We start from the raw sequence: 70,606 nt of genomic DNA, 5'->3' as shown, positions 1-70,606 counted from the left end.
GAAGCTACAGCCTCTCCACCCCGCTGTCTCAACCGAATCTGGAGGCTTGGCTGGAGGACGCATGGCCAGGGAGTCTGATCTACAAGGATCGCCGGAAATGAAGCGTGAACCACCACCTCTGCGGTCTGGCGATTCAGTCTCCAGTCGATTGGAAACCATCGACGAGCATGAAACCGAGGTCTGTTTGGAGACCCCCGTCCAACCAAGGAACGTTTTCGGTGGTCGATTGGCGGTTACCAGCGTGCGAAGACATGAATCCGGCGGTTTCCGCGGCGGCCGTCTCTCCCAATCGAACCCTAAATCACTGATTTGGGGCAAAATGATTGGTTGCACCTTCTTCCTCCCATGAACGTTGCAAATCTGCAATTTCTCCATTGAAGAACCTTCCTGTAACCGCTTGATTTTGATTTCCCCTTCGGCGTCGATCTTCTCCCCTTTCGCCGTCAACAAGCAACCACTGAAACCGACCACGACGTCGGATTTACACCGTGACGCCACCACTGTTCGCTCCGCCGCCGCTGCAAAATCCGAGTCTTCCTGCGACGCTTCCATTTCAGAATTCTCCTGCGAATGTGGCATGATCTCTGATTTCGCCAACCCTGAATTGGCCTCAGGTTTAGCTTCCACCGAATCAGTTGTTTCTTCCTCCTCTGAATCTTGGACTGGTTCTGGCATGTACGGTTCCAATTCTGGTTCGAATTTCCTCAACAGAGCCTCCACAAATTCCCACCATGTTGCCTTCTGATTGCGTCTTCTCCAGCAAAACCACCACATGAAAGCTTCACCTGTCAAAGCCTTCTCTGCCTCTGAGAATTTCTCCTCTTCGGATACTCCCTTGTCTTCACAGTGTTGCTCCACCATGATGAGCCATCCATAAGCCTCTCTTCCATCAAACTCTGGAATCTTCTTCTCCATTCTGCTCTTTTCTGGCTACCACAGCTCCAAGATCGGAGCTCTGATACCAATTGATGAAACCCTGATATTATTCAACAGAAAAATGTACAAGAAACAGATGAGTATTCGAGAGACTCATCACTCTCCTAATTCCCAATTCCCAAATGATCCCCAAAGATACTAAACCCTCTTCACACTCCCTTATTTATAGACTAAGCCTTAACTAACTAACTAACTCTATGGGCTAACCCTTAACTAACTAACTGACTCCAAGTACTCATCATTTTCCTGCATATTCTCATCCTTATTCTGCAGAATTTTCATTACCTTAGATTTGATTCATTCTCTAAAACAGCCACATGTATGGTAGAGACTTATTATCTACAGCACTAACACTTGATAACATGCACTTGATAGCACCTAGAGCACTAACACTTGATTAAATCTTATAATTTTTAATTCTTAGATGGCTTCCTTTTTTATTTTTGTAAAGTCTCATTAGAAAGATTGTAATGAATATAGGAATTACATGAACTTATGAAGTTTGTTTTAAATTGACAGATAATAGAACTAACTGATACTCTTTTATACTTTATTAAAAGTAGATAATTGGATTGTTCATTGTTGAATATCCTGTTGACCCCATTTAAAGGAAAATGGAATATCATGACAGAAATATTTCATACAAAAGTAAATGATGACTGATATTTTAATTCTTTTGTGACATGTATATTGGTTGAGTTTTATGTTTATATTGTTTTTTTAATATAAATATCATTTTCCAAAATTGATAGAGGGTGTTGACAGCACCCATTTGCAGACGTTGCTCTTACCTTGGATCTTCAAGATTATTTTTATGGCATCGATCTCTTATATATTTGCTCATTGTCTCTTTGTGGGAATCTTCTTTCCAGATATATAATGGGACTGAGAGTGACATGTACTTATTTCTATTCTTCGTTACTTTCACATCTTTAAGCTAATTATGATTGGGGAATTATTAATGTATTGGTAAAAAGTGTACTTTTACATTTGAGCTATTTAGCCAACACATTTTAGAAGTACAGCCAATTTAAGCAAAGGTTAATGTTATCCAGAATTTTTGTGAAAACAAAAGTTAACATAATTAGTTGCTTTTCCAAACTACAGTCAAAGACATGCTTCAAAATTCAAATAATCCTTTTTCATGCTACATTTGCTACTTAAGATTTGTGCGACATGCTCATATGCTTGCAACCGTTTGTGTCATTAGTTTTCCTAGATTTTTTAATCTCTTTTAAACTTTCTGTTCTTGGCTATTATCATGAATCTGATTTTTTTTAATGGTTGTATTTGCTTCCTTTTATAAGCTGATCTTGGTGGATGGACATGTGTTATTGTGGAGAAATCTTTTGGTAAGGATCTACAATCTGCAGAACTCAGTACTGAGAGTGTAGAGTTGTTTGAGGAGCCACAAATTTAGCGCATTGATCATTAGTTGGGAAAGGAACATGTGCAAAACTCGGTAGTTAATGCATATATACTGATTTTCTTCTGGCTTGATGTATGCATTATGCTTAATCCCTCTTCATTTGACTTATATTGGCAGTTAGTGCTTCGATTTGCAAATGGACTTTTCTTGCTTCTTAGGAACCACAACATGACAATGTACATTTTTTAGACTTTTTTCTTTTTAGTTGCAGTTCCGGGTTTTTTTATCTATGATTCTCATTTTCACGCTTTGGTTTTTGGGTTTTGGTTTTGAAATGGTCATGGCTTTCTTCTTCAATGAGGATGGCAGGAGTACTGCATGGTGAGGAAGGTTAGACTCTTGAGGGAAATTAAGGCCTCACAGCATGGATTATTGGGCAAAGAAAAGATTAGTAACCTTGTACCAGGTATGAAGTACCTGGTGTTCAGGTTGATCCGGTTTTTAAAGGAGTCGATGGTGGAATTAGCAGCTAGGTGAAATTGAATCCTGTTGCAAATTCCAAAGGCTATTTATAAATGGAATTTCCATAGGACCATGAATGTGCCTTTGAGTTCATTGCATTCAAAAGGATACATTTTCAATTTCCATTGATGCACATGCACCAGGCCTATTTTACCTGGGCAATATGAAAGGGAGGTTTTTGGTGGTGGCTGGAGGATGGCAAAGCTAAGGAGCATGGTCTCCACAAAGGAAATATAAACCAGGATGTTGGGGCTCAGCTTAACCGCAATGGTGCTGCCCATGCAAATGACACTGCCACTGTCATTCACATCTTCAATACTTATTTAATAATCATAAATAGTATTATTTATATTTTTGTGCATTAAAATAAATATTAACGTAGTTTTTTTTTATCATTGGTATAGTTTGTGTCTTGCAGCATATTAATAACGTTATTGTAAAATATTTATAATTTATAATTATAATAATATTGTAAAAATTCTATATATGTGTAATGTATTATCTGCACTTATATAGTGGTAAAGAAAACAATTAAAACGAGTTGAGTTTGGAACTCCTGAATTGACTATTGGTATGTAAATTGCTTATTTCATGGCAATTGATCTCATTCTGCTATTTCATTGTGATTGCAGAGTATGGAGTTGATAACTATGACCTTGGAGGATCTAAGCTCTTTGAAAGATAATAAAGTTGTTAACATGGGAAATGATTGTGTTTTCTGCTATATTTTCCCTGGTCAATAAACATATTTGAAGGTATGCTTTTTACCTTTTTATTTCATCGTGCATATGATTTTTGTGGTTAAACATATCTTATTGTTCTCAGCTAATTTTGAAATTAGTGTGCACAAATATAATTACTATATTTTGAGACTAAACCATAGTAGTCAATCCCGGATCGCGGCGCATAGCGGCCGACCCCAAAAGTGGGATAGCGGGATAGCGGATAGCGGGATGACCGCTATTTTGATTTTTCACATATAATATTATATAACTAATATATACATATAATTACTAAAAGAAAGGGAAAAAAAATAGAGGAAAAGAAGAAAAAAACAGAGCAACTCAGAACAGAATAAAGGCCCAAGGGTAAACAGGGGTGGTGGTCGCCGGAGCCTGGACGGTGCTTGTCAGATTGCGCCGTGGCCATGGGTTCTGGACTTCTGGTCGAAGGTGGCTGAGGGGAAGCAAGTCGCACCGGAGAAACGCGTTGAAGAAGGTTGCAGGTTGCAGAGGAAACGCGTAAAGAAAGAAGAAACGCGTGAAGAAGACGAGTGAAACGCACCGTTTCACTTATTAAGAGCGAAATTCCAAAAGTACCCTCAAATTTTAACCTAATTTTACAATTTTGAGGGCAATTTGGGGATTTTCCTTGAACCCGACCCATCTTCAACCTGGAGCACCGCGATTGAACGCGATTTGGACGCGATTTGGCCGCGATTCGCGGCGCGACAGCCGCGACGGCGTTCCGCGACGCGATCGATTCAGAATCGCGGGGAAGGGCCGCGACGCGACGCGACGGCGCGATAGCGCCGCTATTTGAGACTAAACCCCTTTTGCTGCAGCAAAGTTTTTTCAAATTTACAAAATTGGAATGATACCATTTTTCCTATATGCATGAACTAACATGAGTGAATCTGATTTTTTTTGTCCTTGCAAATGTTCTGTCTCATAAGCTTAATCTCATTGATTTTGACTATTTAAACACTCAACTACTATAGTTAATACCCTTTTGTGCTCTAATTACTAATTAGTGAATAATTTGTAGCATGTCTTAGATGCCATTGAGGATGTTTTATACCCCTTTGAAACATATGATGTGAAAACAATTAGAGCAAGCATACCCATATTTCTAATGTTTATGAAGATTAAATCACTTTATGCCAAGTGGGTAATCTCTGGAGAAGGATCTGATGAGATGTTTGGTCGGTATCCGTACTTCCACAAGTCACCTAACAAGGAAGAGTTTCACACAGAAGTATGTCACAAGGTCATGGACTTAACATGTTCTTTACTGAAATTTCGTGCAACACATTTAGGCAGAAAGAAAAATTCAATGATTTTATACTTTTGAAGGTTACTTTGGTAGCGAATGTATACTTTGGTCATGACACATGTTTTTTCAATAAAAGGAATTGTATAAAATTTTTGGGTGGAACTTAGAAGTATGTAGAGAACTGCAATGATATCTATTTCTTATTTTTAATGCAAAATTGGTTTATTCAAAAGGAACACATTCACAGCAATAGTGAAACCAAATTTCCTCTTTGGTTGTTACAGCTTTTATGTTGTTTCTTTACCACCAAATTGTTGTGTCCCACCGTTTTAATAAAATAATAAAAGATGTTTCACACATTCCGTATGTTCGTATGGTTCTATACTTAGCATTCTACTCAAAAAAGTTTTTTCACACACCCATATGTTCGTATGTTAGTAAGAACTTTATCTTTAAGGAAGTTTTCTAAAATATTTACATCATCAATTAGTTTGTATGATTTCCTAACTTTTTTTCGATAAGGTGGGTACTAATTCAATTAACCAGCATTTGAGCAACATATTATATACTTTATTCATACCTTTTTGTACGAATTATTTATTTATCTTTTATATGTAAAATTGCGTTGGAAATCACAGCCAAAAGCTCCATACTAACCGTAAAAGGCGAACCAAACCTAATATTGCACAATTATCCAATTAATATTTATAAGTAAGATGAAAGGGAAGATAATAATAACACTGAAAATTGTATGTTTTAGTAAATATATCATTCTATTGCTCCATATATATCAAATACTCAATGATTATAAATAACAATTGATTCTTAAACACATAGAGGTTAAACATAGCGGCGGTTGCAATCAATGCTAAACCAACAAATTGACAGACGCTAAACGAGCGAATTTTTGTAGTGGCGCTTATGATGTGTTTCACAATGTAGTAGCTCCATATATATCCAAAAACCATCTCCTACCGGTCATCCCTAATTGGCCCAATAACTTTTATTTCATGTTATAGTTTTTTGTGACTTTACTTGACATGTACATCCAATATTGTGCATAACAACAATCATATAGAGGGTGTAGCTATTACAAACTTGAAAACTATATATCCAAGTAATCTCCACTCAGTTCAAAAAAAAAAAGTAATCTCCACACCGAAAGTGAGATGTATAAACATCTATAGAAAATAATTACAATCAATAACTACGTCATTGCAGTATTCCATATATATCAATACTCATCTAAACTCAATCATAATAATTAGTAGTTAATTCAAACGAAAATTCCCCGTGCATCGCACGGGTAAACGGGCTAAAAACTAGTTGGTTAGAAGGGAAGGAATCAGAAGCTGCTGCGTGAAGGGAGAAGAAATTCTCATGGAAGAGAAAAGACAGAGCACGGTTTTTTTTCTGAAACAATTGGGAATGGGTATTGTGCAACGTGGGTTTGAGAGTGAGTAGGTTTAGTAAATCTGAATCTGTTTTTATTTTTATTTTTGTTATATATATATATATATATATATATTTTTTAAAACTTCAGAGGTGGGTAACGTGGTTACTGTTTCTCTCCATTTTACTTTTCTTTCCTTGCCTTATCATTTATATATAATAATGATGATAATAATCATAGTAACTATAATAATTAATACCATAACTCAATTAAACGAGTCGTTTCACCAGCATGGACTTCAAGTTCTCTTCTCTTCTGGACAAATTGGAACTCCTTTTAGTTCAGGAAAAACCAACCCCGCGTAATCCCCCACCAGGCTATGTTGGCAGCCCCCTCCTAGTTTTTACCCATATTCCTTTTCTCCATTATCCAAAACCCTAAAACTTCAACTCAACTCCTTTGATGGTTCTAGTTCTCTTGATTGAGTATTTCCAGCAGGGCGGTTTCAAGGCCCGGCAAGCCTGGGCACTTGCCCGGGCTGCCTTTCAAAAAGAACAAAAACTAATTTGGGCCGCAGGCCCTTTTTGAACTGATTTGGGTAAAAAAAGAGATTGTCTCCGACGAAGGCCACCGAATTCGAGTCACTTCCTCACTCACTCTTGATTCCATTCCATTCTCTCACCTTTGCATTTCGAGGATCTTCTGCTTGTGGTTGTCGTTGCCGGATCATTCGATTCGGTAATTTTTTTTCTTTCGTGTTCAAATGCGTCCAAACCTGAATTCACTTCATTCGTATTTTGAGACCAATTTCTAGGGTTTAACTCATTTATCTTGTGATTGTGCTTTGAATGCTCTAATTCCAGATCAGCCCGAAAAACCATGTTGTTCTTGAGCCTTTATATATCAATTGCATCATGTATTGGTTTTTTTTTTTATAGGAAAATGTTCGTTGTTAGAAATGTTAGTAAATTAGTCGTCCTCAGGGTTCGAACCCTGACCCATCACTCTTCATCCCACCAACCCTTATGTCCCGAGCTCTTACCACTTGAGTTATCATTCGGGGACAACATCATTTATTGGTTAACTATAAGAATTTTCATTCCAGTAAGTTAGAAAGAGGGTAGATTTGGCGTTTGGTACTTGTTTTTGGGGAAGAAAACGACCATGTCAGTGCCTGGTGTTTTCAATTGTGATCTTTTCATAAATTTGGAAGGCAGTAGCAATTCAATGGTAAAAAAATCCTCTGCTGCACTGCATATGTTAATAAATTATCTGTCAGATTTGTAGTGATTAATCTTCCTCCTTGTCATAAATAATTTGATATTACCTCTATCATTTGTCACTTTTCTCATTTTCTTGTTGAAGTTGTGCACCTTGAATGGTTTTCATTCAGTCAGATGACCAAAATGAAAGGTTTTGTTTGGGTACTTTGGGTTTATCATGTGGAAATTCTTGTTGGTTGCTTATAGTTGTAGCAATTGGGTAGTGAGAAATAGTTATATAGCAACTCGACCCTTTTCTTGTATGAGGTCAAAGCTGAGGATCAATCCCCACCTTTACTCCAGCAAGGGACTAAAGCCATATTTATGGCAAAGATTTGGGACTAAAAACTGGATTAAGCCAATACTCAATTAGCTGGCTAAAGGTCCAACCTAACTTATCAGATATTTTCCGTGAACAGACATGAAACCGAACTGAATAGAGCCAGACATTATCCTTCATGTGTCCGGTGAATGCAAACCTAGTAATTAAATGCTGATGGCAACTGGGACCAACTTCATTTTCGAGATTGGAGGTCTGATCAGATGGTCCAACACTAGAAATTGAAATCACTAATTTTTTAAAATCATATATGACCAGGTACAGAGTTGGTTCTGCTTGTGACTGAATGACTTCTTTGTAATCAATCTTACTGTTAATGCTAATGATTCACATGTAAGTTAAGTGCGGTAATAGATTTTAAAATTTAAGATAACCTTGACATATAAAAAAATGCATCCATCTCTTTTATGTGAGAGTGAGATAAGAAGCAAATTAATCATGATCACACGTGTATATATGAATGATAACAATACAAGAAAAATGTCCAATAGTTTCCGCTAGCCAATTTAGCGGCGGTTTAGCGTTGATGTTGGAACTGCTGTTAAACAACTCAAAACTAACATGTAACGTTGGCCATGTGTTGAAGCTAGGAATGATTTGGGATTTGTTAAAGTTGTCGTGTTATGAAGAAGTGGTCACGACTTGGTGGATTTAGAGGGCAAGGAATAATTGTTGTATGGAGAATTTAGCTACGCGGGAGAAAGAGACAATGGTGTGCGTCATGTCTTTGAAACATGGATTAGAAGATGTAGGCTAATCGAGTAGTTAGTGCAAATGGAGTAGATTGGTAAAATGGCTAGGGCTTGACCAGAGACGGATTCAACTACAACACTGAGGGCATTTGCCCTCACTTAGTTTTGAAAAGAATCATTAGAAAAAAAAAATTGAGTAGTAAAAGTATGTGATTTTTTATGGTTTTTTTTGTAAAAAAATGCTCTTACTTGTATTCCACATTGATAAATGTCCTCATTTATATTCCATATTGCAAAATGCTCTCACTTGAGTAGTAAAGTATGTGGTTTATTATGATTTCTTTAGTAAAAAATGTCTCACTTGTGTACCTTTTTTTGGTAAAAGATGCACTTACTTCTAATAGTATCTATTAAAAAAAATTATACAAATTTATAGGTATATATTGCCCTCACGACATCAAATTTCTGGATTCGTCACTGCGCTTGACACTAGGTATATTGCTCCTAATGTTGATGGTATTGTGACTATTGATCCAGTGACTCAATGAGGTTTGAGTTTGGAGGGTGCTTCCTAAATAGAGAGGGGGAGTGGCTTGGGAGTTGGGACCTTCCATGATTTTTTGGTGCCTCAGACATCTTGCATATGGAGCTATTTTCCATGTGCTTGTTCTTGTCTAGAATAAGGGGTACTAACAGTACCTATGTGGTTTCTATGATTCGTTACATGCCGCCTCTCTTGTGAAAAATGTTTCTAATAGTTGCCATAAATATGACTCAGTTATTTGGAATATTAAGGACCTGATAGCAAGACAATGAAATGTCACTGTTTCTCCTATCCTTCGGGAAGGAAATAGTTGTGCTGATTTCTTAGCCAAGCTTGAAGTGCAAAAGGGTGAGGGGTTTGTCTTTCTTCACGATCCTCCTAGTGAGCTAGATGGAAGTCTTGAGACAGGGATTTTGCTCAGAGTTAGTGTTTCTACGTAGTTTTTGTTTTTATTTTGTTTCGGGGCTTGGGCGTAGCCCTGCTCTTGAAAAAGAAAAAAACCAGTCGTTACTTTTCCCCCTTTGAAGGTGTAAAATAATTTATTTGAACACGAGCTCATTTCTACCAGCCCAAATTAGTTGATCAAGTGAACATTCATCAACAAACAACTTATTATCAACTTCTTCTACTTTTGCATCTGATAACTTGTTGAGAAAATCAAGTGTGAGTTTGAAATCTCAAATGGATCAAAGTGAGAGGGTTAAAGGGTATATAAGTGATAAGATCCCAATTCCTTAAGATTTTGGATAAAGATGTGATGTCAGTTTCTTAATGGTCTTCTTTATTAGCCCAGTGTGGTGTGTAGAGAGATCTCTCATGCAGCCATACCCCTTCGTGACGCAACAAGCCCAACTAAGTAGGTACGGGCATAAATTAAGTTACTACTCTTGCAGTTGTGGGTCATTGAGGGTTAGCTCAAGTGGTAAGAGTCACGAAACATAAGGGTTGGGTGGGCTGAAGGATGAAGGGTCCAGGGTTCGAACCCTGAGGAGAGACTAATTTACTAACATTACTAACAACAAACATTTGCCTATAAAAAAAAATACTCTTGTGTGGGGGGTCGTCTTTCTTTTATGCTGGTTAGACATATTGCATGAGATGACGACTTCTTAATTCTTATGGTCATAGATAGAGAAATAAATAGTGACTGTTAAATTTAAGTATTCAAGATTAAAATACATGGTCAATACTTTATATACCCTGTTCATGCCAACTTGAAGCCAACACGTACTCAACCTTTATAATACTCCCTCCGTTCCTGATCTTTTGTTGTTTAAGGTTATGCACATTGTTTAAGAGTGCAATTATTGATATATTTGCTGACATAAACACCCCTATTTAATGTTGAGTTAGAGTGAAGAGAGAGAATGATAGTTATTGGTTAAAAAATTTGTTATTGTTTTGATTGGTGAAAATAAGTGGTGGTAGGTGAGAAATATAATATTAAATGAGGGTAAACATGGAATAAATTGAGAAAAAATGCATTGGATTTGTAAAACAACAAAAGTTTTGGAATTTAGGCCAAAAGTTAAAACAACAAAAGATTAGAAACGGAGGGGGTATGCAACAACCGAAATAACTCATGCACATGCTCCTCTGTCATAAAGATTGCTATATATGCCACCTTCTCCACATAATCTCAACTACTTAGCTCCACTACACTAAATGAATATAGACCAAAGTCACACAATACAGTTGATACGAGAGTGATTGATTGGTTAAGTAAACAGAAAAATCGGATACCAAACTTAAACAGATCAATGGTTTTAAGCATTTTGTTAACAAGAAGAGAGACAAGTGCCAAAAGTATCAGTGGAGGGAGGGTAAGCATGTGTAAGTTGTAACCACTCTACGCGTTCACATTTAATAGCCATGCCTAACTTCCACCCTCCCTCTTCAATAGGGGGGTCTTTGAGACTTTGTCGGTTGCCATATAAGTTCTCACACACTGAAGAAAGCTTCCAAAAGTAGTACAATGATGAACAAGAACATGAATAGCAGAGATGCACTTGTTCTTCTACTCTCTGCATTTGTCTTTCTCACTTGTGGTGGGAATGCACAGGATACACTTGTACCAGCAATCATGACATTTGGTGACTCTGCTGTTGATGTTGGAAACAATGACTATCTTCCCACAATTTACAAGGCTAATTACCCTCCTTATGGGAGGGACTTTGTTACACACCAACCTACTGGGAGGTTTTGCAATGGGAAGTTAGCTACTGATATAACTGGTAAGGGATAGAGATTAAATAGTTAGGGTAGATGTTCCATATATAGTTATATACTCATGCATTTAGTAGTATCTTTGGATGAACTTTTCTTTCATCATAATCAATTTTGAAACCCATAAATTACTCATAGAAACATTTTTCCATATCTGATTCTCACTTTAAAATAATTTGTAGAAGGATTTCCAAGCATGCTAGTTTCATTGTTGTTTAATGTTTTCTTTTGCAGCTGAAACACTGGGTTTTAAGAGCTTTGCACCTGCATATCTTAGTCCACAGGCATCAGGGAAGAACCTCCTTATTGGAGCAAACTTTGCTTCAGCTGCTTCTGGTTATGATGAAAAGGCTGCTATGTTGAATGTAAGTTTGAAATAAACAAATTTACATGTAAGACAATAAAAAATCTATTTTTATAACACACTCTTTTTCCCCTTTTTGGCAGCATGCAATTCCATTGTCTCAACAGTTAGATTATTTCAAGGAATATCAAAGCAAGCTAGCCAAGGTAGCTGGCAGTAAAAAGGCAGCCTCAATTGTTAAGGATGCATTGTACTTATTGAGTGCTGGCAGCAGTGACTTTGTACAAAACTATTACATCAATCCTTGGATCAACAAAGTCATCACTATTGATCAGTATTCATCTTACCTGGTGGATTCATTCACAACCTTTATTAAGGTATTCTGTTATTGCTATTTTGTAAAGGACAAAACTTAGGCACAATTTTGTAATGGACAAAACTATCCAATTACAATATGACACGAGTTAGAAAATGAGAAGGGAAGTTATAAAATATTAAGAAAGTGAGTGACAGGCTGAGTTTTTCATTGGAAAACAACACCTCTGGTATGTGTAGAATTGTATGCAAGTTGTCCTTTTGTAAGTCTTTTGTAGTTATTTGGCCACTAATAGAGTATGGCCCCGTTTGGAAAAACAGCTTAATTAAGCACTTATAGTCATAAGCGCTTATGACATAAGCGCTTATGACATAAGCGCTTATTCATAAGTTATTTTTGAAAATTTATTGAAATAAATTAAAAATAAGTTGTATATAAGCATAAGTTGTTTTTCATAAGCTATCTTGAGTAGCTTATGAAAATAGCTTATGGCAGGTCATAAGCTGTTTGCATAAGCCCTCCCATACACTGGCATAAGAGCTTATGCTGTCAGATAAGCTCAAATAAGCTCTTCCAAACTGGGCCTATGTTGTTTACTAATTTATGGTTCTTTGTTTGGACACAGGGCTTGTATGGATTAGGAGCAAGGAAAATTGGAGTGACTTCACTCCCACCATTGGGTTGTCTACCTGCTGCAAGGACCTTATTTGGTTTCCATGAGAATGGTTGTGTCTCAAGATTCAACACTGATGCCCAAGCATTTAACAAAAAGATCAACTCAGCTGCAGCAAAACTCCAAAAACAACATCCTGGTCTTAAGATTGTGATTTTTGATATTTACAAGCCTCTCTATGACCTTGTTCAGACCCCTTCAAATTTTGGTATAAAAATACTTTGACTAAAACAAGATCAACATTATGACATTCATCTCTTGCAATAAAATGAGGTTGTTTGATCTTCTAACCTTTCTTATGATGTTATTCAATAGGCTTTGCAGAGGCAAGGAGAGGTTGCTGTGGTACAGGGACTGTAGAGACGACATCCTTGTTGTGCAATCCAAAATCAATAGGAACTTGTTCTAATGCAACACAATATGTGTTTTGGGACAGTGTCCATCCTTCAGAAGCTGCCAACCAAGTTCTAGCTGATGCACTGATTTTACAAGGAATAGCTCTTATAGGATAAGGACTCATTGTTATTTATCTCTGTTATAACCACAGATCGTGGAAGTGATGCCAAAGTTTCCTGTTTTTCTGGACTCTGGAAAGATCTGTATTCTATCTATTTTTAAGCCTTGTGAAGTTTCAGATGAACTTGATTGTAAAACATTTTATTATATAAAAGAAAGAGTACTGCTTATTATTTACAAGTGCATCGTTCTATTTTAGGTAGGTAGTTTGGACAGCCATTTATGAAATATAGTGATAAGAGCATCACCATATAAGGAAAGTAAGAGGAATCACTAGAAGTTAATAGTACATTTGGTTTCATGTTTGAAAGTATTAATTGATTCTCCACAGGCAAAATCAATTTTTGGTTATTTATAGCATCTTTTGATTTGCTCCTCTTTCCTCATAATTAATTATGAAGCTATTCACATAAGCTTCTCCCTGAATTGACTTTGGCTTTAACAGTGGAATTTTGGCTTTCACAATTGATTCTATATCCAAAATCAAACTAAAATTTCTTGTTTCTGTGAAGAACATAATCAATTATGATATTTCAAAATTGGATTTCATAACATTATCCAACAAAAATTACTTTTCTCATAAATGTATCCAAATGAATATTGTTTTACTTTCAACCCATTTTCACTGTAATCAATTTTATCCACAATCAACTCAGACGATGTCCAAACACGCACTAAAATGTTGCAATAACTCTGAACTGAATTATTACTGAGAAATCCTTACCAGGGATTTGAAGTGCATCCTTATTTAATACACTGTAGTTAATACCAGTGTCTGATATCTGAACAGCTCCTAACAACTAATATGGTATATCAGGACTGACTACTGGATAACCTGCTAAACTGTAATATTCCCAGTTCAAAATGGTAAAATCTCAGTGTAGCTAACAAGTTAAAATGAACTAAATGATGCTGTTCTTCGATGTATCTTATGTTTTGGAGTCCCACTAGAGTCCTTTAAAGCTTCAGCATATTTCACCAAATTAGAATTGTCTGAGCGAGAGGAATCTGAGAAAGAATTTACTGAGCTTTTTAAATCTCCTGAACCCCTTTTGCTTGGAGTGAAATTCCTTGAGCTTCCTGAGGCAAGGACATCTGGATTTCTCCTAATTTCATCTTTCAAACTCATCGTACGGCTCAAATCTAAGGAAGTTCTAGATATGCCAGAGGGAGTTGCAAACTCGCTAATACTCCGACGACGACCCTCAGCTCTACTAGTATCATTCCCAGTTGATATACTAAATCTGAAATTTGGAGTGTTGCTATCTTCTTGAGATACATATTTTTCTTGAGATGTAACTCGACTACGGTTATGATGGTTATCTTTGCCTTGTATCAGCCTCATAAGCTTGCTGAAAATCTTGGATTTACTTGTGGTGTTGTTAACTCTGGCATCAGATGAATTCTCAAGAGGAGAATAATCATCACATTCACCAGAGTCTTCTAGAAAAGAAGCCTGGGAGGAGGACCATTGGTCAGAATCAAAATCAGAAAGGCTCCTTCTCCCTTCAGTGTTATTTGCATATTCAACTATGAGCTGCTTGGCTTTCTTCTCAGATGTAGGGCTTAAACTCTTACTCAAGTCCCTCGCGACGGTTTTACCAGGAGGCGGTTGATAGTTTCGCATCTCATGCCTTAAGCAAGCATTTATCCACCTCAAGTAGACTAACTCTTCAACATCTGAGCATCGATCGGCTTGTAGTTGCTCAACTTCCTTCGTCAAGCCCTCATTCTCTAGTCTAAGACGCTCGCCTTCTTCCCTCAAAGCATCTGCCTGCATCCAAAAACATGAGGTGAAATTGATTTTGACAAATAGTTATGCTGTATGTTTGGAAATTCTTCTATAATTAATTCTAAAGTCACACAAAATCAATTCTGGGGAGAAGCTTCTGACTTCTGCTGAGTAGCTTCTGGGTGCCAGAATATTGATTCTGAAGAAAGAGAAGATGATCCAAACATGTATTTTTTTTTTTTGAAACTAATGATCCAAACATGTATTTAATAAAAGGAAAAGAGTCATTGGTTATAATCTTATTACCTCTGGATCTTCCAGAACAGCATTGGCAAGGATCTGAGTAGAGTCCAACCTTCTAGCTAAGTCAGAATTGTCCATCTGCAGTCTCAAATTAGTTTTCCGCAACTGTTCTGCCTCGGCCTCAAGATCCTTTAGCCTTCTCAGCTTGGTTTCAATTTCTTGATCACTAGCAGTAGCTTGGCTTTCCAGGTCTTGCAACTTGGAAACTCTTTGTTTAAGATTTATGATTTGCTCCTTGTTCTGTTCAGCTTCATGCCTGATTTTCCTCTTCAAAAACTTGACTTTGGTTTTAGCAGCATCAAGCTCAGCCAGTACTTTTGCATGATCAGCCACCTGTTCTGCTAACCTCCAATTCTCGGACTGCAAGGTCTCAACCTTGAGATTGAACATCTTTGCCTCCATGTTACTTATCTTCAATCTGTTTTGGAGCTCCATGACAACTGTTTCTTGCTCTTTGAGACCGCAGTATTCAAGAAGTTGAACCTCGAGGCTTCGTTCCCTCTCCTGAAGCATTCTGATCATGTTCCTGAGCTGCCAGATCTCTTGCTCATAGTCATCCTTCTCAAGACTTGCATATGCTACAGGAGGTCCAACTTTCTTAAAAGAATTTCCTGCAACTCCGAACTCTGCATCCTTCATAACATCATTGAATTCAGGTAGAAGGAACTCATCTTCCTCTCCACTTTGCTTAGTTCTTGGAGAGAGACAACGTTGAGAATTTTTACCAACCCCCTTCTTGATGCATGCTTCCTCCTGGTACAAAATAAATGTAATAACCTCGTTTAAGTTGAATGAAAGAAATCTAAACAATTTTTACCAATTATCAATGTCTATTTGATTTTTCCAATTACTGATTACAAACACAAGACTATCTAGATTTCTAAATGTAAAAATGAATGCAAAATTACACTCAACCTAGCAACTACAAAAAACACACACAATTATAAGCTCTTCTCATGTAATTAACTTACAGTGTCCAAAAAATTTCCCTCTGAAAGATTGCTGCAAGATGCTACTCTTCTACCTCCTCCTTCGTTCCCATGTCCTGAGAAAGACATCATACATGCAAAAAATATCACCTTAGATAGTTAGATTCATTGTTCAAAAGAAGAGAATAACAAAAGCTAAGCCTTGTTTGGAAGAGCTTATTTGAGTTATTCTCATAGTATAAGCAACTTATGCAAGTGTTGGTGAGAGTTTCCCTAAATTTCTTATGGTCTACCCATATGCTGTTTTGAGTTTATTTTCATAAGATGTTCAAATTAGCTTATGAATAAGAACTTATGCTTAACTATAACATAAGTTAAGCTTTATTCATTAAGTTTCTCAAACTCGCACATGAATAAACGTTTAATGAAGCTGTTTACCCGCACACCCTGAAGCTAGAGAAAATTTTGATACGGTGAGAAAACAAACCTTGAGGGTGTCCCCTAGGGGATGAAGCAGAAGCCTTGATTCTTTTTGTTCTGAGGTGAGAGTAGAGAAATCCAGCAAAGGTAAGAGCCAAAGCCAAACCACATTTCAGCAGAATAGGCTTCATGCGCTTCTCTTCTCTGCCAAATAATTTTAAAAACCTTCTAATAATTCTTTTCTCCATGATGATATATACAGGTAGAGATCAATTATGTCCTCTTCATGCCCCCAAAGAAAACTCAAGACCCATTTCGACTTCATGCCTATCAACATTCAACACAAAACCATGATCAAACGAAAAACATGAACATTTAAAAAAATAATGAGCTAGCAAAATACCTAAACAACCAACGTGCAATAACATTAAAAAAATGCAAAAAAACTGAAGAAACCAAGCCTCTCTGTTTCATGTTATTGAAGGGGTGGAATAATAATCGAAACATTGCATTTATAAGAGCATGATGAAACGTCTCGTACCATTGCGTTTCCATGTTGTTGTCTTTTGGGAAAGTTTTCAACATGCGTATGTGATTGTCTCTTTCAGGAATAAAAGAACAAAGGGGTATAAACGCAACCTCCAAAGAAAAAGAATACCAACATGTCGTTATCAACAAACACAGCCCCGTTGGTTTTTGTCTTACGTTAATGGTGCAGAATCTAAGCATGAAATTATGAACAATGGGAAAATTATGGTTAAGGATGAAGATTCTGGTTGCACTACTGAGTTAGCGACCAATGAAAAAAGGGAAATCTAGAACAACATGCGAATTGTTGGGAAAATTAGATAACTAATCTTATTTATTTATCCATCTTATCTTTTTTTTTGGGTGAAATTTATCCATCTTTATCTTAGTTGTTTACTTGTTTTTTTTTGTTACAGTTGTTTACTTGTTTAATTATGGAGCTAAGTTGAGGTGTATGTGATAAATAAATAAAATAGTAAACCCCTTCAAAAAAAATAGTAAACGGAGGGGCCTGATTAAGTGCCTTTTCAATTCTTTTGCATCTTCCTTCCCATTCTGGTTTTTTTGTTGTATTAAATAAATTGTTATGCAATTTCGATCACGTGCGGTGAATATTAAAAATCTCTCAATGATGTAGTTCTTATAAATCAAATTGTCGATATAAGGGTTCAAATAACCACCTTTTTCAATCGGACGGCCGACATGTTAGGTCTTTCCATTCTAATTTGCTTTCATTACACATATTTCTTTTTTTTTTACATCGGAAAGATAAATTACACCATCTAAGGATTGATCTTGGACCTTCCCCACACATATGTTTCACTCAACCCTTATCACTTGAGTTATCATTTGGGGATTTAGTGTTTTATTTTTTTATTACAGCTTTTTTGAAAATTGTTTTTTTTTAAGCTGAAATTTTTTAAAAACATGTTTGTCACAATTTCTTTCCTAAAAATGTTCTTCAAAACATATCTTATTTTTCAGTTTTAAAAATTAAAATATCAGGCTCAAATATTTTTTTCATGTTTTTAACTTTCAAATTACAATTTTTTTTATTTTGAAAAACATCTCATTCTAACAATTTTTTTCTTCTTTTTTCAGAAATGGTTTTCAAAAACAATTCCTAAAAATTGCTTTCAAGTATACAGAAAACCAAAGTAAAAACTCAAAATTATATCCACTAGTTTTAAATGTAACATATATTATATATATTAATATTAATTTGAAGACATGTATTAAACTAACTTTTGGAGTGAACCAAAACTAGTAAACAATTATATTACTATATTGATTTTTAAACCAATATTTAAATTTACCAATATAAAGACACAAGTACATTATTAACTTTTAACCATTAATTTTTTGCTAATAATTTTTTTAAATAATTTTATTTTGGAGAACTCAAACCTCGTACTTGTATCCCCACCATATAATTCACAGAAAAATCTACAAAACTCTTGTTGTATGTCCTTCCCTCATTCAAATATTAACACATGTTAGAGTATTCAATATTAGCTAGATGCATTTAAAATTGCTTTTTTTTTTAAGACAGGTATCCTCCTTCTTCGGAGGCAATCATGTTCGAGTCGGAAACATTCACATCATGGTGAAACTAACTCTACCAACTATGATTTTTTCCAGATTCACATGTTTGGTGGTAAATAAAATGAAAATATTGTGAATTTGTTTTTCTCTCAAGTCTCAACTTACAGTGAATACTCATTCTCTGAATATTGAGAGATATTGTTATATTTATACGAAATAATAAATTTAGTGATTTTTGTGGATAAGCAAAATTCTATTGAATGAAAGTATAATGGGTACTTCAATCCAATATTTTAATATTTTTTCACTAAGTCTCAACCTAGTGATGATTTTATGTGTTGAGAGACTTCAGTAAATAATTTTCTCTCAAATACTTTTTCCTTTAAAAAATAATATGGTGGCGTGTAAGTTTTGAAAAACTAATATGATGACACAGGTTGGCCAACGTGAATTGAATTAGATGTATGCATTGAATGTAATTTTGCAAGATGATGCTTTCATTTTTTATTGTGATGATGACGAAACTTCCCTTGCTCCCACTTGTTTCCGTTTCATTCTGAATTTCTGATAATGTGTCGGTAAATATGATCTATGAAGTTGTACTAAGTTCCTAAATCAATTTTTTGTTGCATCAATTTTGGTGCATCTAGGCCTTTCACTTCGGGTTGGGGTCATTTCATTATTAATGTGGAAGCTTTAGATATTATTTGAAATAATTGTATTCTGCCCACAATTCGGTTTGGATCAATTCATTTTTTAGTTTAATTTTGATGTACCGACGGTGTAAAGTTTTTTTACACCGTCAATCAATCAGATTTCAAGGATGTGACATGTCAATTAAAGAAATTAAATGAAAAGAGAGATTTTCTCACATCCTTGAAATCTGATTGGTTGACGGTGTAAAAAAACTTTACACCGTCGGTGCATCAAACTTTTTCTCTTCATTTTTTAATTAATGTGCAACTCAGTGTCACTAAGCTAAAGACATTTATAATTAGCTTATAACCAAGGTTAAAAGTAAGAAGAAGCTAACGGACCAATTATGTCCACAGATGGAAATGCACACATAGTAGAATGTCAAAAGAAAACATTACACAACTAAGAGCATGTCAATTTCAACCCAAGTTGTTTTAAACACTTTGTTTGGTACAAATCAGAGATACAGAAGAGAGAAGTTGAGTAAAGAAAAATATGTAAAAAATAAAGTATGAAGGTGCGAAAAACACTAGAAAGGGGGGGTTTGAATAGAGTTTTTGAATAAAAGATATACTTTTGAACTTTTTCAAAACTTAAAGATAAGAACTAGGTGCTGAAGGATAAGAAGTGAAGCACGCAAGTATTTTATCCTGATTCACTTGAGATAAAAGCTCAAGCTAATCCAGTCCACCCGTGAAGGTGATTTCTTCCTTCTTCTGGTGAAGGCAATTCACTAAAATCAATGAGTGTTACAACTGCACTTTGCTACCTGCTAAGTGACTAACAATACACTGATTTTCTCACTAGTATCCTCTTAAGAAGCTGATCTACCGATCCTCTTAAGACTAGCTAAACACTGAATCAACCTCTCAAGATCCGACCAACCTTGGTCTCTTAAGGAACTTTACAATGTAATGTAAAAGGTTTCGTGTTTACAATAAGTGCTTCTAAAAAGCTGATAGTAAACTCAGATGTTTAAGAACAGTGAAGAAATAATGCTAAGAGATTGGTTTGTAAATGTTGAATGATTTCAGCAAAGTTTCTTAGCCTCTTTCTTCTTTCATCAGCCTTTATATACTCCAAGACTTGTGATGTAGCCGTTGCTAGGGTTTTGTCCGTTGGAGTGGCAATCTTGTAATATCAGACTGCTAGGCTGAACAAGGTAGGTGGCGGACAGACTGAGACTTGTACGATGTTGTACTATGATAGCGACCTGTCCTTTCACCAGTTGACTTGTGATCTGAAGAGCTTCAGATGAGCGTTGGTGAAGCTTCTGATCATCGTCAGATTAAAGCTTGGATTCTTCTGACCTTGCAACTTCTGCTTCTGAACAAGTTCCTCAGAACTTCTGAACGTCAGAGCTAGAATAGCTTGGGTCTTCAGAACCAACTTCTTGCAGGTCTTCAGAACTTGAGTCTTCTACTTCTGGACCGTTCCACTGGAACATCTGGTCTTCAGAACTTCTGACTCTGGTTCTTCAGAACCTCTTGAGAGCTTGTATCTTCAGAACTTCTGAAGGATTTGCCACTGTTCTGAACGAACATGGTACGCTTTAGAGCTCTCTTTTTAGTATCCCTTGGTTCTTCTTCTTCTGAATAAATAGGCTTGGGTCAGATTCAGAACCTGTTTGTCACAACTAAAAAAGACAAACGTTAGGGTACCACAATTGTTCATCATCACAAACCTTAATTGTAATCATCAAAATATAGAGATGCAACCACTGATCAAACCTTGATCTTACAAAGTAAATTTACACTATGTTTGGTAAAGAAAGGTTTGGGTAGAGAAAGATGAGAAAGAGAGGGGGAAGGAATGAGGTGCTATGTGTGTTTAGTTGTTGGAGAGATGAGGGAAGAGAGAGTTTTAGGGCTCGTTTGGCACACCGTATTAGGCATGATAGTATAAGCTTATACAATACATTATGAGTTTATCCATTGTTTGGTGATTACATTGTATTGTATAAGCTTATCCATCAAAGTCCCCTTATACGTTAAAATGACGTATTATTTAATCCATCGTGTGAGTGATGGATAAGGCATGATAAGGTTGTGACGTATAAGTCACCATCACCACCACCCTCCATTGCTGCCAACTTACACCACCATTAGGACCACCACCGCCACCACCCGATCACTGCCGCCACCACCGCCCTACCGTCACCACTGGTGTTTCCGCCACCACCGCCGCCGCCGCCGCCGCCCTACCGCCACCACCACCATAATCGTCGTCACCACAACCCTATCGCCACCACCACCATATATAATCGCCGCCATCGACGCCACAACCACCACCCTACCGCCACCACCACCACCATTGCCTCCATCCTCCACCGTCGCCGCCACCCTACTAAGCCGCCTTACCACCACCCGCCTTACCACCACCACTACCACCACCACCCTATCGTCGCCAACACCACAACCACCATCGCTGCCACCACCGCCACCATCCGATCGCCACCGCCGCCACCGCCGCCGCCACCACCGACGTTACCGCACCCACCACCACCGCCCTACTGCCACCACCGACACCACAATCATCACCCTATCGCCAACACCACCACCATTGCCTCCACCCTCCACTGTAGCCACCACCGCCTTACCACCACCACCACCACCCTATCATCGCCACCACCACAACCACCATCGCTGCCACCACCACCACCAACCTATCTCCACTGTCACCACCACCGCCACCAACACCAACCTACCACCATTGCCACCACCACCACCGCTTCCATCACCACCGCCACCATCGTTATAATCACCTCAATATTTGATTTTTATTATATATCATTATTCAATACTTCATTAAACATAAAATTGCATTAATTTAAACGATATGGTAAATTATACAGAGTATAGCCAAACGCTGGATAGTATAAGAAAGTTATCAGGGCTTATACTATCAGGCCTAATACTATCAGGTCTTATACTATCAAACCTTATACTATACGTCGCACCAAACATGCCCTTAATGGTGACCGGTGAGTATCACGCCTTTTTTGGGTCTCTCCAATTTGGAGAGAAAATGAACAGTGATAGGAGGAGGCAACATGTATCAGTTCTTTTTTTTTGTTATTTCATTTTGGTTTAAGTATGCTGGAGGTCCCTGAAATTGTATAGTGTATCAAAATAAGTTTCTAAATTTTTTTTTCTGATATGGGATCCCTGGAATTTTTTTTAATTTAACTGGGTCCCTACCTGTTCCTGAATATTACCCTAGCTAGAGCTAAAGGAGCTACAGTCAGCTGAGTGAAGAAATCTTAGAGTATTATTTCAGTAGAAGAGTGAACATGAATGGTACATCATAGGTTCCTCATTATATAGTTGACTAGCCCAAAACCCTAGTCAAACATACATTAATAAGTTGACTAGGCTACATGAATGGGGTGAGGGTGGGGGTTGCGATGGGGATTGGGGTTTCAATACATGTAGAAGGGCTACTTTGAAGCATATGGAACATTTGAGATAGAGTGGGATTGCATCTCAAATATTGAACGTTTCACATCCAAATCAAAGGTGCGAAGATTGAAAATCTCTGGGTTGCGAGGTGGGAGGTGCGAAGGTCTGATGTTGCGAGCTCCCTCTTGAATCTTTGTCGCATCATCTCGTCACACTCTTTCTGTGGCCACAACCTTCTTCTCCATTGCTTCCATGAGAATTGAGGTTGAAGATGATGATGAATAAGATGTTGAAGATGAGTTTGTTTCTGGGTTTTATTGTAGAATTTGGGTTTTTCGTAGAATCTGATGATGAAGATGGTGCCTCCTTGTTGTTGAGGATGAAGATAGTGGATGAGATGTTAAAGATGATGATAAAAGGGTTTAATTAACAAATAATTTTTAAATTAACTGGTTTATTTAATAATTAACACACTTATAATAAAATAAAAAAGAAGAAATCCACGTGGAAATTGTGATTGTGTAAAAATTGAGTCCCATAAGCATGAAACACGGGTAGGGACCCAATTAGATTAAAAAATTTCTAGAGATCCCATATCAGAAAAAAAAAGATCCAGGGACTTATTTTTATACATCATACAATTTCATGGACATCAAGTATATTTAAACCTTTCTTCTTTTCTAGAGGTTAACACCACCAGGAACTTCTTTTTTTGTGACAACATTTTGATATAATTTTTTCACTTCTGTCATACTTAGTGGCGGTTCTAAACCGCCAGTCTGCCACTTTGATTTTTTAAATTTCATTTTCTTGGCATTTAGTGGCGCCAATATCTGTTTTCTAACTTTTTTTTTGTTTTTTAAAAAATATTTTTTAATCAAAAGTTAATTTGTTCTTTTTCTTTCACCTCATTATTTTTCATTTATCTCTATCATATCAAACAACTTATAAACCTACTATATTTCTCACTTATTTCTCTCCACTCAACTTCTCTCTTCTCTTCTTTATCTCTCTACTCTACCAAACAGAGTGACTTTGTTTGGCAGAGAGAAGTTTAGGTAGGGAGAGATGAGGAAAAGAGAGTTAGGGTGAGAAATGAGGAAGTATGTCTTTGGTGAGTCCTACCACTTTTTTAGTCTCTCCAAATTGGAGAGAGATGGGTGGGTGTTTGATTTTTTTTTCTTCTTCAGAGTTTCATACTGTACTAGCGGTCTGGGACCCCAGTTTTTTTTAATGGCAAATGTTAGTTGTTAGTTGTTAGTAAATTAGTTCTTTCGCTAGGTTTTGAACTCTAACCCTTCACTATACAAATTATTTCATTTCTCTTAGCTCACCATGTGAGCTATCATTACCGGTAAAGAAGATGGAATTGAATCTTTTTCATAACTAGAAAGCAGATCGAAAGAAGCATAGGTACACTATACACTAACCTAATCCAGATGAAACTACTATTATCGGAACCCAGCTTCTCTTTTTCAGCGAATAAAGATTGAAGTCGCTCTTACACTTACTATGTTAAAAATCTTTCTAATTTCTCATATGAGCCCAAAAGGAAGAAGTCGTAGCTGCTACCGCTACGTGGGCTTCTTCTTCTTAGTCTACTCGAAGGGAAGGTCAGTAAGAGTAGATAGAATAGAGTATGACATAACCAGAAAGTCTGTGGTATCATTAGCCAATGTATGTGATTCTATAACAAAAGAATTGAACTAAAGTAGAGCATCGCTGGAAGATGGGAAATCATTTTGATTAATTCGAGGCTACTGACAGTTTAAGACCCCCAATAGTGAACTGCTAACCGTAAGAAATTGTTTTACATTAGAAATAATTATTTTTAAACACAAAAAGTAACATTCTCCCCCCCCCCCCCCCATCTCTCTTCTTTCATACCAAACAACCTCTAGACTTACTTTATTTCTCACATATTTCTCTCTACTCAGCTTCTCTTTTCTCTATCTCGTTTTACTCTACCAAACATAGTGTTTAAAGATTGTTTGATGTGATAGAGATAAAAGTGAGAGAAGATAATAAATAATGTGGAAGAAAGAGGAAAAGTAATTTTTGATTAAAAAACATTTTTTAAATGAAAAATGTAATTTAGTGGGTCAGAACTTAGATGCAAGTAGTGGAGGTTTTAAACTGCCACTAACTAACCGCAAAGAATAGGGAAAAAAACAAAAACAAGCATACACTATCTCTTCGCAAAATGCGAAAACCAGAAAAGGGGGAAAAATACACCCTCTCTCTCTCTCTCTCTTGTTTGCAATATTCTTGTACGAAACAAAGGTGGTTGGTCTACCTCTTCCCTATCTCCCTCTTTTCTATCTCTCTTCAATCTCACCTCAAACAAACACATTGTTAGAGTCCTTTAGAGAACTCTTATTTTTACTATATTTTTTTTATACATGTACTCGGGAGGACTTTATGCAAAAATAATTGGTGAACCACTCAACAGCGGCAAACACCTATATTTGGGGCGGTTTAAAACTGCCAAAAAATGCATACATACGAACTATAGAATGATGTACTCTTTTTCCTTCACTAGGTTTTTATCCCACACTGGGTTTTTCATAGTAAGGTTTCAATGAGGCACATTCTTAAGAGATGGTCATCCAAGGGGGAGTGTTATGAATATTTGGATACCCATCAGAGTTAGGAGTCCATGGGTCAGGCCCATATGTATACTTGTTCAATACTCCAAACCTAATAATCTATATATATTATAAAGCAAAATCACTCCAAGAAAAAACCTTCCACGTAGCATCACTACAAGAATTCTGCTACGAGAGTGATTTTAGGAGCTTTTATGCCACGTGTCCTTCTATTAAGCAGCGGTTAACTTTTTGGACCATAATGCTACTAGAAAAATAACTTATAACCCACTTTGTAAATAACTTCTCACCCAATTAGAAAATCAACTACCTAATTTCTACCTCCATTATTCACGTGAAATTCATTTTTGATTTCCAAAATCAATATATATATTAAAGCAGTAACATTCTAAGCATGCCATTATCAAAAACCTCAGCTCCAGAATATTTTACAATATTTTATTCCCTCCCCTTCGCACCACAACTCGACACGTGTCCCTTGAGGATTATTATATTCATTTTTATTCTTCCATCCTTCATTCTCCATCATATCCCACCATCTGCATTAATTTGATCCTAACTCATTACCCCGACCAAAGCACAACATTATTATAAGTGTTTAATGATGGACAAATTTCAATATACAATTATCACTAATTTCCATTCATTTTATCTCTCTTTTTACTCCCTTTTCTCATGTTGTTGAAAAACATATTATGTATCTAGACCATTTTTCATTAATATTCGAAATTTTTTAAATTACTTAGCCTCCTTTGAATGGATTTCTCCATTTTATCTCTCTTCCCTCACTATCTCCATCCTTTTTTCTCTCCCTCATTTACTCGGTCTTCTCAACTATTTATTCTGAGTGTTTAATACTATATGTTTTCTATGTGCAATTAACTCTCCTTCCATTTCTTTTCTCTTTCCAATATATATCTATATACGTGCAATTAACTCTCATTCCTCTTTTTTCTCTCTCTCCGTCCTCTGATTTCTTTCCCCTTCTTCTTTCTCCCACCAACTCTCTCTCCTTCTATATCCCCTCATTAAATTCCTACTCATCTCCATTCAGATAGGAACGGTACATGAGGCATATTCCACAATTTTTAAATTATTTTTATCAATCAATTCTTATGGATACCAACCGATTGCAATTCCTTTTTTTGAAAATTTCCCTCAATTATGAATACCAATTGATTGCATACACTTATAAATTTTTACAATATTTATACATTTTTACAATATCTCATATTTTATTATAACTTTTTTCAAATAAAAACATAATAGATATTAACTAAATATAAATTATTATTTAAAATCTTTATTTATTTATTTATTTGAAATCATTAATACGGTATCTGTTTTTAAATACCAACCACATGCAACATTATTTGAAATCAATAATTACTCTATTTTTAGTTTCAAAAAATAATTACTCTGTTTTTATTTTCAAAACAAAATAACTTTTCTTTTCTGTTTTAAAAAATAACAACTCCTTTTATTTTCTCTCTCACTATCTCCCCTCATTGAATCCAATCCATACTCCTCTCCCTTCAGATTGCATAGGAAGTAGGAACGATAAACACCATGTGAAATAAATGATGCTTATATTCCATGATTTTTAACCTTAATCGAAGCCCATTCAAACTGAAGCCAATTTGATTTATGAATCTCTCTATCTCCAATGCTTCTCTCTTCAGTTCCCATACAACCGTCCACCACTGCCACCGGTATTGTCCAATTAGTTGTGTTCATTCCCACTCACCTCCTATACTGACCAATAGTGGCAAAGAAGAGAATGTAAATTTTCTTGGGCTAAGGAAGAAAACACCAAAAATGTTAGTCTCCCATTTAAAAAGCAACAATGCTATATGTTACGAGTTACGACTTACGAATTAGAGACCGCCCCAAATAAACAGAGTTAACACATCACAGCAGGCAAGCGCCGCCGCCGCCACCCTCCACTCTCTCACGCCTAAACCCTTGATTCCTCCGTCCTCCTCATCCGCTCCCAGCTCTAACCAAAGCTTTCTTCTTCCTCAATTTCAACCTTGACGCCGCTGTTTCAACCTCCTTATTCTAATGGTTGGTTTCATGCATTTCAGACAGATTTCTTCAAGAACCTAATACAGGGAAAGTCAGTTTGATAACTCTACGAGTGTTGATTCTGCATCTGATTTCTTATTACAAAGGTATGTCCAGATTTCATATAACCCTCTCTATTCTTATTATGATTTTGTTGCGATTGGGCCGCTATGTAAGGCATTTACTTATGTGTTTCTATATGGCAGAGTTTCTAAACACACTTTCAAGTTATATCTATTTCAACATGTTAGAATCTTCCATGCTTACCATTATTGGTTCTGTTGTATCCAGGTTGTGAATGTGATACTTGGCTGGGCTATGAGGTTCCTTCACACAGCATGCTCTCAAAGATTTCTAAAATTGTTGGAACAATACAAGAAATCTTCATTGTACCATGTCCCCATCTATTTGGGAAAAAATGTATACATGTATACACTCCTGATCAGGCAGTCAATGACCATTTGAGCTAAGTCTTCTATACATAATTTCTTGACTGCAAAATCTCTATTTGTTTGAAAATGATTATGATGGTTAAACTTCCTCTTTATACTCAAATGCATTTTTGTCCTCGCTGTTGTCATGAGATCTTTTGTGTTTGGACTTTTGATTAGAATTGTACCTATTACAATAAAATGTTTTTCTAACTAAACTTAATAGTCTTACTCTTCACCAATCTTTATAAGCATATATCCGTTTTATGCAGGTCCAAAATGGTAGTTTTTAAATTTTCACTGAATGATAGTATAAGTTGCACTCATTTTGCCTCTTTTATCTTTATCTTTTGTTCAGCATCAAAGAAATTTGGCTGTTGGAGAAGACTTCCATTGTCAATCTACATTGTGAAGACTCAATATCTAAATAATATACCGAAAAATCTACTTCAAGCAATGTCTATGAGGATGTCCATGTCTACTTTTACCTTCATGTTCTTATTATTATTTTGGTGGTAATCTTACTCCCAATGTATATTTATGCAGTTCTTTTTGAATGATCTACTTACCCTGGCCAGCTTACCGATCATCAAGGTCAAGTACAAAAGATTGGGATAAGCTGGAAGCAATGGTGAAAAAAGAGGTTTTGCAGCTGAAGTGTGAAATTGTTTTATTATGCCTTTGTAATTTGACTTGGTAAGAAGCATAATGATTACTTAAGTCTGAATGCTTAAGTCACACTAGGCGGAGAGAATTTGCCGGAGTTTTCATCATGAGGTTTGTGAGTATAATGAATTCAATTGCTGGTTCTTCTGTTTTTCGTTACTGAAATGATTGTTTATGTTACATGTTGCTACTTGCTACTCTTATTGTACTGTTCAGCTTTTGCGCTGGGTTCTGCAATTTTTTTTTACAAGTCAAGTAGCTTGACTGGGCTCCCTATGATTTTGAAATTTGATCATGGCTATCCTAGGACATTTTAGTTCCATATTTCTTGAAGGCATTTTTAATTATCATTAATTTTTATTACATGAGGTTGGAAGTGTAACTAACCTATGATGTACTCATTCTCATAGTCTTCAGACGAAGAAAAAAGTGTGTTGGAATTTTTCTTTGACTATCTATTTTCAATTATTGATGCCACACACTTAAAATTATGTTTCAGGTGTTGTTTTAGGTTTAGGGATTTCATGAGGCTCACAGATTGGAGATCTTGCTTCTGAAATCTTCCAATGGGGTTTTGAGCCTTTTTTTGTGGCATCAGTACTCAAAATCTTCTTCTCCTACAATTTTCGCTCATGTATAACTTGATGGTAGTTGAAATTGGCTACATTTTCATTTTGTTTTGTAATTTTTGGAAAGCAAAATAATTTTTTGAAGTTGAAGTATTTTCCTTAGGATCCAAGTTCTAACAGAATTTATTGTCTCTAAAATGAGTATACATGTTTTCAGTGTTTTCGTTTATTGTCTCCCCAAACTCATATTGTCCCTTCATACAGGTATATAGTTGTCTATGCCACCAAGAACCCCACTTCCTAATCATCTTCACTATTATGCTTTTTGTGGAAGACTTCAAGAGGTAGTTTTCTATTCTGCCACTCATTTCTCCTTTTTTTTTTCCCACATACTCTCATTTAGTAAATGCTTTCTATTTGTCAATCTTTTAGTAAATGCTTCCTGTCCCCCCCCTTCACATGGCCCTTTGTTTATAACTATTTTTTCCCTGTTATGGCAGTTACGCCTCTCTGATTTCCGTGATGATTGGGAGTACTCGATGTTTCTTTGTTCAGAGTCTAGAAAAGTTCAAAGAATAAAGGTAGAATGGTGTTTTTACTATATGCTATTTCTGCATTTTTGTAATATTAACCTGTACACTCTCCTGGCTGCAATTATATGTGAATCCATACTATATAGATCCTTGAATGGTGTCCCTTTTTGTTTACCCTCTTTCTGTTGTGGTTTGGTTTTTGATTTTCTAACTGAATTTGTTTGTCTGTGAATCTTAACATGTATACCATCTTGGCTGCCATCGATTACACAGTCTCCAATTCCATTTATTTGTAGTTTTTTAATAGTCTATTATGGTTTTGGTTTTTAAATATGTAAAGTCTTTAGGGTTCTCTGTATATACAATACAACCAGTAACTGTTTGTTGATATTGGTTATATCTTGCTCAAATTCTTAAATCAGCTAGGTTCATGTTTTGATCTTATTGAACGTGCTAGATTCGCAGGAGCAAGTGATTCTTTCATGATATTAATTTGTAATAGTACATTTCACATACTTTATGTCACTTTCAAAAATGGGTTTTGACACAATATACATTTTTCTGAGTTCACTATGGAATGCTTAACTGACTTGAGAACATTTGGTTTTCTGGGGTGTTTAATGTGGGCTTTAAGTAACGTATTTACTTAAGGGGCAGCCAAATTAGTTTCAAATAAGTTTTAAGTTCATATTGTTTCTTTTAAGCATTATTTCTTATGGTAACTCATTTACTTCATGAATTGTTATACGGTGGTAGGATGGCTTATATGTTGGCTACCACTTTCATTGACTGGTTTGATTACATTTGGCACTTGAAAATGACAATGGATTTGATGTATAATTTCAGGGAACTATTTATGTTGTGCACATGGTTTAACATTGCAGTAAAGGAGTCTTTGTTGGATGGCAGAAGCTGAAGTTGGAGCTGGATTTCAATTGTATTTGTACTGATTCCAAGAATAAATTAGATCATTTAGTCAGATTTTTGTAAAATAATTGTGTAGTGAATTGTGTTTTGATTGATGTTTCTATTTAGAAAATTCATTTTCCCAAATTGTTAATGTTTTTTCTTATTTGCTTTTTTCCACAAAAATTCATAACAGACAACTGATGAAACTTAAATTCCTTTTCTTTAGCGAAAATAGCTTCTCAATTGAAGGTCCAGAATATTATATGATAGATTTTTTTGGAGTCCATAAATGAACAAAACTTTGTATTTGTCTACATGCTTAGTGTACTCCATAAGTTACTTACAATCAACCTGATCACTAAGAGAGGAGCAAGTTGTATACCAATCCATTTCATTATTGATTACACGAGTATGGGAAAATAAAGCACTTCTATGATTTAAGTATTTTTTATTATTTTTAAAATATTACATATAGGGTTTATATGTGAGCATATATTATATTTACTTAGGTTTAAATTAGGAAATAAACCACTTCTACGTGAAGGAACATATTAAATAAAATATATAAAATTATTATAAATTAATTTTTATATAACGTTAGCACTTTTTTTTCATAATTAGAAAAACTATTTAAAATGTAAAAATATATTAAATTATACAATTAGATGGTGAAAATATGTCGTGCTGAGATTAAAACATTAGAATTTTAAAATATTTGCTCTAATCATTTAAGTAATTTAATTTTGAAAAACATTAATATATATATATATATATATATCTGATTTGAGGGATAGAAAATATTAATACATATATAGTATATATTTTTTTACATTTAAAGTTATTATGATTGGTGTCTGAATTTATGTTTTTTTGAATATCTATATCTTTATTATGATTGTTCTTTTATTTTTAGTATCTTAAATTGTTAATAATCAAAGTATTTATTGATGTATCAAATACAGTAGTAAACTTCGTCGTGCAGCGCACAGGGAAAAAACCAATCAAATTCTTCTACTAGGAGGAACATTTTAACAAGAAAAATACTATCATGTTAAACCTAATAGAAAAGTAATTTTATGAGTAAATATATGTAAAAGTTGTGTGAAATTTTGCGGGTTGTGTGTTATTCATTGTGGTTTTGTTTTGTTAAATGCTCATTTTTTTATTCTCTTAATTCTAACAACTAAAAAATTGGCAAATAATGATTTTAGTATATCAATTTTGTTTTGAATATTTGTATTTGCACATAGAAAAATAGAAAAATCCACCACGTACAGGTCAGAACATTCTACATGAAAACACTTTCATGTTAAAACCAATAAAAAAATTTATCTTGAAATAATTTAAGTGCTCTGTCCATAGTTTTAAAATAAATTTAGAATTATATATATATATATATATATATATAGAATTAGTTATATATATCTATGTATTTTGGTTTCACTGTGTAACTTCCCAACCTAATAGTTTTATTTTAAGTAGTAGTTTTAAGCTATTTTAATGTTAATATTTGATGGTCATGTTTGCCATATGCTCCGCTATGAATATATTAGATCAAAACTTAATAGTGATTTGGAATATTTAATGTAATTTCCATTTCAAAGTGCTGGATCTCATTACTTTGTTTCTTAAAAAAAGTCTATCACTCAGTATCTCTTTGGTCAGTGTCAAAGACTCACAGTTGTGTTTCACTATTTAAATTTAGTGTGAAAAGTTTGGGAGCTTACGATGAAGTTTGTATATTGTCAACCTTATTGAGATTCTTTTTAGATCTTGCATACTAAATGCTTCTACCGGCTGTCGTTGATATTAGTGTAGCTTTTCTTCAAATATATATTTTTGGTCAATCATAATTTATAGTTATCTCTAATTCAAATGCACATTTAAATAATTTTGGGTGGTTACCAAGACTGAAAGTCATTTCTTATAACCTTATCATTCATTTAAACACGTGCCCTTATAGTAGTTTACATTACATTTTTTTTGAAAGTTAAAAGATATATTAATATAGATAAAGTTGGGAAATAACCCCTCTCAACGTGGGTACAATAGTTGAGCCAACAAAAGCAGGCATATACTCAGCCACTACATCAAATATTTCCTACAACCTCTAAGAACACCCATAAGCAAACCACCCGGATCTATTAAAGCATTGAGATTGAGAACACCCATAAGCATTGAGATTGAGTTTACATTACATGAGTAGAAATTATTTGGCGTGAATCAGGCTAGAAGATCTACATTCTTACATTGATAGGCAAACAGAAGGCAAGTTACGAGAGAAACGACTCTAAAGGAGGAAAAGTTTCAATTAAATTATATAAATAAGATTTTGTTTGTATATGAGCGTATTGATACATTAATCAGCTGGTAAAATATTTATTCTAACTGAAATACTAACTTTTTTATTAATTTCAAATAAACTTCTTAAAAATTAAAATTTGATAGTTTTGTAACTATTTCAGCATAGGAAATTAGGAATAATTATTCTGATTTTTAAATATTATTGCAGTATTATATAATATTCTAATCTTATTAGTTTTCACTTTTTAAATTTTCTTCCTGTTTTGACCGGAAAGAACTTTTAATTATTATTTCTGTCAAGAATTTTTAAAGAAATATCTTCTTTTGCTAATTCAGATGGTGTAGTTATAATTAAATATTTTTCGAAGTAAAAATATATAAGACTATGATAAATATGTTGCGCTATTTTTCACAGTATCTATCAGACATTTTCGATAAAATTTCTGCATAAGTTTATGCTATATGCTATTTTTATACTTTTTAAATGATTTTAATGGGATATGTAAAGAAGCATTATAATTTAATTGTGAAAATTGGGAAGATCATTTTCAGTTATATTTATTTATGTTTAAGTTACATGTTAAAAACCTACTACGGGAAGAAACATTTTGCATGAAAATACTTTCAAGTTGAAACTAATAGAAAATGTTGTTATAATATTAGTACTTTTCTCATACTTTTTAAATAAATTTTTTTCGTAAATAAAATATATTATTGAATGATTAAAAGAACATGAGAACAAGCCCTCTCATTAAATTACTTCTTAAATAATTTAAGATTAGATACACATAAGTGTTATAATTTAATTGTAAATATAGGGCTCCCACGGGGATATAGAGAATAAATAAACATATTTAATCTATATTTATTAATTATATAGTAAAAAGCTTCTACATAAGGAACATTTTGCATGAAAATACTTTCAAGTTGAAACTAATAGAAAATGTTTTGTTATAATTTAGTGATTTTATAATTTTCCGATGTAGCAAAAAAAAACAATTTAGTAATTTTATCATACTTTTTAAATAATTTAAGAGTATATATATATATATATATAAGTATTTTAATTTGATTGGTAATATAGGAGTCACACAATGAATTAGAGAATAATAAACATATTTAGTCTATATTTATTAATTATATAGTAAAAAGATCCAGCATGAGGATCAGCGTTTGGTATACTCTTTTTCCTACCCTAGGTTTTTATCCCAATTGAGTTTTTCCTAAGGAGGTTTTAATGAGGCACAACGCTAGACGGTATTTCTTTCTTCGGCGGGTATTTTGAAATGACTTATATATCTATTAGAGGGTTGTTCTCATGATCCATTTGTTATTAATAATATTCCCTTTTGCTGTAAAAAAAAATGAGGATCAGTTTACATGAAAACACTTTCAAGTTGAAACTAATAGAAAATGTTTTAATACAATTTTCGTAAATTTGATTGTGAATATAGGGCTCCCACGGGGGATTAAAGAAGAATTAACATATTTAGTCTATATTTATTAATTATATAGTACAAAGTTCCTACATGGTGAACATTTTGCATGAAAATACTTTAATTTAAACTAATAGAAAATGTTTTAAAATTTTTTATTACTCTTAAATAATTTTAAGAGTAGATATACAAAACCATTTTAATTTGATTGTGAAAATATAAATTCCACAGGAAAGAACATTTATATTCAAATATTTTCAAGTTGAAAATAACAAACAATGAAATTTTATAATTTTTTTCATAAGTTAAAATGTGTATATCTATATAAATATGAAATCTTGACGACAATTGGAATAAATGAACATATATAGCTTATATTTTTTTATGTTTAGATTTTTCAATGAGAAAGTAAAATAAATTATTAAGTCGCTAAATTTAAGTTTCCTAAGCATCCAATCAGCGTAACAATCTCACAACATAGATTAATTCAGCTTCCAAATGAACAAGTTATTGGAATAACAAGTCCTTTATACATGAGAGAGTGAGAGAGAGAACAATTTGGCACACGAGGATTGAAAATATATAATCAAAATTTGTTGATGTTTAGGTTACATAAAAAAAGGCTGATACGAAGAGTAACATTTAGCATGCAGATACCTTCAAGTTGAAACTAATAGAAAATGTTTTAATATAATTTTTAAACTTTTTCTAGACTTTTTAACTATTTTAATGGAGTAGATATACAGAAGTATTATAATTTGGTTCTGCGAGATCTTTAAAACAGGAGATTTTACTGTGAATTGGTTTGGAACCCAAGGAGAGAGTCTAAGTGCACCTTGAAGAAGGGGTTGAAAAAATTCATCAAACTTACAGAGAATCATTATGTTTAGTTTGGAATTCATAAAGATGATACACACGTTACTCATGTTGGAGTCATGTAATTTCGTGAAAAAAATTCTCCAACCATAAGTCAATTATGGAATTTTTTTATTGTGTTTTTTATTTATCTTGGTGGTTAACAATTAGAAAGATTGGATTTTAAATCTATAAAAATTAGTATGCTTCACTGGAATGTGGTGTTTTTTCACTAGAGATATTTATTGTGATTTTTAATTAAATGTTCTTGCTTTTTGATAAATATACTATAATATTTTATATAGGAGAATTATTATTGCATCCTTTAAATTTTGAATACCCATCAGTATTTGGTTAGAGTTAAGGAAATCACAATGATATAGTAATGATATAGTGTAAAAAATGTAATTTAAAATGTAATACATATTTTCTATGAAATTTTATAAGTTATAAATTTTGTAGACTTATTTGGAGATAGGAAAAACGAAAAAAAAAGAAAAAAAAACAAAAATCATACAATTTATTATATTATTGTATCATAAACAAATTAATCAAATAAAAAATTATATTTATATTTATTTTTCATTTATACAAAATAAATAATTCTATATATTAAAAACAATTTATTATATACTCGGAAATATGCCCCGTGCATCGGCACAGGTATACATACTAATGATTCAACTCAATTATCTATCCGTCTTTTTAGAGCCAGAGGGAAAGATCCTAGAACCTATAATATGTCGTCAACAGATGAGTTGCTGCTTTGATTGTTGAAGAAAAATTGAATGTAAAGTTAATATGGCAAGATAAATGTGCAGGTAGGTTTCTGTCATGTGAACTTCTATGCCTCAAGATGATGGTTTCCAAATACCCTGTTAAACTTGCTTCTGTTTTTAATTAATACTTTATACATGTATTTGAGACGAAATTGGACAATGCAGATGTGTAAAATTGCAGCAACATTGTTTATCTTTGTTTCTCTGTCCCATATTATAATGTAATTGTGTATCTTTTTTATATGTAGGATCTCTTGAGCCAGTTCTGTGATATTGATCTTGAATGAAGGTTGCATTCAATTTTCATGTGCCATGAGTTTGAAAGTGGTAGAGACAGTAAAGATTTCGAAGAATCACCCTTTTCATAAAAAATATATTGGAATTGAAGATCGAACGGATTCCGTCCATATTTATAATTTTAAAGTTACCCTAGAAAATAGAATGTATGATGCATGAATACAGTGTAGCTGGATTTAGCATACCAAAATTGTTGACGATGCTTATTGTGGATGACAAAGGGGTAGTTTTTAATTGCACTCGGAATGTCGTGTACGAAGAAGTATTCCATAACATATGATTTGTTAGATTTTTTATCTTAGATTTTATAATTCTTCGTATCATGCGCATCGTAATTAGCATACAATTTTTTCCTTTCTCTTTATTAATCATTTTCCAAATTGTTACAGGTACAATGGATTTGAATTCAATGAGGGAGAACAAACAACGACTCTAATGGTGTAATTGAGCCTTCTTATTGCTGATTTATATTGCTGTAATATTGGTCTTTTGTTGGATTCAATTGAGATTTTATTTAAATTGTTTGTTTCAATTTGGTTCGATTGTATTTTATGTTCAATAAAAAAATCTGTTGTAGTTCAAATCTTAATTTTTTATTTTCATTTTCGAAACGATGCTGTTATTAATGTAAGAAATTCATAACCGTTTTTCGTCGTGCAGCGCACGGGCAAAAACACTAGTGCTTTTAGAAAACAAACCAACTTTCTGAACTCCCACCATGTCTATTTCTATGATAACCACGCACCCGTCTATTTCCTAAGTGAACTTCCTTTTGTTTTTCCAAAGTTCATGCTTTAAAAAAAAACCATTTACCTCCGAACTCCCACGACGTCCATTTACATTTTATAACCACCCATATTGTATACCAAGTATAAAATCACGTCTATTTCCTACTAAACTTCTTTTTTTTTCTTCCAAAGTTCATGGTTTAAAAAAAAACCAACTTTCACGTTGGTTTACCTCCAAACTCCCACCATCATTTACATTTGATAACCACCCACCGGGTATACCATGTATAAAAAATCAACCGCCAAAAAAAGATAAACTACCTTGAGAAACACTTCTATAAATTCCTCATGTGATTTCATAATTCATCCATCACTTTTCCATCTAAAAGTTGCCATGGCTCTTAGTCTAACAGTTGACGATGTCTCTTCCATTTCAAAGGAAAAGGATGTGTGGAGAGTTATTGTGAAGGTGGTGCGGAAGTGGATGACTCCAAGTTTCGATCGTTCAAAACTTCCTAATTCGATGGAGTTGGTTTTAATGGATGCAAAGGTTCGTCTTCTTAGTTGTTTTAAAAATATATATCTATTTGACTCAATGTTAGTTTAAAATTTTAAGTTTTTTCCATTCACTTACATGTTCTTAATCTACAGGGTGATAGGATCCATGGCACAGTGCAAAGGACTCATGTTTATAAGTTTAACCCTTTGTTAGTTGAGGGTCGAGTATACATGTTGTCACATTTCAGTGTTGATGATAGCGCTCTGGATTTTCGTACAACGACACATGCTCACAGGATAATCTTTGGTTTTGATTCGGTTGTTCAAACCCTAACCGACGATCCCATCACTAAGAGTCCTTATTCATTTGTTTCTGTTTCTGATCTCATGTTCAATGATCCAGATCAGACACTGTTAGTCGGTGAGATTTCAAACTAAAACTGTATACATCCGTAAAATTATTTGTGATCTATCATATTTTATTTGTCTCGCAGATGTGATAGGGATCCTTACCGGCCATAGCGGCGAGCAGGAATTTGAAAAAAATCATCAAGTGAGAAAGAGGATTACCATAGAGATTGAACAAGAAGGGTAATTATTAGTATTTTGAACAAAAACGCAAAATCTATTAAAATTTTGAATTCATTAACGAATTATTGTGAGTAATAATTTTAATCATAATTTTGTTGAAAACAGAGTGAAAGTTGAGTGTGCATTTTTTGGAAGCTACGTCCAAGAGCTACTCTCTGTTTTATCTTCACGCGATCTGAGCGGCGTTGTGGTTTTAATCCAGTTTGCAAAAATCGAGCCTTTTAAAGGTATGTTCGGGAAAAAAAATTGTTTATATATGGTGTATTCAATATTTCTTTCTATAAACATATTAAAATAATTGTGTAGGTCAACAAAGCCTGATATGTTGCAACAAAGCCTGCAAAATGCATATGACAAGTACGACCATATTCATTACTTAAGCTCATTTGCATATTAACTTTTTAATTTTATGGCTTCATTACAATTGACATAATTATTGATGCAATAGGTTTTTCGAGATGAATGAACCTGGATCTCAGATGCTTACTCAGCTGTCCGACTCTTCAAAACCTTCACTCGATGAAGAGTTCTTAAAACCCTCAGATATGAAAACTTTCGAGCAAATTAGAGCCATGGATGAGGTCTATCAATATTTCTTTTCTAAAAAAAAATTTTCATTTATGTGTTTTTTCTTTTGTTGTTTTTAAATGTATTTAAGTAACCCGGTCATTTTATGCAGAAGTCATGTTGTGTTGTGTTAGGGACCATCATACAGATACCTGAGGGGAATAATTGGTGGTACAAAGCTTGCAAGTGCAACAAAAAAGTTATTTTGGATGAGAAAATGTATTTCTGTGATAACTGTAACCGTCATTATTTTTCCATGGTCCCTATGTATTGAACTACCTATTCCATTTTGTGAAGAAAATTAAATTTCTTGACCATTTAATTTTCCTTTTTTTTTGGTGATACTATAGGTTCAGTTTGCAAGTCAAAGTAAAGCAGGGTAATGACATTGCTACATTGGTCATATTTGACAAAGAAGCGAGTGTTCTTCTTGAAACTACTTGTGCTGACTTGGTTGATTCGTCAACAAAGGTATGTGTTTATGAGATCAAAGTGCATTTTTATCAAAAAATGTAATACTACTGGTACTCTCTTTTTTAGCATGTCTTAATGCTTAAATGTTTAATTGGTGACAGAATCCTGCTGGCTCTGGCTCTACAACTCCTCTTGAATTACTTAAGTTGTTGGAAAAGACCTTTCTCTTTAGGATTGAAGTTAACAACACTTCAAGCTACAGGTGTGAGTCATCATATCGTGTCAACAAAACTTATGGAGATCCCGGCTCCAGGTTTGAGCCATCATATCGTGTCAAGAAAATATGTGCAGATCCCGACTTAATTGCTCATTTCAAGGAAGCTCTCCCTCCTCCTAATGTAACTAGGCTCATTACGAATAATTTTTTCCTATATTTGTTGAGTTTATTTATTGAAAATGTGTTGTTCACATATTATTGTTATCTTTTGTTTGCTTATAGGACGACACTCCTCCATTACTATTGCTAGAAACACCTACATCTGATGAGAGTGCTGAAAACGCGAGTCCCAGTTTGGCCAAGGTTACATCTACTATATATTTTACTTAGTATAAATTTTTATTTTTAATAATTATGCTGTTATCTAAGTTTTTAATACATAACATGATCTTAATGAAGAGTTTGTTGCTGTTGCGAGTGGCGATGTTGTTGAGCCTAACATAGAAAAAGAAGAAGTTCCCCAATGCAAGCAGAGCACTCACTCGGAGAATGAAGGAGTTGATTCAACTAATAACAAGAAGAAGCTGATCAAGAAGATTAAGAAGGAGAAAAATTGACAAATCATATTTTGGATGTTAATTTTATGTATTGAACTTTTCATGTTCCTTTTTTAGGCATTATGTTTGTTTTTTAAGTATTTCATGTTTTCATGTATTTGGCTTAGTCGCTATGTTTGTTGTTTAAGTATTTGGCTTATGTTTTTTTATGAAGAACTTGATATATTATTTTATTTTAAGATGTTTAAATTTTCGTGCAAATTTAAAGGATCATTTGACCATTTCATTTTAGTTTTTGGTTTAAAAATGAAGCTTTCACATTTCTATCTAAATAAATCAAATTAAAATTAGGAATTGTAGTTAAAAATTGAAAAATCAATGTTTTATCTAAGTAAAGAAATTTAAACTTGGTCATCCAATCATAGGGAATGCGAAATAATTAAAATAACTCGGCTAGAAACTAGAAGCATAAAATGGAGGTGCAATGAATTCAAAAGTGTGTTGAGTGATTTCCTTATTCTTAAAAAAAAACTGCCGAAACAAATAATACATGAATTAAAAATTTAGAGAAATACATTAATAATTATTTTAAGAAGAAACTACATGAATGTCATTCATGTTATCATTCAATGATCCAAAAATCCTTATCATTTATAAAAGGTTTAAGTTAGCAATATACACTACTCATTACTCATGATTTAAACCTCACCGTCATTATTTTCTTTGATAAATATTTTTTATTAAAATAATATTTTATATTAATTTTATTAATAATAACCACCCCAATAGCCCACAACACACATTTCAAACCAAAAAACCACAACCCCACTAACCTCATAAATTGTTTTTTTATAAACCCCCCACAAATTAATATATATTCGAATTATTATTCTTTTCAATAAAAAATGTATTTTTTTTATCGAAATAAATATTAGATATTAATGTTGTTAAAATAACCACCACACTAACCCACTAACACATATTAGATATTAATGGTGTTCTCTCTGCTGATTTGGCTTTGATGCATTAATGAAAGTTCACTTTCCCGTAAAAAAAACACATATTCGACTAAATAACCACCACTCCACTAACCTTACAACTTAAAAATCTATGTGAATTCTATTTTTTTTAATAAAATTTATTTTTAAACAAAATAAATGGTATATTTTAATATTGTTAAAATAAACACCCCAATAACTAGCAACACACATTTTGGACTAAATAACTGACACCCACTAATCTCACATCTCTCTTCCCTTGTTGATATTCATCCCACCACGTTGAATATAATGTTTCACTATATATCCCATGAAACACTACCAAAATGATTGATAAAAAAAAATCGGATAGAATATTAAGATAAAACACTAATAAATTTTTAATAAAAATTGAATAACCACCCCACTAATCCACAACACACATTTTTAACCAAATAACCACCACCTCACTAACCTCACAACTTAATATTCTATTAGAATATTTTTAATCAATAATAAATATGATTCCTCATTTTTTTAAAAAATACACCACACTCTGACAACACATTTTTTCAACAGTTACAACTTTGTATTGCACAATTTTTTTTTATCTAAATTTTTTAACATATTTTCTATGTTACTTGAAATTTTTCTTTGTACATTCCTTCATTTACCGATCTCATAAGAGAATTAATGTTTCATTACTAATAACATGCATATAATTCTAGGTCTTTGAATAGAGGATGATGCTCTCATGAACCTCTGCTTAATTGAAATTGAGCTCCACTGCAATGGGAGGTCACTTAAAGAATTTCCATGTATGTCGTATCCTAGATTTTCTGAAACTACAATTTGAAAACAAGTTTGTTGCTGACGAGTTGAATTACTGTAAACAAGAAATGCGCGATACACATGAAGCACTGTTAAAGTCTTTGACTGCTGAGCAATCTAAAGTGTATGAACAAATAATGAGTTCAGTTTTGTCCGACGATGGAGGGTTTTATTTTCTATATGGATTTGGAGGTTCGGGGAAAACATTTGTGTGGAATACATTGTCTTCAGGTTTTAGATCACAATGACTCATTGTTTTGAACGTGGCATCAAGTGGTATTGCTTCTTTGTTGTTGCCTGGAAGGAGGACTGCTCATTCAAGGTTTTCTATTCCTATATCACTTAATGATATATCAACCTGTAATATCAAACAAGGATCTCAAAAGGCTGAATTACTTCAAAAGGCAAGTTTGATCATATGAGATGAAGCACCAATGTTGAACAAACATTGTTTTGAAGCATTAGATAGAACTTTGAATGACCTCATGAAAACCTGTTTGAACTTTGGTTATGATAAACCATTCGGTGGTAAAGTTTTGAACTTTGAATGACCTCAAGGTCAATCGTTATCTCATGTTGGCTTATATCTGCCTAGACCAGTTTTCACTCATGGTCAGCTCTATGTTGCTCTTTCAAGAGTGAAGTCAAGAAAAATGCTGAAATTATTAATTTTAGATGATGAAGGAAACCTCTCAAACGCAACAAAGAATGTTTTATACGAAGAAGTGTTTGACAACATCTAAAAGGTTCGTTTTCTAATGATCTAAGTTATTTTTTATAACATTATAAATTTAATCTTAAAATTAGTTATTATTTTGTAACAGAAAAGTCAAAAATCAATCTTTACATGTTCATCATTTTACATAATGGAACCAACATTTAATATGAATTAACTAAAAAATTTGTATTCAAAGTAGCCAATGTTATATTTGAAAGATTTTTTTTTATTTTAATGTTCATTGAAACTAAGTTTTGTTTATTACCATATAAACCTAATCTAATCTACACAAATCTATGTATTTGCAGTTTCATGGTTTGAGAAGACTTGGATTCCCTAGATAGTCAACTTTGAAGATTTTTATCAAGACATTCATTTACTCATTAGACTAATCTATATATTTTAAATAGTAGCTGACTCCAATACTATATCGTTCGTTAATTGGTGTTGTTTGTTTGTTTACCTGTACTTAAATCTTCAATTTATAACATTTTTGTCATCGTTGTATTTCAATCACGAAAATCATATCTTTGTTTTTTTGTGAAACTATTGTTTCTTTTATATCAATCATGATAGGTAAAATCTGAAAATAAAAATCCGCCGTGCAACGCACGGGTGAAACACACTAGTATAAATACAAGGGAGTCTGCACCTAGCAGAGCATCCCATTAGACTATTTCTCTATCTCTCATACATCTCTCATATTCTCGTTACATACTTGTTTACTCTTTATTCATAACAATTTTTCATTTTTTTTTTCCTGTTTTCCACTTTGTGGTGGTGTGAAACTGTCACAAAAGTGGGTGTCCAAACACCCATCGTGGGGAATTAGATTTCCCAACCCACAATTTCAGTTTTTTAATTTCCGAATTATTTCAGGATTTTATATTCCGAATTAATTCGGGATTTAAATTCTCGGTAGCGCAAAATACAATGTAACTCTCCACTTTTAAGTGGGAAAATACTTCGGAAACTCAATTTCCGAAATAGTTTAGGAATTGAGTTCCCGAAAGGGTTTTTAGTGAGGTGACATTTCTAATGAGTGTGGCGGCAAATCCAACTCCCCATGGTTCACATATCACCACTTGGAGTTTATGGACATTCCTGTTTTTGTGAGTTTATTATGGTCACCTAAAAACTTGTGTAAGATTGCACCAAGCACTTTTGACTTATGGTAGCAGGTTTAGCAGTTTTTTTTTTTAAAAAAAAATTATATATTAGTAAACTAATTAATGAAGGTTTAGGTTAATTATTAACTCAGTAATTAAAACCCAAACAATTGTTGAAATTCAAAACCAGTATTTAAAAACATCATTTCCATATTTCAGAACCTTCCCCAAATCTGAAACTCAACCCCAAATCCTTTCCATCTTCCTCCCCTCTCACACATGTTCACGCAAACGACATCATCATCTTCAACCAATACATTAAATCAACCAAAAAAAATTGAATTTCTACTTGTCGTGGGAAATCCTTTCAGTTTCTGAAAATTCATTCTCCTGGGCCAGAAAACTGAATCAGGTACTGGTTTCTGGAATACACAAATGATTGGATAAAAGGAGGGAGTCTCATTCCAAAACCAGATCTTTCATTTTCAACATCAATAAATAACCAACATGGATAAAGATCTTGCCTTTTGACATACTAAAAAGAAACAAGAGGCATGCAGAAGCAACCCAATCCCTAGAACCCAATCGAAACCCACCCCCACCCCCAGAACCCCACCGCAACCCACCCCCACCATCACCCCCAAAATACCAAAAACCAACCCCCCACCGATCCAAAACTCACAACAACCCAGAGATGAAGAAGAAGAAGAAGAAGAAGAAGCATACTTCAACCTCCAGATCCAAACCCCTGAACAAACCCTCATACCAGTCCAAGACTTTGGCTATGCATCTCCCTGCAACCAGATCTGAGATGGGTGAAGAGCAGCGAGCCTGCAGTGGTGGCGGCGGCGTGCCAGAACCTCGGTGACGACGGAAGATCTGGAGATGGAGGGGATGGCTTTTGCAGAGATGGTGGGGATGGGTTTTGGGGTTTGGATCTGATGAAGAAGGGAGAGAGAAGAGGAACATATTAAGGAAAAAAAATATTTTGAAAATATTTATTAAATATAAATGTTTAATTAAGAAAATATGAATTTTGATTTTTTTTTAAAAACCTGTTATTGTGGGTGAAAAGTGCTTGGTGCAATTTTACACAAGTTTTTAGGTGATGATAATAAATTTTCCCCTTTTTTTTTTACTAGTGCTTTTTCTCTTTCAAAAAAGTGAAGAACTCAAACAGTCTCCTTTGCTCTAGGGTTGAATTCCCATGCTCATTCATGCAAATCCACCATAACCCAACTCACCAACCCAAATGCTTCATACCTTCTCCATTTCTCGCTTCCCTTCACACCACTACTTCCCACTCTCACTCCGCAACCCATTGCCAACAACCAATGCAACCTTCCACACCGACCCCAATTCGCAACAGAGCGCTTCTTCTTCTTCTTCTTCCACTGGGGATGGCAAAGTTGAAGACTTTCAAAGACAAAAGGCGAGTAGGACAGTGAAACCACTTCAGGGTAGTGGTGGGGTTCTCCTTGGAAGGAACAGCAAAAAGGGGAAGGAAAAAACCAACTGGGTATGCAGTGATTGTGGGTACACTGCTGCACAATGGTGGGGTGTGTGCCGATCCTGCGGCGTTTCGGGTTCCATGAAGGAGTTTCGTGAGGCTAAATCCAGTGATGCTGATAGTAAGGTTAATGGGTTTACTGTTTTGGAGGGTGATATGGGGTCTTGGCTCCCACACCAGCAAGGTGAGCTGCGTCCATTGCGTTTGTCAGAGGTTAATAGAGGGCTTGATCATCTGCATTGGAGAATTCCTCTGTAAGTGTTCTTCTTCAGTTGTGAGAGAATCTTCACATATACCTGCATTTTCAGTCTCAATGTAAGTATAGTGCATTGGTGCCTTTTTCAAGTTTTAAATGTGTAGTTTGCTTTGATTGCAGGACTGGTCCTTTTGGAAATGAAGTTTCTAGAGTGCTTGGTGGTGGTCTTGTACCAGGTTTGATGCGATTTCTTACCTATATTGATATGCCAGAAACCATTTACATTGAGAATGTTTTGTTTTTTTCCTTCCTTTTGGTCTCTGAATGTGAAGGATTTTGCTGCTGAAAATTGTCCGATGCATAGTAATGGTGACCAAGTCTAACAACATACTTTCTTCATTTGGATTTTGTACTAAATTTTAATTATGTGTTATTTGGTGACAACTAAATTAGCATTGACTCTTATTTATTTTCTTCAAATGCAGTTGTTCTTGTGTTCTTTTGTTATGACTTATGACTGCAGAGATTAAATTACAATGTACAACCCTAATATTTATGCTAATTTTACTTGAACTTTTTGGCTCGTCCATGCTTGATTTGTATGTTAGATGGTTATGGACTTTTAAAGTGTTCCTACTTTCAATGATTCACTAGTAGTCTCACGGCACGCTCACTACAAAGTATAATGAGTACTATTGGCTAACTTTTTAAATAATTTTGGGTTCGAAGGCTCATTGACTCTAGTTGGTGGTGATCCTGGTGTTGGGAAGAGTACTCTGTTGTTGCAGGTATGAATTGTTTTGGGACGGTAAAAATGGATCTAAAATTTTGATGGTTATCTTTCTTTTTTGGATTTGGTCAACCCTCATTAATACTTCTTTTAATTATAAAATTTGAATTGGAAGATTGCTGCGATAATTGCAGAAGGGAACAATGATGGTGGAGCATCTCCAGTTGTGTATGTCTCTGGTGAAGAGGTTTGCACTTATCAAGCCTTTTAGTGTTTTAAATTTATAACTTATTAATAATTCATATTGCTTAATGCTGTTTAAAAATTATTTGTTACTTGAATTTTTATAAAATAGTAGAAACAATTGCTAGATTAATGTGCAGAAAATTACTGGCAAGCTCGACTTCAATATTGTCTAAATCTGTAAAAAAATATTTTTCTTACACAATCTGTAAATCACTTATATTTTAAGCTTAAACCAGCCAGCTTTAAATCCCATCATGCTTAAGGTGGATGGTATGGTGCCACCTATGATTTGCATTGTTATTTATTCTGTTATACTTTTTTATGTTGCTTGCATTTAGGTTATTTTTTTTCCTTTCATGTGACAGAGCGTTGAGCAAATTGGTAATAGAGCAGATCGCCTTTGCCTTGGGATTGGATCAGATATTTATTTATATTCAAGTAATGATATTGAGGTGCTGACATTTTCTTCCATTATTACATTTTTACATTTATTTGATGATTTATAATATGGTATTGCTATCAAGAAGTTTGTTTGACTTGAATGTTATTCTTAATTGGCTTGAGTAGATCATTTTACTGAAGTCTAAATTGTATTTTTAATTTTTCTTTATGGTGTTAGGACATATTGAAGATAGCTCAGCATCTCTCCCCTGGGGCCCTAGTTGTTGATTCAATACAAACTGTTTATTTGAAAGGAATAATGGGAAGTCCGGGAGGGATTATGCAGGTCGGAATCTATCATTCTTAACTTGATTCATCCTAGTAAAGTAATGATCATGCTCAGTTGAAATCTTTATTCTTTATTTTGAAAAAGGGATAACACTCATAATTCACAACGTAATGTCGTAAAGTCTTCTGCTGCTTTGAATTATTTATTTGGTTGATTAATTTAGTTTACTTTCTTATGCCAGACCTTATTGTTTTGTTTGTACATGAAGTTCATAACTAAGACTACTTCAACTGTTTTAACCAGAAAATTTTAAAAATTCATTAGCCATTAGCTATACCTTATTGACGGTGAAAAGAAATGTTGGTTCCATGGTTATGACATTTAATAGGTATGAGACAGGTTAAGGAATGTACTTCAGCTTTATTGCGATTTGCGAAGAAGACGAACATCCCGGTTCTTTTGGTGAGTATACATATATCTATCAATTTTGTGATCTACTTTAAATTTTTGAAGGAAGAGAATTTGCAGATATTTTCATTTTTCCTCCTCATGGTTTAGTCTTCTTAATGAATCAACACTTATTTACATTTACTGTTATGGTAAATATGGAAAAGCTATTATGTTCTCTATGATCCAAAAATGCGGAGTTTATATGCATTTACTATATGATAAATGATTGGTGTTACTTATATCTATTTCGTTTATGGATTATCTGTGGCCATTTCGATGAATTGTTGACATTCTTGACCACAATATTTCTTTTTTCAATTTTTTTGTTCTGTATTTCAGATTGGACATGTGACAAAATCTGGAGACATAGCAGGGCCTCGTGTCTTGGAGCATATTGTTGATGTTGTTTTGTATATGGAAGTTCGTACCTTCTTTCGTCTTTCTTTCTTTGGATAGGCAACATGCCTTATTTCTCTAATCATCCAAGCTCCGAACTAATTAACTTACAATTATTCTATTAGGCAACATGCCTTTTTTCTCTAATTATCCCAGCCCTTAACTAACAATTATTCTATTAACCAACTAGCGTCCTAAGGGGGATACCTATCAATCTGGAAGTTTTGTTTGTAACAACTTGCTATTTTTTTTACCGCACTTCATACAGGTGGCTTCTTAAAATTGTTTCATTTTCTGTATTCTCTATGCTAATTACTTAATTACTTCTCAGGGTGAGAAGTTCTCTTCCCATCGTATGCTTCGAGCTGTGAAAAATAGATTTGGATCCACTGATGAGGTATGTTATAATGATCAAATTACGCGCCTACTATGTCTTCCTGGATGGTAACTACTTTATTTCTATCAATGCTTTCAATAAGTTGATGATGCTTTAGTGGTTTAAGTGCATAATGGTTATGTGACTTATGTCTATCCTGGAGGACAAGGATGTTAAGTTTTTGGTCATTCAGCCAACCTGATACTACATTGTTGGAAGAGTATATTAAAGGAGGTCCTAGTGTGAGGGTATTGAAATTCCTTATTTTTGGATGAAGAAGAGCTGAAAATGGAAGAAGAATCAGAAATTCATGATTTTGATAAAGAAGAAGAATTATAATTTTTGTTGGAAATGCATGGATGAATTTTTGGGTTGTTAGGTTTGAGATATGGAGGAAGAGGAAGAAGGTGAAAGAAGTGAGATTGAAAGTGATTAAGAAATGACGTGGAAGAGTTGCTGGTCAAAACTGATGACACGTAGACGTAGGCACAAATTTAGCTTTTATACTTTATTTGATTAAAAAAAATTCCAGGGATCAATTTCAAAGGGTTGGAAAGTCAGGGACCCAACATGATTCCTCTTACAAAGTCAGAGACTTAAAACATATTTAAGCCTCGTTTTTTGCTCTGTAGTTATTATGATAGAGGAAAATTTTATGTTTGACCAGTATTGTCTTTGATTTATGTGGCCAGCTTGGAGTTTTTGAGATGTCACATTCAGGACTTCAGGCAGTTTCAAATGCTAGTGAAATGTTTCTAAGTGAGCAACACCTAGATTCAGAAATTTTAGCTGGACTAGCTGTGGCTGTAATAATGGATGGGTCCCGAACATTTCTGATTGAAATTCAGGTAATCTTCTATACATTCGCCATATGAAATATTTTTTATGGTCAAGCCTGCTATGGACAAGCTCCGCTAGGTTTGACTGGTGTTTCGAGAAAACACACCCTTGTCATTAATTTTGACATCTTTGCTAGCTGGAAGCCATTGTAAGAAATAATGATGCTTACTGAACACTGGGTGCAAAATTTGCTAATAAATTCATTGTTTAGAGTCTCTGTATTTTGTATCAACTTTATTACATGGTGTTGAGGTGAGAGTTTGAGACAACACTCTTTAATGATCATTCTCAGTACCGTATGTTCATACTTCAAACAGCATGCTCAAATTACCATCTCAATGCATAAAGCAACTTGGAACACTCTATTATCCTTTGTACTTTTTTTTTTCTCACTCTGACATCCTTCAAAAGAATTCTTTAGGCTAATTTTGAATTGTTCTTCTCAGGCGCTCTGTCTTTCTGGTTCAACAGGTTCAAGGCAAGTTAATGGGATCCAAGCAAATAGAGCTGATATGATCATATCTGTGAGTTATTATCAAAGATTTTACTAACTGTCTTATCCCTGCTTTCATGCTTTATGCTTGTCTTTTAATATTCTCTTAATGGGAGAAGATGAATTAAAAGGATCTTGATGGTGTATTACTTATTCGAAATTTAATCCACTACAGTGAAATGAAATGTGTAAACTTGTTCCTTGATTATCTTTCCTTCCCTTGAACTGCAGGTTCTTATAAAGCAAGCAGGTCTTCGTCTCCAAGAACATGTAAGCTGATATATGTAATATATCCATTTGAGTTTGTTGTTCCTTCTATCTATTTATTGGCTGTATGTGGGTTTCCTGTGTTCTATTATATCATAATTCATAATATAGTTACTATGTCAACTTTGAAATTTACACAGAATTAAATTCTCTGAAAAAATAGATAAACAAAGGAAACTAATGTCAAATACAATATCAACAAGTATGCACGTTTTCTCTGACTCTTAGTTCATTGAATCTCATATTAGGGTTGCAACAATGACAAATTTTACAATCCAGGGCCTACATCACCCTATGAATACAATTTCAGTGGCAATATGAGAGTGCTCTGCTTCGTTAATTTTTATAAGTGGGGTGATATGGGGACAATTTCAGTGAATACAATTTTCACAAACAAATGACAATATTCATCTGGAAATTTCCAGCCAAACTTCATGTGAACTAACTCGTCGTTTAAAACAGTTGCCCATAACACCACTCTACTATTTAATCAGATATGAAGTCACTCGTGTGTTTGGTGCTTATCATTTGACTGGCTGATATATTTTTAGCGTTGATATTTGAATTGATTATATTATATTTCCTTGTCTTTCTACAACAGGCTGTGTTTCTGAATGTTGTTAGTGGATTGACGCTGGCTGAGACTGCAGGAGATCTTGCAGTAGCAGCTGCAATTTGCAGCAGGTTTGTATGTGATTTCATGCACCTTGTTTGGACAAATAAATTTTACAACTAAATAAGAAGTTATGTATGATTATTGCACTTGCTTTCTTCTCTACCACACACTCCGAATATTATATTCTAGAATTTAATCTTTTCTTACTTTTATCCACTACCCCTGTTGTATTTTCCTTTTTCCCAGTTGCTTGGAGCTCCCTATTCCAAACGACATCGCATTCATCGGTGAAATTGGTCTTGGCGGTGAGCTTCGCATGGTGAGCATGTTATTCAAATAACTTTGAAACTCTGCTAAACAAATTGCAATTCAATACCAAGATCTATTCTGCTTTTCAACAACTGTACTATTTTTTGTTTTGCATTATTATTAATGTGATGATGATACAGGTTCCTAGAATGGAAAAAAGGATGTACACAGTGGCAAAATTGGGTTACAGAATGTGTATTGTCCCGAAGGCAGCTGAAAAAGCTTCAGGAGCTGAAGGTTTAGAAAACATGAAAGTTGTTGGTTGCAGGAATCTGAAAGACGTTATTAACACTGTATTTCCCAATGTAATGAGAAGAAGATAGTGATGGGTCAGGTGTATTAGTTTGATAGTAAATTAGAAGTAAAAAAGCTTAAAGAGATTATTTGAAATGTAAATTTAGTATTGACAAAAAAATTGTAAATTTAGTGTTCAGACAGTTATCCATTGTCATATTGAATTTATATAAACTTTTTACCTTTAGTTTTTTGGCTTATTATTTTCCTGTCTCCCTTTGTCTATATCTGTTCGAGTATTCATCTCTTCGATTGGGAGTAGAGTTTTTCACAGCATCATGGATGCTAAATGAGTATCAAAGCAATGTTCATTTATTTTCTTCAAATATACAATTCCATTTTATCCATATTTGCAGTCTACTTTCCAAAGACAAATGATTTCTAGACATCTGCATTGTTTGAGTGTTATCATCACTTCTCTCCAAATTAATATCCATTAGAAATAAGTAAAATGTTCATTGTCTGAACTCCAAATTAGCATCCAATTGTATATAAAATGTTTAGCCTTTAACCTAAGATTTCATGTTAGATAGCATAAGTAGATCAAATTTTAAATTTTCATATTTAGAAAGATCAAAGACTTATTTAAGAAGATAAAATTCTCGCTCAATAAATGAACTACTAGTGCATTGCACAATATAAACCATCTTTTTATATTTAAACTTACAACATACTTTCAAAAAAAAAAACCTTACAACAGATTAGTATGTTTAAAACCAACTTTAGTACCCAAAAAAAAACTTGTATTTTAAACATAAAATAATTAATAAATAATATGTAGATATTAGAGTGCAATTATTAATTACTTATTTTGCAGGGACCAAAAACTTATTCATTAGAGATTTCATTTAAATGTGGGCCGGCCCAAGTGGCTCCAGCCCAAATGCTTTTGGTGCTAGGCCCTTTCTGGTTAAATATTTGATTAAAATTTTGAAGAAAAAATTAAAATTAAAATTAAAATAAATATAAATATAAATATTATTGACTCTTTCCAAATACACCTTCTTTCTCTCTCGCGTCTTGGTGTTGCCCTGCTTCATAGCCTTCGTTGCAGACCCAGACCAAACCATCCAACCACCGCATTCTCATTCACCGATTCTTTCTTCTCGCCATGTACAGAGCAGCAGCTTCATCTCTCAAGAGGGGTCTCAAGGTTACTGCTACTACCAACCCTTCTTTTTCCATCTCAACTCAGTTATCGATTCATGTTTAGGACTAGAAAATTTTCCTTCATTCATTTTGGCACCTACCCAGATAACAAAATTCGATTTTGATTCATAAAAATAGTTTTTTTCTTGGTTTTATTTGAAATCGCTTTATGGGGTGGTAGGTCATTGAAAATGCTACTTTTTATGATTTATTTATGAAATTAAATCCCACTTGACTGATTTTGATAAATCCCAGGTTGTTCTTCATGTTAAGAATCACTATGTTTTGTTTCTATTGGAATGTCTTTTTCTGTTGTTGTTAGGGAGGGGATGTCATGGACATTGACACATTGTAGCACTTTGTGATGGTTTTGTAATTGGTGTAATGGAATGTTCATATTTGTGCTGAATGTTGTTGTTTTAAACAATGTGAATAGGGCCATGGTGGCAACTTGGGAGCCACTAGGTTTGTGACCTCGGCCGCCGCAGCTACAAGGGCTTCCTCTGGTGGTTTGTTTAGCTGGCTTACTGGAGAGCGTTCTAGCTCTCTTCCTCCTCTGGACACACCACTTAGTGGTGTTGTTCTCCCTGATCCACTGCCAGATTTTGTTGAAGCAAGCAAGACCAGTATCACAACTCTCCCCAATGGACTCAAAATAGCATCGGAGACCTCGCCGGTATGTGCATTTTTTTTTCTAGTTTTCTGTGTGTTGATATGTTTGATGGCAATGCTTCTGTAAGACGACTTAATAGTGCTTTTTACATGCTTGGCTAGCGTATTGATTATTCTCTCATGTGATTGTTAATTAGAACCCTGCAGCCTCAATTGGGTTATATATTGATTGTGGTTCCATCTATGAGACACCGTTGTCAAGTGGGGCTTCGCACTTGCTAGAGCGAATGGCTTTCAAGAGCACAGCAAACCGTAGCCATTTTCGTATTGTACGGGAAGTAGAAGCAATTGGTGGCAATATAGGGGCGTCAGCTTCTCGGGAGCAAATGGGCTACACATTTGATGCTTTAAAGAGCTATGTTCCAGAAATGGTTGAATTACTGATTGACTCCATAAGGAACCCAGCTTTCCTGGATTGGGAGGTCAATGAGGAGGTACTTATTTATTCTCTCTTTCTTTTCTCAAGGACTGACTTTGAATTCTTAGGTTTGCTTGCTCTTTCATCATTTTCTGCAGTAAGTTAACCAGGGTTTCTCTGTTCTATGGATGGATAAAACTATCATGCGATTTTGTTTTATAGAAAGGATTATATCTAGTGGGAAATGCTATGTGGTTGTTGTAAAAAAATTATGGGAAATGAAATACCAATGGTGTCTCTTAATATGAGGATATTCTCTTATATATGGCGATCCTCTAGTAACCTGCAACTAACTATATGATAGGGAGACAAAGCTGTTACTCGTTTTTCCTTAGTTTCACTTTCTGCCTTTTTAAGTTCCAATTATATCAATTCATATGGCTTGGTGCAAGGTTAAATATTTCTTAGCACTGACTTCCTTCAAGCATTATGTCTATTTTCATTTTTCCTTTCGTGTACTGAGAGTCCGAGAGCTGATAGAACCATACAAACCTTGCGACCACAATAGCAGGAAAATAGGCACTGTGGTAGGAGTGCCCAACACCATATAAACCCCACATCAGAATCCATTCTTCTGATATGGAATTGAAGTAGCATACTTTGCAATTGGATTCTAGCATTTCACCTTGATCTAATCCCTGATGCTCACACAAGGTTTGAAGATTTAAATACCAATTCACAGGCTGAATCTTGGGAGAATTGCAAACCACATTAAAAAAACTAGTTGCTGCAGTGGAAGATTCCAACGCCATGAAACTCCTTGACAATATACCATTCTTTTCCACCATGAAACCGAAGCCCCAGTCCATACCTTACAATTGGATCCTAACAGATTCATAGGAATTGTGATAAAATCTTGCAACCCCATTTTGATAGTATAGTATTCTTTTCTGATAGCTGTTATGGGAATCCTTCTGAACCTGTTGAACTATCTATTGGTATTTGGTACAGCTTCGAAAGGTGAAAGCAGAGCTTGTAGAACTCTCAAACAATCCCCAAGGCTTGCTTTTGGAAGCAGTTCACTCTGCTGGTTATTCTGGTGCATTGGCTTATCCTCTTTTGGCTCCTGAATCTGCACTGAACAGATTGGATGGCTCCATTTTAGAGGAATTCGTTGCTGTAAGATATGTTATCCTTTCTTATACTCTACATGAATTATGCTGGTTTTAATTAACAAAAACTTAAACTTCTTTCTCTCTGCTTTTTCTTGTAATCTATTTGAGAATCTAACTGTTGTGTGATGTAAAAAATCAGAAAAATTACACAGCACCTAGAATGGTCCTTGCAGCATCTGGAGTTGACCATGAAGAACTTGTATCTGTTGCTGAGCCACTTCTCTCTGATCTGCCAAGTGTGCCCCGTCCTGAAGAACTAAAATCTATCTATGTTGGGGGTGACTTTCGTCGTCAAGGTGAATCAGGGGTGCGTAGAATTTTTTTATAAACACTATTTCTATTTTTCATTCTTCTCATTTATCCCCTTCAGAAAAAAAATTATTGTTATTTACCTGCTAAGATATGTTGCAATGGCAGGGTAGTACACATGTTGCTATTGCTTTTGAAGTGCCTGGCGGCTGGCAAAAAGAGAAAGATGCTATAGTTTTGACTGTTCTACAGGTACTCATTTGGTGTCTGTTCTCTCTGATTTCAAGAAATATATTGCCTTTATGTTTTGCATATTTTCTTCCGTTGCACAAAACATGAAGAAAGAAATGATTGAGTGGAAATAATAATACTGAGTAACGCAGATGCTTATGGGAGGAGGTGGGTCATTCTCAGCAGGGGGGCCTGGGAAAGGAATGCACTCAAGGCTATGTATGTTTTACCTTTACCTTGTCTACAGTTTATTTCGGTCAATGATATGCATTATCCCTTTCAATATGTTTTATTAACTTGCTTTCAAGAAGTCTTCTTTTTACTAGCTTGTCTGATGTTCATGTCAATTTCTTTCTTTGTATTGTGGAATCCAGATCTTCGTGTGCTGAATCTTCATCAGGAGATTCAATCTTTTTCTGCTTTCAACAGTATCTTCAACAATACAGGACTGTTTGGCATTTATGCAAGCACTGTAAGGTTTTTTTTCTGCAGTTTGTGGGCATTCCTTTACATGGATTTTTTTAAAATATAGATATGAATTTCCTTTTCTTCCTGCCCTTTTTTTTTCTTTCACTGAAAGGCTGAGTTAGTGTGCCTAGGAGAACAAATTCTCTAATATTTGCAATGCTGGCAAAAGTTAGACTGAAAATGTGCTTAGGGCACCATTTTTTTCCTTTATTCCTTAACCAATGCCCCAAGGGCACTCATTAGCAAGATCCTTTCACTTTTAAGGGTCACTACTTAATATATTTTTGGAGGTTGACATATTTCCTAATATGTGGACGTAGAGCCCTGATTTTGTGCAAAAAACTCTGGAGATAGCAGCTACAGAACTCTTAGAAATTGCATCGCCTGGGAAAGGTTTTATTTGCATCTCTCTTTGGTTTCTGCAGTATATTAATTAATATTGATTTCTGCCACAGTAAATATATTTTCTTGCAATAACAGTTTCGCAGGAACAGCTTGATCGTGCCAAAAAATCCACGAAGTCTGCAGTTTTAATGAATCTGGAATCTAGAGTATGCTCTTTCCTTCTTTATCTTATTTAGGCACTCTTGTTTACTAGGGGCATCAATTTTTTCCACTATTAGTCTTACATACTTGCACGAACATGTCCACCTGAAACACGGACAATTTTCATTTTATGTTCTTATGGGAAAGTGGGGTTCATTCAATTTCACATGATTCTTGCACGCTAAAAATGATCTTTTTTTTTTTTCAGATGATTGCATCAGAGGATATAGGAAGGCAGATTTTGACTTATGGAGAAAGGTAAACAATCAATCCTGAAAAAACTCTGGATTTTCTTTTAACCTATACAACGATGCTTGGCTAGTTTCTTGGGAGCTAATTTTTTCAACAAACAATCTTTTGCATTTAACAAGCATTTATGCAAGAAATCTTTATGGATATTATTCTATTCACAACACACAAGCAAGAAACTGTTTTAAAGCTTGCTGTGTAACCTGTGTTGTTACTTGCTACACTCTTGAATGGAAGTGTAATTTGTTTTTAATTCTTAACATAAGAATTTCTCACCCATTTCAGGAAGCCTGTGGAGCAGTTCTTGAAGGCTGTTGATGCAATCACTTTGAATGATATCACTAAAATCTCTCAGAAGATTATTTCCTCACCCTTGACTATGGCATCATATGGGGATGGTAATTATTAAGTCTTCCCTTCAAGTATTTCTTTTCTTATTATGCTCTTGACCTTTGATTAATGAGGCATCATTTCTTTCTTTTATGGCAGTTGTTAATGTGCCCAGTTATGAATCTGTGAACAGAATATTCCATGCAAAATGAAAATTTTCATAACATTTTCTGGACCACACGTGCCTACGACAAATTTTTAAGAGCAATGTACCATCTCGGCAGTGCTGGAAATAAACCCCAGAGAAATTTTGGTTTTGATCTGAGGAGCCATTGTTGAGGTTCCGTGTTTGTACCTCTTTTTTCTTTTATAATGATTTGCCTAATGTATCAAGTGCATGGTTGCATGCTTAATGATCACGTAAATCTTTTCATTTTGTGAACTAATTCTCTCATTTCTTAGCTTAAGAGAGCACGAAGGTAGTTCATTTATGCAAAGACTTGAAACTACTTTTGAAAACAAGTTCCTGATTTTCATAAATACAAATATGGAAATTTCTCGACTCACTTAAAAACAATGTGGCTTAATTGCTAAATTAAGTCATTCCAAATCATCGTTTTGAATTTGAGGAAATTCCACTTACACCCCCCTTAGATTTGGGTCAATGACACTAACACCCCCTCTAATTTGTGAAAAACATTAACCTCCCCTCTCCGTTACATGAAGTTAACACCGTTAAATTAGAAGAAACAATACCAATGTTTCCTTCAAAACTCAAAATCCCTTATGCCTCATACTCTGTTTTTTCGTTCATTGCCATTCTATTTACTCTGTACCCATTCTTCCTTCCCTCCTATTTACTCTGTACACACAAGAAGTACTTAACAAATTCATCGAGAAGGTGTTGGAAGCTTTGTAAGCGAGATGAGTTGCAGTGGTGGCGACTGGCGAAAGGGGGGAGGTGTCGGTGACAGTGGTGTCTCTGCCGGAGGTGGAGGTAGCCGTGGGTGGTTAGAGAGTTTTCCATGTGAAAAGAGGAGATGTGAGCAGTGAGGGACATGTGTGAGTTGCCATGTTAGCACTCTTTTTATTGGGGGTGCATTTTGCCATAACTCTGCAGGTTCAGGCCACTGTTCGATGATATGTTTGGGCTGATTGAACAAATTTAGGAGCTCTTGGCATATGAATTGAAGAAGGGTGTTGAATTTCCCACCCCACCCATTAAATTTCTCACCCCAACTAATTTTCTAAAACTCCAAAATACGCTTCAACTTTCGGAACACAAAGAAGTTGAATGTTAAATACAAAGAAGTTGAATGTTAAATTTTAGTTCTGGGATTTATTTCCCCCGGAATCTCAGAACACAAAAATATGCTTATTTACACCGTTGGAAGCAATGTTGAGTAGCATTCCGGGTTCCCGGAACCTTTCGGGAAATAAATCCCTGAAGGTTACAGGATTTAAATTCCCGGAATGCTACTCAACCTGGGTTCCGGTATTACAAATCCTGGAATGTATTAAAAACGTGGGCATAAATTATGGACAATCCCCACTCTAAAGTGGGTGGGAGGTTGGTTGATGGGTGAGGAAAATTTAATGCCCATTGAAGAAAGGTGTATATGAATCGAAGACATGGCCATTGAAAAGGAAGCAAGGAAGGGGTTTGTGATTTTTGTGATGAATAGAAGATATGACCATCTTGCTTGATTAGACATCTATTCAGTTCAAAAACATGAAGGTTCAAATTTTAGTGTCCCATGTTTTTGAACCTTCATGTTTTTCATCAATTTGGTAAGACCGCAGTCCTCAGCCACAGACAACTGAGGCTAAAAATGAAGACAAATATTTCTAAATAGTTTTTCATCATTTTCCCCACCATCTGCCTCCCCATAAACAAGCGCTTCATCATTTTTGTACATTTACTTATAGTTATTTTAAAACATATGTATGCTCATTTATGAAAATGTACAAAAATTAAATTAATAGAATAATCACTTTATAAAATGATTATTTAAAGAATTAATTTTTAAATGTATTCTTTATTCAAATGAAAATTTGATACATTTTTCTAATTATATATCATATCATGTTATTATCCTGTGCATCCCAAACACAGGATATGATAAGAGTCTATCACGTTTTTATCATATTATGTCTTTATCCAACTCTCTATCATATCCTGCTCTTATCCTATTCTGACCACCAAACGAGCTCTAAAGGTACCGAGTGCAACTTTTAAAACTAAAGGGGTGGTGAATGAAGTATCAAGAGGTGAGTGTATTTTCTCCTTTGAATTTTGTGCGTCTTGTGAGAATTTTGCAGGACATCATTTCTTTTGAATGACAATTTTTATCAATTGAAGGGGTAGATAAGGTGAGATGGTCATTCATAATTAACTAGTTACATATTGTTAGGCCAAAGAAATGTCTAAACAAAAGAGATGGTTTAAAACTTGGGGGGATAAAACTCCACATTGGGCTTTAAAGAGCAAACCACAAGTGAACCAGACACCACATCTTTCACCCAAAACCTTAAGGCAATGGGTGTATGGGTCTTCGAACTTATAAACCACTCAAACTTATCCTTATCTTTCAATGTGAGACTTACTCACACTTGAATTCCCAACTATCTCCCCCTCAAGTGTGAGCCCATCTCAAATGAAAGTAGGGCTTGTACTCATCCAGAACCTCAGAGGTCGTCATTCTAGGCTTGTGCTCCTGGGTCTCAGAGGCTCACGACCCATGGTAAAACAACTATCGGCTCTGATACCACTGTTGGACCAAAGAAAGGTCCAAACAAAGGAGACGGTTTAAAACTTGGGGGATAAAACTCCACATTGGACTTTAAAGAGCAAACCACAAGTGGACCAGACACCACATCTTTCACAAAAAACCTTAAGGCAATGGGTGTATGGGTCCTCACACTTATAAACCACTCAAACTTATCCTTATCTTTCAATGTGGGACTTACTCACACTTGAATTCCCAACACATACAACATAAGGCTCATCTGCTTGGGCTTGTTTTTGTGCCACGCTTCTCCTCCCTCCATTCCCATGGGGTGGGGTGGGGGGTTTCCTTCCCCATATGTGCTTTTTCTACTCCCTTAGTGTCTTTCTCTTCTACGTGAGAGTTTTCTTCTCTCTTATGTGAGTTTTTTACCCTCTAGGTTGGTGTATGCTTTTTGTTCTTTTCCTCCTTCTCCATGTCCATATCTCTCTACCACCAACTGCGACCTCTTCCTGCAACCATCTTGTGCCCGCCATTTCTGTTTGTCACCACCATTTTCACCACCACTGCTTTCATTGAAGCCCTCATCGCAACTGTTCTTTGCTTCTACCACTACTACTGCCACCTCTGCCTTTCCCACCTCTGCAATTGTTGTCTCAGCCGTCATCCCTGACACCATCCTCGCCTCCCCTCTCAGTCTTGTTCTTTTACTATTGTGTATTTGAGACCTTCAAAATCTATCCTCTTCTCTCCACATTCTCGAAGCTACTAAATTGACCCGCTTTTGGTGTTGTTGAACCACGATTTAGGCTTTCCTTGATTGTCGCACTTGCACCCGCACATTACAACTCTGGTAGAGCTGAAAGAGTTGTTAAAATGGGAGCGCTAATTAAATTGAAAATCAAAATTCTCTCCAATTAATTGGTTTCTCTATTAATTTAAGAGTTTTTAGGTACTTTTGCATGACCTTTATTAGGGTTTAAAAAAAGACTTTTTTCATTAGTTTGAAAAGGACCTTGTTTAAATATTGTTAACCAAATCTTACGTCAGAACTCATATTAAGTTCACAATTACATTGGGCGGACCAAGGCAAGGATGAAAAATTTAGGATTGCTTTAAAATCGCTACACATCCAGAAATCTAATGTGTTTGGATAAACAACATATTAAGTGTTTTTAACAATTAATGTTGTCGCATAAGGCTTATCTAATAAGTGTTTATATATTTACAAAATAATTTGATAAATTTATTAAAATAAATTATCGATAGGTATAATTGTATGTATTCTCATAATCTATTTATATGAGAAATTTATGAAAATATCCCAAAACAAATTTAATTATAAGTAGGTAATGAGCGCAGTATTTACATATCCTTGGGTGTCTTGGCTTGTTATGCAGGGACGGAGGTGTGCTGGGCAATGTCCATCATTAATTCGGTGAGGCGAATGCATGTGAGGTGGTTTATTGGCTTTGGAATTTTGTTAATGGCACTTCTGGTCTTGTTATGATGGTGTTGCTTTATTGGTTTGTTGGATGGGTATTTCGTATATAACTATATATGGTGCCAATCAAGTGACCGTGGTTTGTTGGCAGGTTGTTTTTGTGTTTGTTCTCATATTTTGAAGACTGAGATCAGGCTGTATTTATGTTGGCAGGTGGGGTTTTAGGTATGTTATGTGTTTAAGTGCATGAGAATGAGAATGTGGTACTCTTTTACTTTTATTAGATTTTTATTTCATTATGTTTTTTCTAGTAAGGTTTTAACGAGTTTCATACCTCAAGTGTAGGCCTGGTAACAAGGTTTGAATGTAATTGATTCTGATATGAATCATTTTTACTTCTAGAAAGAGTTGTTCTCATATACTTATTATATCATTCAATAAAAAATTTGTTGTAAAAAAAAAGTTCTTTAAACAACTCGCACAAAACACTTATGCTTAATTAGAAAAGTTATTTCAAATGATGAGTAGTTAGTAATTTGTAGCGTCAGGGGATGTATCTCATGAGAAAAATGTTTTTATGTTAGAACATAAGAATACATCTCACAACCGTTAGATCTAATCATAAGCGGTTAAGATTAAAATAATTTAATTGTGACATGACTTCACGTTTTAATCTTAATCATTCATTATTAAATCTAAAAGTCACTATCTATTCTGTCTTTATTATATAAAAACCTCTTTTTCATGATAGACATCCCTCTGTAGCGTGCATCTCATGTATATGCATGAAGTAGACAAAAAAAATTGTATGAACACCGACAAAATGCTTTTGAATTTTCAAGGAGCAGAAAGATATTTAATTATAATATGCACAAATCTTCCGATGTAAAAAAAAAAAGTCTTTTATCTTCCATTCGTAAAAAAAATGCACAAAGCACGTGTCATTTTTCCCCATTTTTTTATTATTTTACACACCCACGTGTTATGCGATGCTGCCTATATAAAGAACAAAACCCTTCCCTAACAAGCTGCAAACCTTTCTTGTGCTAGCTATCAAGAAACTAGAAAGCACTCATACATGAGGATGAAGATACTTCTTTTCCTCGTTGCTACAATATTAGCAACATGCCATGGCTCCTCAGACCATGGCGTTTCCTTCAATGTCTTCCCTCTCCGGATGAAAACTGGCTCCGGTGGCCACTACATTCCTGATGTATCTTGCGCTAGTTGGACACTTGGTGTGGAAGCACACAACATAATTAACTGGAAAACTATTCCAGAAGAATGTGAAGGATATGTAGGTAACTACATGATAGGCCAACAATACAGATCTGACTCCAAAACTGTGTGTAAACAAGCCTATTTTTATGCTAGGAGTCTCAATCTCCCTCGAGATGGCAAGAACATTTGGGTGTTTGACATAGATGAGACTTCACTGTCTAACCTCCCATACTATGCTGAACACGGTTTTGGGTATGCTCTTTTCTTCCTATATATACTTCTATTCTTCATTTTTTGTGCTAGCAGTTAGTTATGATACAATTCATACATGTTAACAGCGGTTTTTAATCACAGCAAATATTAATGGTCATTGAAACTATGCTGATTGTGTGTCACCAGAGTGTCTAATCTGTCATACTATGCAAAACGCAGTTTTGGGCAGGGACGGATCTACTTGGCCAGGGAGGAGGCATTTACCCTCACAACATTTTCAATATTTGTTCATACTATACTATAAAGTTAAAATCTAAATACTTAATTACCCCCACAAAATAATAAATGCCTCCTTGGCTTTACAATTTTACTTACTAATACCCAACTTTGTTAACTTTTATTTTGATTTATTGATCCACCTTTTAATTTGTTTCCTTACTCCTTCAACATAAATATCCATATTTTCGGATGTATAAAAAAAAACATAAATATCCATAAAAATTCATTGCATTAGCCCATTACTTTTTGTCCTCGAACGAAACTGTGCTTAATCCATTTTTTTCATTCTATAAGCTTTCGATTTTGTAATGTGAGAAATTTTAAAACTCATTTTGTTTCTTCAATATGCTTCAGACTGAACCCAACAATTGAAAGAACTTTTTCTGCTATTAATAATATTGAGAATTAGATGTGAAATTATATCAGGGATGAATAATTACTAAGGTAGTGTTTGGTGACAGAACAGGACGGAACAGAACAATAATGTTCTGTGTGTTATGTTTGGTAACTCTAAAGCATTAGAGCATAACCATAATTTTAATTACATACATAACTCTGATAAACTAATTAAGATTGTGTTTTTTTAGATCAAAACGTAATAAATTTTTAATTGAAAAAACGATTTTTATAAAAATAAATTGAAACAAACATACTCTAAAGTAGCTTTTTCATTTAATCTACTTTCAGCTTTTTGCAAAGTAGTGATTTTTTGAAAAATTGGAACAAATATAAAAAAATGAAAAAAGTGAATTTTCTAAAATAAGTTGAAACAAACGCACTATAAAACAACTTTTCCAATTTATCTGCCTTCAGCTTTTTGTAAAGTAATAATTTTTTGAAAACAAACGCACTCTAAAGTAGCTTTTCCAATTAATATGCTTCAACTTTTTTATAAAGTAATGATTTTTTAAAAAGCTGAAACAAACATAAAAATTAAAAAAAGTGATTTTTAACGCACTCTAAAGTAGCTTTTTCAATTAATATGTTTTCAGCACTGAAACAAATAGAAAAATGAAAAAAGGTGATTTTTCTATAAAAAAAACTGAAACAAACACACTCTAAAGTAGTTTTTCTAATTAATCTGATTTCAGTTTTTGAAAAGTTGAAACAAATTAAACTTAAAATAATTTTTTAATTGACAAAGGTGATTTATTCAAAAAATAAGCTGAAAGAAACGCGTAGCTTTTCCAAGCCGAAACAAATGTAAAAATGATTTTTTAAATGAAAAAAGTGATTTTTTATAAAAATAAGCTAAAATAAACGCACTCATATTAACTCTTTTGTCATTGCTTACAAAAGTGATTTTACTTTTAAAAAGATAATTGATTTTATATTAAGTGATTTTCTAAAAAGCAGAAATTTATTTAAGTTTGGCAACTAATATAATAATTTCTTTTCACTTTAAGAAGTGATTTTAAACTGTTTGAATATGAAATATTTCAAATATAAATTAAGGACATTTTTTACTATGCCAGATTTTTAAGAGGGTGGTGTTTCGTTCCATTCTACCATTTTCCACGGAACCAAAGTGTCATGTTCCAGAAGCTTTTTGTCTTGTTCTGTTCCATCATAAAAACACAACCAACACAAAACAGAACCCATATGTCGTGTTCCATTCCCTTTACATTTGTCTGCCAAACGCTACATAAGTTGCTTACATAGAGGGAAATGTTTAAAGTGCTTTTGTTTCAAAAAAATTCCTTTTAATAATTCCAATAACATCTTATATTTTTTCATAAAAGTCTCTAAATTTCTTTTTAAAAAAATGCTAATTTCTTTTATAATCTTAAACAGACGTAAAATGTTGTTGGAATGTCAAAATGTGAGTAATAATTAGTCTCACATTGGAAGATTAGAGGAGTGATGAGAACTTTATAAGTAAGATGATCCATGCACATAATACCTTAAGGTTTTGGGTGAAAAATATGGTGTCCAATACACTTGTATTGTGCTTTTGTTAGTCCAATGTAATGATCTCTTGTTTATCTTTTGCGGCCCAAAAAATGTAACAAAAAATACAGACGCAAAAAATTGTTCAGTATTTCAGAAATATAAAAATTTGTAGAAAATAATAATAATATGTATTCAAACTTTTAATAATAATAAGTTTATAGGTAAATATTGTCCCACAATCTAAAATTTTCGGCCTCACTGGTTTTGGGTATGTCTTTTTATCTTTAGATACTTTTGTAGTTTTGTTTTACATTTTTTGTGTTAGCACTTACTCCCTCCGTTTCAGAAAGTTTGTTGTTTTGTACCATTTTTCAATATCCCAAAATGTTTGTTGTTTTAGAAAACTAATGCATTTTTTGTTAATTTTTTCCACTTATACCCTCGTTTAATACATTTTCTCTCACTTATCACCTTTCATATTAACCAACCAAAACTCTTCTTTATTAATTACATTCTTCTCTATCTAAGAGCAGTTGCGAAACCAGAAATTTGGGGAAGCCTGGGCAAATTTTTAAACCTTAAATTCACACGCCACAATATATAAATAGTTATAAACTCAAAAAAAACTCGTCATTTTACCAACAAAAATATAGCTAATTTGAGTTTCATTTCGTTAGATAATACAAAATAAGAAAAAGACAAGTCCAATTCATGAATTTAAGTCTCACTTTCTCATTCCCAATTCCCCAAATCACTTCTGACTCTTCTCATTCAAAATTTCCCATCTTATACAATTTTCCCCAATTCACCTCTCAATTCTCACTTCAAGTCTCACTTTTCCTTTCCCAATTCCCATCTTTTTTTTTTTGGGTAAACCAATAATTTATTCAAAACCACTAAGGGGCAGGTCCAAAAAACAATTGTACAAGGAAAGCATAGGAAAATAGAAGAAAACATAACAGATACAAAAACAGAGAAAGGTAGTCACAATTGAATTCCAATAAAGTGAAAAAGCTCTTCCTGGAATGGAGACAAAGGAAACCCCACGCATCCAACACATTGAATTCTCAATTCTCACTTCTAAAATCTCAAGCCTCACTCACTCTCTGCCTCTCAACCCTCTCACCTCACGCCTCACTGCCTCACCCAATACCCATGACCCACCGTTGACCGCTTCATCCTCACCCACCACCGGCCACCGCATGCAGGCTGCTCCCCCTCTTCACTCACGCACAGCGACAACGCCTCTTCACTCACCCACCGCCACTCACTCAATCACTCACCCACCGCTTCATCGTCACCCACCACAAGCCACACCACCTCTCCCTCTTCACTCACCCACCGCCACTCACTCAATCACCCACCCAGACACCCTCACGGCGTCACCCACAGCCCACAAGCGCGGCCACAGGACGAGATCTATGGAGATTATGGAACCTCAGAGAGTCAGAGAGAAAGAGACAACAATCAATCAAGCCAGAGGAGGTTCCAATCGAATGAATCGATCAACTCAGAGCCCAGTGGTGAAGCCTTGAACTCGTGAAGGAAGCAGTGTTCATGAAATCGATCAAGCCAGATTTTCCCCTTTCATTTTCCCCTTTCTTTTTCAGATTTTCTGAAATTACACTTGCCTCCAGATTAGGGTTTCACTTCAGACTTTAAAATTTTGCCCTTTTTTTCTTTTTTTTTTTTTGGCCTAAAAGATATCCTAAAAGATATCCTGGTCCAAAGAAAAAATTATTTTTTTTCTCTAGAGCTCGGGCATAAGCCCGACCACGCCAGGCGGTAAATCCGCCACTGTCTAAGAGCATCTCCAATGGTAGTATCTAATGTTAAATACATACTCATATGAGAGTATCTATTATCATTGGAGTACATATTCACTTCCAACATGGCAAAGATAAGTATGTGAGAATATATACTCTACACTAGACTTGAAAAATGAGTATTTATTACAAGCAATTACAATTAATATAATTAGAGATAAATAATAAAATATACAAATGTGATATTGATGGTGGGATCCACTATAACAACTTGTAAGAGTTGTTGGGCTGAAGTAAAAAGTTAGTAAAATGGTGTAGATAATGTGCACTATGGGGAATTGTAAATAATAAAGTGTAGATATTTTAGTGAGTATGATGAATGTAGATGCTCTAAGCATAATTTAATATTTACACATCATACTAGGAAAATTAAATAAGGACAATCTAGTCAAATTATACTATCAATAATTGTTTTCTTACTCTTTGTGTCACAACCTTAAATTACAAACTTTTTAAAACGGAGGGAATATTTATCACGTGTGTTAAAAAATGCATGGTCCACCACCATATAATGGCCCAAAATATAGAGGAGAAAATGAAACCAATGCCAATAAGTTATCAGTACATTTTCACATGTATCATTCATTGTCTATTTAATTTCAAAAGAGTGGTAAAACCGTAAAAGTGAAAATACATCTTTTAAGAAAATTATCCACTATTTTGGTATTTTGTGTTGTACATCTGATCTATCTACGTTGATTAGACATGTGTGGCACAGGATGAAAGATATTTATGACAAAGGACAATATAATTCTAGCTAAACATGGTGTGTCTCGTTCATTATTTATTCTAGCTAAGAGGAGGGTGCAACACTTTAATGCACATTGTGATTAGTTTTTTTTTTTTTTGGTACATCGGAAAATTGATTAGTTTATTTTCTGATAATATAATTGTATATTTATTGAAAAATTAATTTAATGATAGATTGGAACTATATAACGACACGGCGTTTAATCTATGGGTTGACCGTGCCGCCGCACCTGTACTGCCGGAGTCTCTGAAACTGTACAACAAACTCTTGTCTCTTGGCATCAAGATTGCATTCTTAACAGGAAGACCATTGTCTCAAAAGGACAATACTGCTAAGAACTTAAAGCTTGCTGGGTTCTACACTTGGGAAAAGCTCATTCTCAAGTAAGTACTCTTTTTCTTTTTACATTTCTACTCCCCTAAACCATAAATCCTAAATCCTAAACCCTTAATATGTGTGCTCCACTCAAAGTAGACGGTTAAATAGGAACGGAGAAAGTAGGAACCAAATTTATTTTAAAAGGAAATTGTGTTTTTCCAACTTTGAATCTTAATAAGAGCACATACTCAAGAGATGGAAAAGAATTTTACAATTAATCATGTGAACAATAACAACACAAGGTTTTGGTTTCTTTACTATTGACAAAGAAAAATCTAGTTCGATCATTAAAACAATTTCTTTGTAAAAAAATTGAGGCTTTACCAACTATGGATCAAGAAATTAAAATTTGGTTCACAAGTTAAAAAAATGATATTTTATGTAATTAAATTTTAACATATAAGAAATATATTGTGAATAGCATATATAAAATCTTAGTAGTAAAATATAGTTCTTAAGTGAACCAGTTTTTCATATATATTACAAATAGGCTCAAATAACCTTTTGGTCCTTGAAATTGTTAAGTGAATCAAATCTGGTCCCTGTAAAATTTTCGCATGAAATTGGGTCCTGAAATTGTTTTTTTAATATAATTAAGTTATAGTGCTCAATTTTGACAGGTCAACGGTCCAGTGGTAAGCCTAGTCAGCTAAGGACGACCACGTGGACTTTTTCACATCAATTTTAGTCCCTTGAAAAATATTTTAATCAATTTTAGTCCATGTTCTTCCACCTTCATTCTTCCTCTTCCACCTTCTTCCTCTTCCTCCATAACTCAAATCCCATAAATTCAAAAGGAAGAACAAGGTGAATATGATGAACATGTAGTTTTTTTAGGGTTTTAAATTTCTGGGTTTAAGGATTCGAGTTATAAAGGAAGAGAAGAAGGTGGAAAAACATGGACTAAAATTGATTAAAATATTTTCAAGAGACTAAAATTGATGTGAAAAATCCACATGACTATCCTTAGCTGACTAGGCTTGCCACTGGACCGTTGACGGGTCAAAATTGAGCAAAATGACTTAATTAGATTAAAAAACAATTTTAAGGACCCAATTTGATGTGAAAATTCTACAGGGACTAGATTTGATTCCCCTTATAATTTCAAGGACCAAAAAAGTATTTTAAGTCTTACAAATATAACACAAATATATATATATATATACTAAATATTACATTTCATAATAAGTAAGAATCCTGATTATGAATTTCAAAAAAAAGAATCCTGATTATGCATAGGTGAAGTTTTTGACATGTTCCACAGTAGAATTGTTGATTAGCTTAATGTCACCAAATATTTGGATGAGCTCATTCTAAATCTTGACCTTGAAGCACAAGCACCTATATATGCTGCAGCATTGCCTAGTGATAGAAAAACAATACTCTATTGGTTACGTATTACAATAAAATAGGATTTAATTTATTGACTTGGTGAAAATCATGAAAACAATAAGATAAAACGAAATATCAGAGGATCAATTCTAATTATATAGAATATCACCAAACAGGTGATGTATCAGTTTTGCATGCTTTTAAGTTATTCCAATCATTTAATTAATATAATATTCGGCTGCAGGGAACCATCAACATATTCTGGTAAAACAGCAGTTACATACAAATCAGCGGAGAGAAAGAAACTGGAGGAAGAAGGATACAGAATCATTGGAAACATTGGAGACCAGTGGAGTGATATCTTAGGAACCACCACAGGCAACAGGACTTTCAAGCTGCCTGATCCCATGTACTACATTAGTTGAGGACTTGACGTCTCTCTAGCCTAAGGAATAAGAGCGTATATTTTGATACGCATTAAAAAGTATGAAGAACAACTTAAAAAATAAGATATTTTGGTGCACTTTTTATTAAAGTAACAACTTATTACTCTAAAAAAAGTGTTTTAAAATGTGTTATTTTTTCGTTTCAATGCTTTTTAACGAGTATCCTTTCATTTTATGTTTAATCCATTCCCTAATGTTTTGTCAAATAAAGAAAGGGGCACGAGCTAAGTGACTTGTTTGTTCTATTGTGGTGTGTGTGTGAAGCCACACGAAATAAAGAATAATTTCTTGTTCATGAAACAAATCTCAACCTATGAGATATAAGAAGAGAAGAAAGAGAAATGAGAGATATGATCGATATATGATGTGATAGAAATAAAAAAATAATATAAAGAGATTAAGGGTGAAAATGAAATGAAAAAGAAAGTAAAGTGTGAATGAATCAGTATTTCTTCACAAAACAGGGGAGTGAAGTTTTGTCTTATGTGGTTTTAAATAACAATAAGTTTTATCATTTTTTTTTGTACAAAGATGCTTAAAGAAAAAAGAAAAAGAGAACAATATTATCCCCTCAAGAACGAGGTGTCGCGGTAGTCATCCGCCAACAAGGACGGAAGGCCAACGAAGGATGCTAAAGAAAGCTCAATCAAAAAGACCCCTGCGCTCCGTCTTTTGCAAGATGATATGCCACTGATTCCCCTCACGAAGAGTGTGCTTCAACTCTACTCACCATCACCATCATGCATAAGAAGGCCTTGAATCGAACTAATGATAGAACCATAAATATGAAACTGATAATCCCCGTCCTGGAGCAACGAGAGAACAACCAAGGAATCTGTGTATAGGACAACCCGTCTAAAACCACGGTCCCAGCAACTCTCCAAGCCAAACAACACCGCTAAATGCTCTGCCTTTAGGATTTCTGAGATGTCAATGAACTCGGTGTAGCCAAAGACCCATGGCCAACCGCATCACGGGCGACACCACTGATCCCTTCTCGGCCAGGGTTGCCCAAGGACGATCCATCAATGTTCAGCGCCACCTACCCATCTAGCGGAGCAATCCAAGACAAGTATCACGCAAACACTTCAAAACCGCAACGGCATGATGAAGAACCAAACACCAAGAGAGCCTTTAATTTATGTGGCATTTTTAAAAAAATTAATTGGTATATTTTAACATGTAGGAAAGGAAGGAAAGCTGGTATCTTGAGGACAATGATCTTAACAATACATACCATTGGTAAGATCATGATTTTGATAATTTCTACTATTAACAATTCTCAATACTGAATGAATGAATTGTGGATTTCTAATATGTTGTACACAATTCATTCCATCTTTTTTTCATTTTGTAGCTGTTGTATAGCACCTCCATGTGATTAAATGAAGTAAAGCCTGGACTTGCTTAAATTTGTAAATCATAAATGAAGTAAAACATATTTCTCTTGAGTTTAGGTTTGCAAATGCCTAAATGCACCTAGGGGACTAGTCATCTCGACTGTGATTAACTACTGATATGGAGCTGGCATTCATCTTTATGCTTAATTTATTCATTTCATTCCACTTTGGTTCCATTTTTATGCTTAAATGATGTCTTGATTTACTATTGTATACATTTTTCTCTTAAAGGTGCCCTCTTATAAAAATTCACAATGGTGGTTTGTTTGCAGAGACCGCAGTGAATGAAACCAATGGGAGCCTCTTCCCCTTGGAAGAGTTCAAGTACAATTCTGTGAAATATTGCTAGTCTAGTTGCTCTTAAACCATACAATACAAGCATTTGGTCTTTTGGGTTGTCTTGACTCTTGATTATCAAATATGGCTGGTATGAATCCCGAGGCAAGGATTTCTGCAGCTTTTGTGCAAGTTGCTGGTAAATGGTAATGTTGATGGAAGAGTTACAACATGGAGTTCCAGAACAATCTAAAGCGGTAAGGGGTCAATGTAGCATTTCTCTGTCAATATTTT

General features: G+C 34.5%; 7 protein-coding genes and 1 long non-coding RNA gene across 20 annotated transcripts in view; 7 read left to right on the top strand and 1 right to left on the bottom strand.

The window, feature by feature from the left end:
* Positions 1 to 10,835, top strand: part of LOC130745980 (uncharacterized) — a 14,299-nt gene extending 3,464 nt beyond the window's left edge. For 2 of the 10 annotated variants that reach the window (XM_057598458.1, XM_057598462.1), the window contains exon 5: positions 2,244 to 4,077. In XM_057598458.1, coding sequence (XP_057454441.1) covers positions 2,244 to 2,356 — 113 coding nt within the window. In that variant the 3' untranslated portion in view covers positions 2,357 to 4,077. Of the gene's footprint in view, positions 1 to 2,243; positions 4,078 to 4,594 lie in introns of those variants that run through there. The other 8 variants (XR_009021973.1, XR_009021972.1, XR_009021970.1 and 5 more) reach the window with 8 other exon arrangements.
* A 149-nt stretch (positions 10,836 to 10,984) lies between these two features.
* On the top strand, positions 10,985 to 13,268 carry LOC130745979 (GDSL esterase/lipase APG). The gene is made up of 5 exons (XM_057598457.1): positions 10,985 to 11,287; positions 11,514 to 11,644; positions 11,727 to 11,960; positions 12,525 to 12,780; positions 12,888 to 13,268. Exons 1-5 carry the CDS (start codon positions 11,029 to 11,031, stop codon positions 13,082 to 13,084), a joined length of 1,077 nt encoding a protein of 358 aa, XP_057454440.1. The 5' UTR covers positions 10,985 to 11,028; the 3' UTR covers positions 13,085 to 13,268.
* A 374-nt stretch (positions 13,269 to 13,642) lies between these two features.
* On the bottom strand, positions 13,643 to 17,210 carry LOC130745978 (protein CHUP1, chloroplastic). Of its 2 annotated transcripts, none has more exons than XM_057598456.1 (5): positions 17,014 to 17,210; positions 16,540 to 16,799; positions 16,095 to 16,168; positions 15,127 to 15,876; positions 13,643 to 14,862 (listed from the first exon to the last, which is right to left on the bottom strand). In XM_057598456.1, exons 2-5 carry the CDS (start codon positions 16,718 to 16,720, stop codon positions 13,981 to 13,983), a joined length of 1,887 nt encoding a protein of 628 aa, XP_057454439.1. In that variant the 5' UTR covers positions 16,721 to 16,799; positions 17,014 to 17,210; the 3' UTR covers positions 13,643 to 13,980. The 2 variants fall into 2 exon arrangements, with proteins under 2 accessions (XP_057454439.1, XP_057454438.1); XM_057598455.1 differs by lacking the exon at positions 17,014 to 17,210 and adding an exon at positions 16,876 to 17,004.
* Positions 17,211 to 26,768: 9,558 nt separating this feature from the next.
* Positions 26,769 to 30,570, top strand: LOC130745977 (uncharacterized). Its single transcript, XR_009021968.1, has 5 exons — positions 26,769 to 27,425; positions 27,610 to 28,526; positions 29,249 to 29,328; positions 29,485 to 29,565; positions 30,364 to 30,570. It is a non-coding gene; the product is annotated as an uncharacterized LOC130745977 (long non-coding RNA).
* Positions 30,571 to 37,219: 6,649 nt separating this feature from the next.
* On the top strand, positions 37,220 to 39,729 carry LOC130744743 (uncharacterized). The gene is made up of 11 exons (XM_057596903.1): positions 37,220 to 37,375; positions 37,477 to 37,744; positions 37,818 to 37,914; positions 38,020 to 38,115; positions 38,221 to 38,271; positions 38,363 to 38,495; positions 38,594 to 38,700; positions 38,832 to 38,952; positions 39,057 to 39,293; positions 39,395 to 39,464; positions 39,572 to 39,729. The coding sequence occupies exons 1-11, from the start codon at positions 37,220 to 37,222 to the stop codon at positions 39,727 to 39,729; spliced, it is 1,494 nt and encodes a 497-aa protein (XP_057452886.1).
* Positions 39,730 to 43,482: 3,753 nt separating this feature from the next.
* On the top strand, positions 43,483 to 50,900 carry LOC130745976 (uncharacterized). Of its 3 annotated transcripts, XM_057598452.1 has the most exons (16): positions 43,484 to 44,409; positions 44,500 to 45,068; positions 45,191 to 45,246; positions 45,740 to 45,798; positions 45,916 to 45,987; positions 46,352 to 46,438; positions 46,606 to 46,713; positions 47,056 to 47,118; positions 47,446 to 47,526; positions 47,834 to 47,899; positions 48,571 to 48,726; positions 49,165 to 49,242; positions 49,443 to 49,481; positions 50,080 to 50,162; positions 50,341 to 50,413; positions 50,544 to 50,900. In XM_057598452.1, the coding sequence occupies exons 2-16, from the start codon at positions 44,557 to 44,559 to the stop codon at positions 50,724 to 50,726; spliced, it is 1,716 nt and encodes a 571-aa protein (XP_057454435.1). In that variant the 5' UTR covers positions 43,484 to 44,409; positions 44,500 to 44,556; the 3' UTR covers positions 50,727 to 50,900. The 3 variants fall into 3 exon arrangements, with proteins under 3 accessions (XP_057454436.1, XP_057454435.1, XP_057454434.1); XM_057598453.1 differs by having other exon boundaries at positions 43,483 to 45,068; positions 46,618 to 46,713; XM_057598451.1 differs by having other exon boundaries at positions 43,484 to 45,068.
* A 792-nt stretch (positions 50,901 to 51,692) lies between these two features.
* LOC130745975 (probable mitochondrial-processing peptidase subunit alpha-2, chloroplastic/mitochondrial) lies at positions 51,693 to 56,566 on the top strand. Its single transcript, XM_057598450.1, has 13 exons — positions 51,693 to 51,850; positions 52,283 to 52,522; positions 52,656 to 52,952; positions 53,888 to 54,055; positions 54,191 to 54,358; positions 54,469 to 54,552; positions 54,684 to 54,750; positions 54,906 to 55,003; positions 55,320 to 55,392; positions 55,480 to 55,550; positions 55,754 to 55,803; positions 56,080 to 56,192; positions 56,284 to 56,566. The coding sequence occupies exons 1-13, from the start codon at positions 51,809 to 51,811 to the stop codon at positions 56,334 to 56,336; spliced, it is 1,524 nt and encodes a 507-aa protein (XP_057454433.1). The 5' UTR covers positions 51,693 to 51,808; the 3' UTR covers positions 56,337 to 56,566.
* A 4,753-nt stretch (positions 56,567 to 61,319) lies between these two features.
* Positions 61,320 to 68,750, top strand: LOC130745974 (stem 28 kDa glycoprotein-like). The gene is made up of 3 exons (XM_057598449.1): positions 61,320 to 61,770; positions 66,654 to 66,863; positions 68,435 to 68,750. The coding sequence occupies exons 1-3, from the start codon at positions 61,376 to 61,378 to the stop codon at positions 68,613 to 68,615; spliced, it is 786 nt and encodes a 261-aa protein (XP_057454432.1). The 5' UTR covers positions 61,320 to 61,375; the 3' UTR covers positions 68,616 to 68,750.
* The last annotated feature ends 1,856 nt before the right edge of the window (positions 68,751 to 70,606 follow it).

Source organism: Lotus japonicus, chromosome 3 (assembly GCF_012489685.1).
Source record: "Lotus japonicus ecotype B-129 chromosome 3, LjGifu_v1.2".
NCBI lineage: Eukaryota > Viridiplantae > Streptophyta > Magnoliopsida > Fabales > Fabaceae > Lotus > Lotus japonicus.
This window is presented reverse-complemented; position numbering and strand designations above follow the sequence as displayed.

Coding starts and splice junctions, on each gene's coding strand:
- LOC130745979 (XM_057598457.1), top strand. CDS start 11,029: ATGATGAACAAGAACATGAATAGCAGAGATGCACTTGTTCTTCTACTC. Junction 11,288..11,513: donor GTTAGCTACTGATATAACTG/GTAAGGGATAGA, acceptor TTTCTTTTGCAG/CTGAAACACTGGGTTTTAAG. Junction 12,781..12,887: donor TCAGACCCCTTCAAATTTTG/GTATAAAAATAC, acceptor GTTATTCAATAG/GCTTTGCAGAGGCAAGGAGA.
- LOC130745978 (XM_057598456.1), bottom strand. CDS start 16,720: ATGGAGAAAAGAATTATTAGAAGGTTTTTAAAATTATTTGGCAGAGAA. Junction 16,169..16,539: donor CCCTAGGGGACACCCTCAAG/GTTTGTTTTCTC, acceptor TGTCTTTCTCAG/GACATGGGAACGAAGGAGGA. Junction 14,863..15,126: donor CTGTTCTGGAAGATCCAGAG/GTAATAAGATTA, acceptor TTTTGGATGCAG/GCAGATGCTTTGAGGGAAGA.
- LOC130744743 (XM_057596903.1), top strand. CDS start 37,220: ATGGCTCTTAGTCTAACAGTTGACGATGTCTCTTCCATTTCAAAGGAA. Junction 37,915..38,019: donor ATAGAGATTGAACAAGAAGG/GTAATTATTAGT, acceptor TGTTGAAAACAG/AGTGAAAGTTGAGTGTGCAT. Junction 38,116..38,220: donor GGCGTTGTGGTTTTAATCCA/GTTTGCAAAAAT, acceptor ATAATTGTGTAG/GTCAACAAAGCCTGATATGT.
- LOC130745976 (XM_057598452.1), top strand. CDS start 44,557: ATGCTTCATACCTTCTCCATTTCTCGCTTCCCTTCACACCACTACTTC. Junction 46,439..46,605: donor ATTCAAGTAATGATATTGAG/GTGCTGACATTT, acceptor TTATGGTGTTAG/GACATATTGAAGATAGCTCA. Junction 50,414..50,543: donor TTGGCGGTGAGCTTCGCATG/GTGAGCATGTTA, acceptor ATGATGATACAG/GTTCCTAGAATGGAAAAAAG.
- LOC130745975 (XM_057598450.1), top strand. CDS start 51,809: ATGTACAGAGCAGCAGCTTCATCTCTCAAGAGGGGTCTCAAG. Junction 52,953..53,887: donor ATTGGGAGGTCAATGAGGAG/GTACTTATTTAT, acceptor TATTTGGTACAG/CTTCGAAAGGTGAAAGCAGA. Junction 54,056..54,190: donor TTTTAGAGGAATTCGTTGCT/GTAAGATATGTT, acceptor GTAAAAAATCAG/AAAAATTACACAGCACCTAG.
- LOC130745974 (XM_057598449.1), top strand. CDS start 61,376: ATGAGGATGAAGATACTTCTTTTCCTCGTTGCTACAATATTAGCAACA. Junction 61,771..66,653: donor TATGCTGAACACGGTTTTGG/GTATGCTCTTTT, acceptor ATTTAATGATAG/ATTGGAACTATATAACGACA. Junction 66,864..68,434: donor TGGGAAAAGCTCATTCTCAA/GTAAGTACTCTT, acceptor ATTCGGCTGCAG/GGAACCATCAACATATTCTG.